At 30.8% G+C, this 72,089-nt stretch overlaps 1 protein-coding gene and 1 long non-coding RNA gene across 2 annotated transcripts; both read right to left on the bottom strand.

Annotated features, from left to right (window-relative positions):
- Window positions 1-38,703: 38,703 nt before the first annotated feature.
- LOC115709038 (uncharacterized) lies at window positions 38,704-57,934 on the bottom strand. Its single transcript, XR_004010151.2, has 2 exons — window positions 57,398-57,934; window positions 38,704-38,948 (listed from the first exon to the last, which is right to left on the bottom strand). It is a non-coding gene; the product is annotated as an uncharacterized LOC115709038 (long non-coding RNA).
- A 10,530-nt stretch (window positions 57,935-68,464) lies between these two features.
- LOC115708765 (heavy metal-associated isoprenylated plant protein 6) lies at window positions 68,465-70,859 on the bottom strand. Its single transcript, XM_030636777.2, has 5 exons — window positions 70,699-70,859; window positions 70,376-70,547; window positions 70,029-70,264; window positions 69,787-69,865; window positions 68,465-69,433 (listed from the first exon to the last, which is right to left on the bottom strand). The coding sequence occupies exons 1-5, from the start codon at window positions 70,705-70,707 to the stop codon at window positions 68,868-68,870; spliced, it is 1,062 nt and encodes a 353-aa protein (XP_030492637.2). The 5' UTR covers window positions 70,708-70,859; the 3' UTR covers window positions 68,465-68,867.
- Between the last annotated feature and the right edge of the window lie 1,230 nt (window positions 70,860-72,089).

The following is a 72,089-nucleotide window of genomic DNA, read 5'->3' as shown; positions in this document are numbered from 1 at the left end:
TTCCTTTCTGTAGCAGAGCATTATCAATATCTAAACCTGGATCTCTTTCTCTGAATCTTTGATGCTGAAACTCCTTCTTGCTGAAAGTCTTTCTTCACGATCTTCCTCACTATGGTTGAGGTATCACTTGCTGTGTGTGGGCACTACTCTTACACTAAAAATTTTGAAATTCAAGAGAGAAGAAAGAGAGAGGGAGTGGTCTGCAAAATAGGGAGAGAGAAGGCTTAGGTTTTTCTGAATCAGAAGTGTAATTTTCCTGAAGCCTTCACTATCTATTTATAGCATTCCACTAGGGTTAGGTTTGAATTATTTGGCATTAAAATAATGAAAATATCAGTTTAAATTGCCTACAAAAGTGGCCGGCCATGCATAGTGGATTTGGGCCTCACTTTTTACAATTTTGCAATTTTATCTTTTCTGCATCTGATTTTCTCAAAAACGCCAATTTTCTAATTCAACCATTTAAATGCCAATTCTAACTATTTAATAACTATAAATAATTATTAAATAATATTTTCATTTATCATATTTATTAATTGAACCATACAAAGTATCATAATTAACAAATATGCCCCTAAAACTCTTTCTTTACAATTTCGCCCTTACTTAGTGAAAATTTCACAAATAGACATAGTCTAATTTGAGAATTATAATTGATTAATCAAAACCAATTACATGAGTCTTACAAGCAATATTATCTAAACTAGTGCGGGGACCATGGGTCTATATAACCGAGCTTCCAATAAGTAGATCAAGAATTTAGCACTAAAATTCACTAACTTATTAATTCTTCGTTGAATCCACGCATAGAACTTAGAATTGCACTCTCGGTATATAGAATGCTCTATATGTTCCACCATATAGACGCATCATTAGTTATCCATTGTTATAATCCTAATGTGATCAATGATCCTCTATATGAATGATCTACACTGTAAAGGGATTAGATTACCGTTACACCCTACAATGTATTTTATCCTTAAAACACTTGACCCCGTATAAATGATATTTCAGCTTATGTGAAATGAGTACTCCACCATTTATGTTCGTTTGGTCAAGCTCGAAGGAGATCATCCTTTGCTTACTATTCGCCAGATAGAAGCTATAGATTCCATGTTCATGCTAGCGCTCCCACTCAATTGCACTACCGTGTTCCCAAAATGTACGTATCACCCTGACCTAAAAGTAGGCTTAACTAACAAATCAAAGAACACGAATAGCCTTTCAAGATTGAGCCTAATCATAATAGGATTAAGAACATTTGATCTAGGATCAACTAGGCGATATTGACTTGAATAGATATTACAGTAAGTTTAATAAATCTAAGTCAAAGTTCAATATCGGTCCCTTCCGATGCATACTCCATGCATCCAACCTGAGCTTTACTTTAACCAATGCTCTGGAAAGAACATAGCATTTCTCCAAATGCAAGTAAACTCTTGTTGTAGATTATCATATCAGTAAAACCCTATGTCTGATAAATGTAGGAAACTTTATTCACATAGTCATGTTTACTTTCCAATGTGTTGACAGCACAATAAACAGGATCAAGTATGTGAAAAGGATTTCAAATGAATTTATACATTATGCACATATAATCATGAAATAAATCATGTGAACCATGCAACATTAAATGTTATTTCTGATCTATATTAATAAGTAAATCTAATTATATTGAAATGAGTTTTATTTAGGGCATAAAACCCAACAAACTCCCACTTGCACTAATATAAAACAAAAAGTGCGTTTCAAATAATCTCAACACCTTGATATACAAATCAAGTGTAGTAGTAGTAAACTCCTCGTAATAGGATCTGAAAAGTTGAATTAAACACAACCTTTTCTCCACCATTACTCTTCCTTAATCACAAAATCATTGATAATGTGAAATTCCTCTCTATATGTCTACTCTTTTTGGGATACTGGATTCTATACCTTTGGCAACTACTTTTGGTTAATCAGGAAATAACACTAGTAGTTAAGGCAATTTGGAATGGTGCCGAAAATGTATTGAACTTTCCTTAGACTGAATAAGTACCTTTCCTGAAACTTTAACATTCAGTCCCTTTCTGGTAGACCTAGAGACTTCAGATAGGTTTTTACGTTTCTCCAAAATCACTATTCCACCCCCAGAGTAATCACCATCTTATCAGAAAGATTTTCTATCACAAAGGAAAATTTCGAAATATGATGTGGTGTAGTCTAAGAGTTTTTAAACACACTCTTATTGACTAACATATAGTTCCTCTTCTTAATCTTAAGATTTACTTGATTGTCTTCCAATGTTCCTCTCCTGGATTAATCTGATACCTACTCATTACTCCCACTCAACAGCAGGTGTCTGGTCTAAGGCATACTAAAGCATATCTGAGACCTCTCACTGTTGATATAAGAAATTCTTTTATGGCTTTATCTTTTCTGGAATAGTTGAGACTTTTCCTTAGATAAATAAAATCTATACCTAGAAGTCGAGAAGCTTCTATCGATTGCCATTAGAAAGAAAATGCTTCAGCATCTTACTAAAGTAAGTTGCTTGCATTAGAGTAAGTAATTACCAGGTATACCACAAGTCATAGATTTAGATAAACTCAAACCTATAATACTAGGAACAGGAAGTGTTGTTAAGTCCATTGAATAGACTTATTAACGAAAATTTCCTTTTATGTCCTTGTAATAGAAAACTTTAGGTTACTCCATGTGAATGGATCAAACTATAGTTCTCTTGGCTTTCTTCTTAGTTTCTTATCTTGACAATCCATTACTTGTTTAAACTCACAATGGATTTTAATCACTAGTGTCTTCCAAGTCATAAGAAGGTGAGTTCCTAGAAACTCTCCCTTTACGACAAGGTACCGTGAATTATGTCTAAGAAATCTAAATGGTATTGATCTCTTCGGTTGTGTCAAGACAACAGAGGCAGTGGGATCATAATATGTCAAATAAGATGATAGAACACTTTTGGAATCAAGAAAAAAAAATATATTCTTTATTTGCTACTTTTTGGACTTAGTCATTTTCTTAGAAAAGTTGTATTTGTTTAAACAAACACTTTCTTATCTATTGACTATGGGATGGTCCACCCCTAATCACTTAGAATAGCTAGCAAACCATGGTTAACAGTTCTAGCTTTTCTTAAGATTTTGATTAGGTCATCCATGAATCTAGTAATGATTTACATTAAGTATACAACCATTACATCATTCTGAAATTGTATTACCATAGAAGGACTTAGACAACGACTAGTAACTAATCATCAATATGCAAATCGAAATTTCTAGGGAGGTAAGTTTGGATATAATTTAAAAATCAAATTAATGATCTTTGAACTGCATATCTACTAACTATTTCTCCACCCCTATCAGTTCGCAAGATCTTTAACCACTTACCTTAATGGTTTTCCTCCATTGCTAGAAATTAATGAAATTTTTCAAACATTTCAAATTTCTTTGCATAAGGTATAATCTAGAGTTATCGTTTTTAAGAATACAACGAAAAAACTCATATCCACCCCTGAATGTACATCCATCTACGAATGAGATGAACAACTTTCAGTGGATATAGGCATATTAACTCTTTGCAGAGATTGATCTTGTCAAAACCACTATGAACAAGATATAAATGCCATAGATTAAAAAAATGTGGTTGTGTCTTTTTGATGACTTAGATTAAGTTACATCAAAGAGTTCTTAGAAAATTGCATGTGGATCCTGGTCACAGAATACTAAACTCATATTCCATACAGTTTGAATCCATTAATAGAAGATGGATATTAAACACTTGTAAAAGTGTAACTGTAATGTATTCTGGAATTAGAAATATAAGAAAATTTCTGTATGGAATCTAAAATTAAAGTCAAGGACTTAAATTTATACCAAATATAATGAGTAATTCTTTCTTGGACCACCACTACTAATATAACTCTAAGTATGATTTGCCCATACAAGTAGGAGATATCTAAGATTGAGGATTTATATCATTGTGGAATAGAATTTCGGGTTATAATCATATGTCATTTAATTTCTTAAGAGAAAATAGATTGACATGAAATGATTTATAGACCATTCATCCAATGATATGTTATTGAGCTAATTCGAAATGAATAAGCTAAGAGGAATTAGGATAATTTTGTTGTTTAAATAAGAATCCAACGATGCTTCGATTAGCGAAAGACAAAGTAATCTTATTTATACAATCTTCTTATTTCATATTGTAAAATTAATAGTCTAAGGTGTCATCAATTGATGTACAGCTAGATGTTGCATATATAATATTTATCTTTCGAGATCTAACACTATTATGTATGTCTAATGGTGAAAATTCATTAGGGATTTATCTCATTAGATAAACAAACCAAGTTAGACCAACAATGAAGATTCGAAATTAAACTACAATTTAATAACAGAAAATAACATGGTTCAATATAAATTCATACACAATTCAGAATGTATTAAACATATAGCAAGTAGGAATGACAAGTGAAAATACTAAAACATACAATCCTAAATAATTTCCAAGGTCTTCAACAAACTGATACAGTGTCCCGGTAGGCGAGAGTCAAAGTATCATTCATTGAATAGAGTTGTCAGCTCATCTAAAATGCAAACCATTCTAGCAACCTTTTATTCGATCAAAATAAGAATCCAACGTTGTCCCGGTAGGCGAGAGTCAAGGTTATTCTCATTTTATGAGCTTCCACCATTGTTTCATGTTTTATAAGTTTATCTCTAAGTAGTCACCGTAGGGGAGAGTCGAATAGAGACGAAAACTTACAAAACACTTATCAGATGAGATCTTACGGTGTTAAATGTGTTCAACGAATAACCATCCATAAGGGGGGCGAAGTCTAGCGTCTCGAGGTTATATTGAAAACATTTAACTATTGTAAGACCAACAATGGAGATCGAATATCCTAATTATAATAAAGCTCATTATTTAAAGAGAGTTGTATTTTCTTTGATACTTATTTTAATCTATTTATTTTAAATATATATTTATTTAATTAAAATTTCCAATTTAGAATGAAAAATTCTAAATATAAATTTTAATTTAATATTTATAAATTTTACTTAGATGGATATGAATTATTTCCATCTTAGTAATAATTTCCAATAAATATTTAGAAAAATATTCAATTTAAGTTGTTACAAAATGAATTTAAATTAATTTACAACTCAAATTTAATTTTCTATAAATATATATTGCATTTCGAAAAACTAAAGTATTTAAGAATACAATTTTCGAAATTGCATGTTAAAATAAAATAAAAAATGAATCTTGGAAAAATTATTCTAATTTAATGTTGGCCCAAAATTAATTAATAAAATTAATTTACAACAAAAAATATAATTTTCCTATTTAATTAAATATATAAGAAAAATTTCAAATATTTAAGTATGATAATGAAAATCAACTTAAATATTAATTTTCTATTTAATTAAATACACTAGAAAAATACTTCAAGTAAAAACAGATAATATCTATCTAGATTTTCATAGACTAATTAATTCAATTTCTAATAATATACTTTAATTCATTTATTTTTAATTAATCAATAAATGAAAAAATCATTGATTTAAGTTGGTCCAAGAATTAATTAAAATAAATAATTAATTTACAACTTAATCTATTTTTCAAGATAAATTCAAAATCATCTTGCATTATGAAATGCAATTTCGAAAATTGATTAATAAATTAAAGAAAAAAATATATTTTGAAAATTATTTAAATTTAGTTGAAAAAATAAATTTCAACTAAAAATAATTTTTTATTTAATTAAGTGTCATGAAAAAGAAATATTTAAGTATCATGGTGAAAATCAACTTAGATATTTAATTTTCAATTTAATTATATGTATTAAATTCAAGAAATAAATAATTAAGTGTAGAGAAAGCTTAATTATTAATCTCTAGTTTAATACTAGGAAAAAATATACTTAAAATAAATTGTACCAAAATTAATTATTTAAATAATTAATTTCACAATGTATAATATTTTCCTATTTAATATTAGAAATAATAAGTAGTCTAGAAATAATTATCTAGAAAATATCTTATTTGACTAAGTATCTTTTCCACAAAATTTGAAAAAATATTTAATTTAAGTTGTATTAGAAAAAATCTAGAACTTAAATATTTTCAAATTTAAATTTAACTAAACATCAAAAATTAAGTTGTAACCACTTAATTTGAAAATATTCTATTTTAAGTTAATATTTGAAAAAATATCAACTTAAAAAATATCTAAAGAATCTTAATAACCAATTCCTAAAATTCCTCAACTTAATTTTAAAATTTTAAATCCAAAAGATATTCAGATTTAAGCTGATTAGTTATAAATAACTAAATATCAACTTAAATAAAAATATTTAATGAAAAATTTAAATTAAGCTTCAGAAAGAATCTAGATGGTTATAATTCTATATTTAATTACAAGAAAATACATATAGTTTAGCTTAGAATAAAAATTCTTTAAACTATGGTTTTCTTAAATTAATTTCAAAATAAATGAAATTAATTATGTTGCTAATCAATTTTATTTGGTTAAACTAATTTAATTAACCTAGTACAGTTATTCAAATTAGGCAAATGGGCCTTCACAATTGGGGTAGTTCATGTGAGGGGGTGCTGGGTTCAGTATGTCGTACCCACTACTATGGCTCTCAACTCTCACACAAGGCCCAAAAGAGAGGAATTTAACCTTAAAATGAACAACTGCTATTAATTGAATAGGCCCAAAAACTAAATGGGCCTAAATAAAATCTATCAAAAACTATGATATTTTATTTAGCAACAACAGCCTATATTCATCTATAACATTAAACATATAGGCTCACACAGACACACAATTTGGATGGATCCTATCATGTTCCTAGGTCATACACAGATGAAAGAAGATTGTAAATTTTACCTGTTACAAATTATTTACTTGACCAAGGGAGCCATGAGTTAAAATCAGATCATTGGATCTGTCAACAAGTTAACCATGGCTATTTGCAATCAAGCAATAATAGGTTTTAAAAACTTACAAACAAGCTAAAAAACATATATTCCTGCAACAAGGTTAGCTAGATAGTTGGATGTAGGATTTATTTAATTTTAAATAAATAATTTCGAAAAAATTAAATAATTAAATAAAAAAAAATTTCGAAAATTTAAAAAATTTCGAAATTTAAAAAAAAAAATAAAATTAAACCTACAATTTTGAAAAATTAGGTTTCAACCAACCTAAATATCATTTCAAAATTTGCTAACTACTTTTAAATATTTAATGTTATTTTATAAATAAAAATTAAATAAAAAATTAAAAAAGATAAATAAATATCTTTTTCAGATTTTAAATGTAATTTAAATAAATAAAATAACAAAATTTAAAAGTTAGCAAAATATCTTACATCTATTTAAAATTACATGATTACAGTTATCTTATTTTAAATTTAAATCAGGTCAAATTATTTAAAAAAAAATTAATTTAAAAATTTAAAATCTGACCTTAAATTTAAAAATAAGATAAGATATAATCAAATTTAAAAATAAGATAGATTATTAAGCAAAAAAGATAGATACTAACTATTTTTAAATTTAAATTACACTAATATCTTGAATTAAATTTAAAAAATATTAAATTAATTCATTATGATAATTAGAATTGAATTAGGAATAGTAATAGTATAAATACAGAACTACACAAAAAATCGGAAGTTAAATCCGTGAAAAAGCATGAAAAAACGAACAAAAAAAAACAAAAAAATTGCAAGCTGTACGGACAATATGATATTGTCCCTGGGCGCGCTGGTGGGTGCTTGGGCGTGCAACCTCGGTGGAATGCAGGATTTGCATGAAATCCGCGCGCGCACGAGGGTGCTGCTCAACCCCGATTTTTTCGAAACTTCAAAAAATCATAACTAATTCAAATTAAATCGAAATTGAGTTCTGTAAAAAAAGTAACTTGCTTAATTTTTTCCATACTATCCAATAAAAATAATTCTAGAAACATATATTCAATTATTTTTCACGAAAATTCACAAACACCAATCAATCATCAAATAACACTCAATACAACATGATACCATCCAAAACATCAAACAATCGTTTTAAAGTCCAAATTTCTTGCAAGCAAATCAATTACCATGGCTCTGAGGCCAATTGTTGGAAATTATTTTACCAGGATCTTAGATCTACTCACAAGGATGTTGATTAACACCCTAAATATGAACTTTCTAAAACGATAAAATAAACACGTATAAAGTTTAGGAAACCTTACATTGGGTGCAGCAGAATAATATGACTCCTTCCGTTCAGATATCAAGCCCTTGATTCCTTTATGTAGAAGAGCATTATCAATATCTGAACCTGGATCTCTTTCTCTGAATCTTTGATGTTGAAACTCCTTCTTGCTGAAAGTCTTTCTTCACGATCTTCCTCACTATGGTTGAGGTATCACTTGCTGTGTGTGGGCACTACTATTACACTAAGAATTTCGAAATTCAAGAGGGAAGAAAGAGAGAGGGAGTGGTCGGCCAGATAGGGAGAGAGAAGGCTCAGGTTTTTCTGAATCAGAAGTGTAATTTTCCTGAAGCCTTCACTATCTATTTATAGCATTCCACTAGGGTTAGGTTTGAATTATTTGGCATTAAAATAATGAAAATATCAGTTTAAATTGCCTACAAAAGTGGTCGGCCATGCATAGTGGATTTGGGCCTCACTTTTTACAATTTTGCAGTTTTATCTTTTCTACATCTGATTTTCTCAAAAACGCCAATTTTCTAATTCAACCATTTAAATGCCAATTCTAACTATTTAATAACTATAAATAATTATTAAATAATATTTTCATTTATCATATTTATTAATTGAACCATACAAAGTATCATAATTAACAAATATGCCCCTAAAACTCTTTCTTTACAATTTCGCCCTTACTTAGTGAAAATTTCACAAATAGACATAGTCTAAATTGAGAATTATAATTGATTAATCAAAACCAATTATATGAGTCTTACAAGAAATATTATCTCAACTAGTGCTGGGACCATGGGTCTATATAACTAAGCTTCCAATAAGTAGATCAAGAATTTAGCACTAAAATTCACTAACTTATTAATTCTTCGTTGAATCCACGCATAGAACTCAGAATTGTACTCTCAGTATATAGAATGTTCTATATGTTCCACCATATCGACGCATCATTAGTTATCCATTGTTATAATCCTAATGTGATCAATGATCCTCTATATGAATGATCTACACTGTAAAGGGATTAGATTACCGTTACACCCTACAATGTATTTTATCCTTAAAACACTTGACCCCGTATAAATGATATTTCAGCTTATGTGAAATGAGTACTCCACCATTTATGTTCGTTTGGTCAAGCTCGAAGGAGATCATCCTTTGCTTACTATTCGCCAGATAGAAGCTATAGATTCCATGTTTATGCTAGCGCTCCCACTCAATTGCACTACCGTGTTCCCAAAATGTACGTATCACCCTGACCTAAAAGTAAGCTTAACTAACAAATCAAAGAACACGAATAGCCTTTCAAGATTGAGCCTAATCATAATAGGATTAAGAACATTTGATCTAGGATCAACTAGGCGATATTGACTTGAATAGATATTACAGTAAGTTTAATAAATCTAAGTCAAAGTTCAATATCGGTCCCTTCCGATGCATACTCCATGCATCCAACCTGAGCTTTACTTTAACCAATGCTCTGGAAAGAACATAGCAAAAAACATACAAAAATACTTATCTTTCGAGATTAAACGGTGCTAACTTGCTAATGAACGTTCCTCTATTAGGGAGGATTACTCACTAAAATAATGGCTATGTAAAACCAACAATGGAGATCGAATGTCCTTATAATAATAAAGCTCATTATTTAAAGAAAGTTGTATTTTCTTCTAATATTTATTTTAATCAATTTACTTTAAATATATATTTATTTAATTAAAATTTCCAATTTAGAATAAAAAATTCTAAATATAAATTTTAATTTAATATTTATAAATTATACTTAGATGCATATGAAAATAACGTGAATTATTTCCATCTTAGTAATAATTTCCAATAAATATTTAAAAAATTATTCAATTTAAGTTGTTTCAAAATTAATTTAAATTAATTTACAACTCAAATTTAATTTTCTATAAATATATATTGCATTTCAAAAAATGAAGTGTATAAGAATACTACTTTCGAAAATGCTTTAAAATAAAATAAAAATAAATCCTGGAAAAATTATCTTAATTTTATGTTGGCCCAAAATTAATTAATAAAATTAATTTACAAAAAAAATATAATTTTCCTATTTAATTAAATATTTAAGAAAAATTTCAAATATTTAAGTGTCATGATTAAGAATCAACTTAAATATTAATTTTTCTATTTAATTAAATACACTAGAAAAATACTTCAAGCAAAACAGATAATAACTATCTAGACTTTCATGGACTAATTAATTCAATTTCTAATTATAATATATTTTAGTTCATTTATTTTAATTAATCATTAAATGAAAAAATCATTGATTTAAGTTGGTCCAAAATAAATAATTTTCAATTTTAATCTATTTTTCAAATAAAATTCGAAATTTTTGCATTAAAGAAATGCAATTTCGAAATTGGGAAAAAGATTAATAAAATAAAATAAAATATATTTTGAAAATTATTCAGATTTAAGTTATTCTGAAATAAGATTCTAAACTTAAGATAATTTTCAACTTTAATTAAATAACATGAAAATAACAATATTTAAGTATCATGATGAAAATCAACTTAGATATTGAAATTTTCAATTTAATTAAATGTATTTAATTCAAGAAATAAATAATTAAGTATAGAGGAAACTTAATTATTTATTCTAGTTTAATACTAGGAAAATATACTAAACTTAGATTGTACCAAAATTAATTATTAAACAATTAATTTCACAATCAATGATATTTTCCTATTTAATATTAGAAATAATAACTAGTATAGAAATAACTATCTAGAATATATATCATTAACTAAGTGTTTTTCTAAAATTAACTTTAAAATATTAAAATGAAAAATAAAGTTCATATATTTTAAAAGTTAATTATGTTGCTAATTCAATTTTAATTAAGTTAGACTAAAATAATTAACCTAATACAATTATTTAAATAAGGCAAATGGGCCTTCACAATTGGGGTAGTTCATGTGAGAGGGAGCTGGGTTCAGTATGTCGTACCCACTTCTATTGGCCCCCAACTCTCACACAAGGCCCAAAAGAGAGGAATTTAACCTTTAAATAAACAATTGTTATTCATTGAGTAAGCCCAAATCTAATTGGGCCTAAATAAAATTACTTATGTCAAATTTTATTTTAGCAACCTAGTCCATTTACTTAGTAAAACTTAAATGAGCTTCCTATATGCATCTAAGCCCAATAGCAAACATATAGGCTCTTACAGGTCAAATGATCTGGATGGGCCCTATCATGTTACTAGGTTTACATAGATGAAAGAAGTACAAAATTTACCTGTTACAAATTATTCATAAGATCTATTGACAATTGGACTATGATTAAAATCAGATCATTGGATATGTCAACAAGTTAATCATAGCAATTTAGATCAAATAAATAATAGGTTTGAAGAAAAAAAATTGAATAAACAAACATTGTCCATGTAACAGATGTGAAATAAGATATTAATATAATTAAATTATTATTCTTAAACTAACCAAATAAATTTTGAAAATTTAGGGTTGTTAAAACAAACTTTAAAATCTCAAAAAAAAGGAAACTAATTTTAAAATATCTAGGTTTACTTGAATCAAATTAAATTAAATATCAAATAAGATCAATGATTTGAAAAAAAAAAAGAATCTTTAATATCACTTTCAAATCTTATAATTTAATAAAATAAACCAATTTTAAAATAGATTTGGTTAGATAATTATTATTTTAGGAATAAAATAAGAAATAAATAATAATTACCATAATTATACGTCAAAATATCTCAAATTGAGCAATATTCAAATTTATACAAAATATCTAAGTTATTTAAATATTCAAGATATGATTTATAAATTTCCAATAAGGAAAAAAAATGATATATATAGAAAAATATCATTTTTAAACTTATAATTTATAAATAATTAACTATTTAAAAAATAACAAATTTTGAATTTGAAAATATTATGGTAAGTGTATCTATAAAAATATCTATGTTAATTTCAAATTTATTAATTATTTAATTTGTCATATAAGATACTTTTAATATAATATTTTAAATAAAAAAATAAAGTTACCTTTTAATTTAAAATATGTTAAATATCAAAATATCTAATCTTATAATTAAATAATATATAAATATTAAAGAAGTTAACAAATTTTTAAATCTTACCATAATTGGAAATATTTAAAATTGAAAATATTTTAAATTGGAAAAATCTAAAATTGGAAAAATTAAATTTTGGGAAAAAAAATCCCATAAAAAATTGGATTTTTGGGGGAAAACCCACAAAAAATCACAATTTGGTGTGGCTGCCCAGGAAGGGCTGCACGTGCAGCCCCAGGAGGCTGCACGCAGCCACAATACGCGCGCGGAAGGGAGGTCAACGGCGAGAAAACTCGACGCCTGCAGCATGCCTGACCGAGTTGCAGGGTGCGTCACGGGCGTGCTGCAGGATTCACGCGCTCGGATGGGGCTTCCATACTGAGTGCCTGGTGCTCACAAGCACCCACTCGACAGCCTTGAATCCCGATTTTCCAAAATTCACAACTTCATCAATTTTTACCGGAATCGAGTTCTGTAAAAAAACAAAATTGCTTAATTTTTCACAAGGAATCCAAATAAAATATTTTAAAAAATAGGAAAATTATTTTTCATGGACAAATTTCGTACAACATATACATTCATCACATAAGCACATAAACCAACATGAAACCATCCAAATCAACACAAAACATATAAAACATAGTTTTAATTCATATTACATGAAAGTAAATCATTACCATGGCTCTGGTGCTAGTTGTTAGAAATATTTTACCAGGATCTAGATTTACTACCAAGTATTTTTCATTAACATCCTAATATGAATTCTAAAACAATGAAATAAACACATAAGAGTTTAAGAAAACCTTACATTGGGTGCAGCGGAATATAATGACTCCATCCATTCAGATCTCTAGCCCTTGATTCCTTTCTGTAGCAGAGCATAATCAAGATCTGAATCTGGATCTCTTTCTCTCCATCTTTGATGCTGATTTTCCACAGTCTTACATACTATGTTTGAGGTACCACTTGATGTGTATGGGCACTACTCTATCACTCAAGGAATTTTCGAAATTTGAAGAGAAGAAAAGAGAGAGAGGGGCGGCTAGGCATTTTCTGAAGGAAACAAATGTGCAAAGTCATGAGTTTTCTGAAGCCAATCTTTCTATTTATAGAATGCCCTTTAGGTTTAGGTTAGAATTGTATGGCATTAAAATAATGAAAAAATAAATGGTAAAAGCCTATTCATAGTGGGCGGTCAGATTAGGAATATGGCCTCACTTTGCAACTTTCCCATTTAGTTATTTTTCATTTCCATTTTCTCAAAAATGCCAATTTTCTAATTTAACCTTTTAAATGCCAATTCTAATTATTTAATAACTTAAAAATAATTATTAAATAATATTACCATTTAATATATTTATTAATTTAGACATATAAAGTATCTTAATTAATAAATAAACCTTGAATCTCTTTTCTTTACAATTTCGCCCTTGCTTAGTGAAAATTCATAAAGTAGACATAGTCTAACTTTAGTTTTATAATTGATTAATTAAAATCAATTAACTGAGTCTTACAGTTAGTATGGTCTCAACTAGTATGGGGACCATGGGTCTATATAACCGAGCTTCCAATAAGTCGAACCGAATTTACCAAGTAAATTCCCTAACTTATTAATTCCTTATTGAATCTCCTCTTAGAACTTGGAATTGCACTCTCAGTCATAAAGAACGCTCTATATGTTCCATGATATAGACACGTCATTAGTTATCCATTGTTATAATCCTAATTTGATCAATGATCCTCTATATAGATGATTTACACTGTAAAGGGATTAAATTACCGTAACACCATACAATGCATTTTATCCTTAAAACACTTAACCCTGTATAAATGATATTTCAGCTAAGTGAAATGAGTACACCACCATTTATTTTTGTTTGGTTAAGCTCAAAGAAAATCATCCTTTACTTTCTATTCGCCAGATAGAAGCTATAGATTCCATATTTATGTTAGCGCTCCCACTCAATTGCACTACCGTGTTCCCAAAATGTACGTATCACCCTGATCCAAAAGTAGGCTTAACTAACAAATCAAAGAACACGAATAGCACTCTTGAGATTGGACCTAATCATATCAGGATTAAGATCATTTGATCTAGGATCAACAGGTGATATTGAATTGAATAGATATTACAGTAAATTTTAATATATCTAATCAAAGTTCAATATCGGTCCCTTCCGATGTATACTCCATACATCCGATACTGGTAAACTTTGCCAATGTCCTGGAAAGGACATAACACTTTTTCAAGGTGTAAGAATACCTATTGTTGATTATACCATGTCAGTCTAAATCTAGTGTTCTGACAAATCAGGGAATAAACTTTCGAACATATAATTAAGATTATATTCCGCTGTGCTGACAACACTATAATCATTAACAAATTCATATGTTCTGGACTTGAATGGAATTCATACATTATATATATATATAATCATGAAATAAATCATGTGAACCATGCAACATAAAATGTTATTTCTGATCTTTATTAATAAGTAAATCTGATTATATTGAAATGGGTTTTATTTAGGGCACAATACCCAACACTGATCTAGGAGTAAACTTAGACCTAGTTGACTTAAGGTTGAGGCATAAGCTAAACAACCAAAGGCCTTTAAATGTTCATATACAGGTGCTTGGAATAGAGAGTATGAAAAGGAGACTTGTTCTTTAGATTGGGTGTTGGTGTCCTATTAATAAGATAGACTGGAGTTGACACACACTCTCCTCAATAAACTAAAGGAACATAGGATTGAAAAAGAAGTGTTCTAGCCACATTGAGTAAATGCTGGTGTTTTCTTTGAACAACAGAATTTTGTTGAGGTCTTTGAACATAAGAATGACAATGCCTAATCCCAAGCTCACCAAACAAGGTTTTGAATTGTAGCTCTTTTGCATTATCAGATCTTACCCCCTTAACAGTTTTGTTAAATTTATTTTGACCCAGCCTAATGAATTGAGGAATGACAATTTGGGCTTCGAATTTCTATCTAATGAGATGTATCCAAGTGTATCTTGAACAATCATCTACAATAGTAATATAATACTTGAAAGTAGTCATAGTATTAAAAGGCCCCCATATGTCAATATTGATAAGTTCAAAGCAATTCTCAGCAATATTATGATTAGATGCAAAAGGCAACTTCTTTTGTTTAGCATAGTGACAGATAGAGCAATGAAAGAGAGAATTAGAATGAGAATGAAAATTCAAGACTTTATTCAACGGATGGATTTTTACACATGATGGATGGCCTAACCTGTAGTGCCATACAGTTTCATTGGAAATGGTAGAATCATAAATAGAAACTAGATTGCTCATTATTTGACAAATTACAATTAAGAAAATAAAGGTCACCACACTTTTTGCCCATCCCAATCACCTTGCTCTTCATAGTGTCCTGAATTACACATTTTCATGAGAAAAAGAGAATGTGCACGTAGTAGTGGCTGTTAATGAGTTAACAGATAATAGATTGCATCTGAAAGTAGGAACATAAAGCACATTTTTAAGGACCAAATCAGGTCCCAACATAATTGTTCTTATGCAATCTACTTTGGCATGCATACCAGTAGGTAAAAGGACAGATTTAAGATTGGGATTAGTATGAATATTCTAAAATAAAGAAAGATTAAAACATACATGATGCGTAGCTCCAGTATATATAATCCAATTGGAATTAGGGATTACAGATTCCATGCCAAAAAAATGTGATACGACAGGCTGATCTTGTGAAGTTTCTGGTGCAGCAGCATTGTTAGCAACCTTTTGAGCAAGTATGGCCATTAGTTTTTGACACTGTGAACTTGACAATCCTGCCACCAAGTCTTTTTCACCATTCGTATTCTCAGATCTCTATTCCTCCCCCCTATGATATTAGTAGATGCAGACTTCATTGGAGGTCCTTTGGCATTTCTATTTGGAAATTTTCCGTGTAATTTGTGACCGGGTAGGTATTCAATGATTCGAAAGCATCTGTCTATAGTATGACCAGACATTCCACAGTTAGTGCAGGAATACTTAGGTCAAAATGGTTGGACATTTCCAGCAAACTGACCCTCACTGTTCCAAATACTCTTTTCTGGTTCAGCACTGGAACTACTACCATTAGTTAAGCCTCTTTTTCTTTCTTCTTGAACAACTGTAGCATAGGCTTTATTAACACTAGGCAAAGGATCACGCATAAAGATCTGTGATCTAACCATGTTGTAAGATTCATTCAGACCAACAAGAAACTCTAACAATCGGTCGTCATCTTGATACTCTTGGATAAGCTTCATAGCACCACAACTACAAACAGGTTGTGGTCTATATTCCCTGATTTGATCCCACAGTGATTTGAGTCGAGTAAAATAGGTTGTCAGAGTGTTCGATCCTTGATTAAGACTCTGCATCGTCTTCTTTGCTTTGAAGATCCTTGGAGCATTTTTCTCATGAAATCTTGCATGCAATTCCTCCCAAATCTCAGCAACATTATCATGATACATTATGCCATCAACAATCTCTCCTGAAATTGCATGAAGTATCTATGAAATAACTGTGTTGTTGCATATGCACTAGCTATCATAATCCTCATGATCCTCATCTAGTTGTGGAAGCTTTCCATTAACAAACTTCACCTTGGGTAATATCCCGATAAGCCTAATGGTAAATAAATAGGGTTTATAATTATATAATGGGTTAATGAGATAATAAGTGGGATTATGATCCTACTAATCTAGTTCAACATAAAAATCCAATTTGCTAAAGTGGATAAATAAGCATAATTTAAAAATTACGGATATTTATAAGGTATATGTGAATGTAATATGAGTTATCACTGTAATAAAAATATTTTCTGGTTTGGTGACCTTGGAGACTCGATCGGGATGATAAGTTGATAGTATATGTATTGAGATAATTAAGAGTATGTGGAATTTGACTTAACGCCGTAAAAATATAGATTTTTTAGTGGCTAAGAAATGATAAGATAATTATAAATAATAAAGTTTTCATTAATATTATTATATTATTATTAATATAATATTATTATATTATTATTATTATTAATATTATTATTATAAAAACGTTTAAGTATATATATTATATACGCTTATATCAGTAAAAAAAAAGAAACAATACGAACTCTCTTCTCCCTTCGACGAAACTCTCTCCCTCCTATATTCATTTTCTTCAATTTTTAATCTAAAACTTAGCGATCTAAGCTCCGGTAATAGCGGGATAGTAAATTCTCAGAGCAGGAAAGCTTAAGGTGAGGTTTCATTCTGTTTTAAGTTTAAAACAATTGGTTTTGTATAGGGATTTTACGAATTAGAATAGTTATGAAGGTTCTGACCTTATAAGATTGTTCTCAAGTACTCATGGGACTAGTTCCGATGTTTTCTTGCTAAAATTTAGGTGATTTTGGGTTATAAATTGAGTTTAGAACTTTTTATAACTTAAGTCCGAACACTAGTGGCGTTTGCCAATTATGGGCTCGATTTTAGATTCTATTACGTAAGTATGGTAGTATATATGGTATATATGTGCCCTATGAAATTTAGGGTGGTTTGGACAGGTACCGATAGCGTTTCGGTGAGTGCATAAATTTGAAAAATCATATTTTTGCCCCTAATAAACCAGTCAACCGGTTTGTAAACCGGTCAACCGATTCTGGCCAACCAGTTTACCATTTCGGGCAATCTCGGAAACTTGAGAATCGTATTTTTTCCATCACTTTTTACTCGTTTGTCTGTTTTGGACGTTCTATATACCGTTTCGAAGTTTTTGATGAGCTATACCATATGGTGTATGTTTTAGAGCCAAAATATAAGTTTTGGTTTAGTGTTTTTGACCTACAAGTTGTGGTAGGAAACTCTAGGTTGTCCTTTGCAACTGTTAAGCAGTGTTTTAGGATAAACACTTATTAGTCTATTATTGTTATGACTTAGGGCCCGAGATCATCGTTTGTACTCCAAGTACGTCGGCCAACATACCTGAACCGAAACTTGAGTTAAGAAAAGTATATTATACTGCATAGTGCGTTGTATGTAATACAATTAGTATTGCAATGAGTTGATTAATATTGAGATATAATTAATATTGTTATATAATGAAAAGAATGATTGGTTGAGTATCGATAATGTAATGATATTATGCATGTGATATATTCACTCACCTGATTAGGTGATGTAATTTTCCTAGCGACGTAATGGGCGTAAGTACGGGCATCAGTTTTATATGATGAGTACCGAGCATAGGCACGAGCTCACCTAGTTAGGTGATGCAATTTTCCTAGCGACGTACTGGGCGTAAGTACGGGCATCACTGATATATAATGAGTACCGTGCGTAGGTACAAACTCACCTGGTTAGGTGATGAATTTTCCTAGCAATGTACTAGGCGTAAGTACATGTGTCAATGATTTATGATGAGTACCGAGCATAGGTACGAGCAAACCTGATTAGGTGATGCAATTTTCCTGGCGACGTATCAGGTGTAGGTACGGGCGTCAGTAACATATAATATGTACTGGGCGTAGGTACGGACCCGTCTGATTAGACGATGAGATATATTGGTGCTAGATTGTGGCATAGGCTCACCTGATTAGGTGATGCAATTATATGATATATGGGTGCAGGTTTTTGGCACAGGCTCACCTGATTAGGTGGTGCATTTATGAGATATATGAGTGCCAGGCTATGGATATATGAGTGCCAGGAAATTTCATCATCTTTACAATGATATAAAAATCATTAAAAATGGATTAAAACTGAGGAATTTATGATTTCCCGAGACGTCACACTAGCTAGTCCGTTTAAAACCATTTAAGATAAAGACAATAAAAGACTTCTTTAATGAAAAATAACTAAGCATGAGAACTCATTATTTTTAAAACAAAACACTTATTTATTCATAACCTTAAAATATAAAGCTTTACAAAAACTATTTGAATCATAATCTTTAATGAAATATTTTTAAACTAAAACATCGTGACAATCCCCTAACATGTAATCCACGCCTCGAGCTCGCCATCCTCACTGTTTAGTTTGTCTTTACCTGCACACAGAGTACCCGTGAGCTAACGCCCAGTAAGAAGAGCTATGTAGGACATAACCCCCCCCCCCCCCCAACTAGATAACATAGTCTTAAGTATAACAATATCACAACATCAAATCAATTCATACCATACTTGCATACATATAACAACATGTCATATCACATATTATTCTCACATATAATACAACATCATATCACAGTGTAATCTTAATGCATGCTATACTCACACACATAACAAATAGTATCTTATCGCACATTATCCTCTCATACGGTAATCTACTCCCACTCATGTTGATCAGACATGAAGTGTAACTTGCCCTGCCTTGTGCTGTTCTCACACTCGACATCCAATAGGGCAATCCCTTATCACAAGTTGTACTCACCCATGATAGGATAACTTGCAAGTAAACCCATACAAGCAGCCAAAAATATATCCTGCAGTGCTATGCTCACACCAGCAGCAGAAAACCTATCCTATAAGTGCTATTCTCACACAAACAGTCAAAAGCCTTTTCACTATCACACACTAATAACATTAGCATAAAACAACAATCTACCATAGAATAAAACATGTAAATACAAACCCATAATACAATTGTATGTTTCAACATACACCCTGTGCACAGATGTCCACTCTTCTTACCTCAGTTGTTAAGAACACCTTCTTGCTACTCCAAGCACCTCAATGAATTTTCTTGTTGAGGACAAGATCCTCAAATCCCGCTGCTTAAGACTTGTTATCTCGTCACTACTTGTTGGAATTTATTTTACCAGGATCTTAGATCTACTCACAAGTATGTTTATTAACATCCTAAATAAGAACTTTCTAAAACGATGAAATTAAACACATATAAAGTTAAAGAAACCTTACATTGGGTGCAGCGGAATATAATGACTCCTTCCGTTCAGATATCTAGCCCTTGATTCCTTTCTGTAGCAGAGCATTATCAATATCTGAACCTGGATCTCTTTCTCTGAATCTTTGATGCTGAAACCTCCTTCTTGCTGAAAGTCTTTCTTCACGATCTTCCTCACTATGATTGAGGTATCACTTGCTGTGTGTGGGCACTACTCATACACTAAGAATTTCAAAATCTCAATGAGGAAGAGAGAGAGAGTGGGTTTGGCCAAAGATAGGGAGAGAGAAGGCTCAGTTTTTTCTGAATGAAAAAGTAGAAAATTTAAGTGTAATTTTCCTGAAGCCTTCACTATCTATTTATAGCATTCCACTAGGGTTAGGTTTGAATTATTTGGCATTAAAATAATGAAAATATCAGTTTAAATTTCCTACAAAAGTGGCAGGCCCTATGCTAGTGGATTTGGGCCTCACTTTTTGCAATTTTGCAGTTTTACCTTTTCTGCATCTGATTTTCTCAAAAACGCCAATTTTTTAATTCAACCATTTAAATGCCAATTCTAACTATTTAATAACTATAAATAATTGTTAAATAATATTGTCATTTATCATATTTATTAATTGAACCATACAAAGTATCATAATTAACAAATATGCCCCTAAAACTCTTTCTTTACAATTTCGCCCTTACTTAGTGAAAAAATTCACAAATAGACATAGTCTAATTTGAGAATTATAATTGATTAATCAAAACCAATTACATGAGTCTTACAAGAAATATTATCTCAACTAGTGGGGGGACCATGGGTCTATATAACCGAGCTTCCAATAAGTAGATCAAGAATTTAGTGCCAAAATTCACTAACTTGTTAATTATTCGTTGAATCCACGCATAGAACTTAGAATTGCACTCTCAGTATATAGAATGCTCTATATGTTCCACCATATAGACACATCATTAGTTATCCATTGTTATAATCCTAATTTGATCAATGATCCTCTATATGAATGATCTACACTGTAAAAGGGATTAAATTACCGTTACACCTTACAATGTATTTATTCCTTAAAACACTTGACCCCGTATAAATGATATTTTAGCTTATGTGAAATGAGTACTCCACCATTTATGTTCGTTTGGTCAAGCTCGAAGGAGATCATCCTTTGCTTACTATTCGCCAGATAGAAGCTATAGATTCCATGTTTATGATAGCGCTCCCACTCAATTGCACTACCGTGTTCCCAAAATGTACGTATCACCCTGACCTAAAAGTAGGCTTAACTAACAAATCAAAGAACACAAATAGCCTCTCGAGATTGAGCCTAATCATATCAGGATTAAGATCGTTTGATCTAGGATCAACTAGGCGATATTGACTTGAATAGATATTACGGTAAATTTAATAAATCTAAGTCAAAGTTCAATATCGGTCCCTTCCGATGCATACTCCATGCATCCAACCTGAGCTTTACTTTAACCAATGCTCTGGAAAGAACATAGCACTTCTCCAAATGCAAGTAAACTCTGTTGTAGATTATCATATCAGTAAAACCCTGTGTCTGATAAATCTAGGAAACTTTATTCACATAGTCATGTTTACTTTCCATTGTGTTGACGGCACAATAAACAGGATCAAGTATGTGAAAAGGGTTTCAGATGAATTCATACATTATGTACATATAATCATGAAATAAATCATGTGAACCATGCAACATTAAATGTTATTTCTGATCTATATTAATAAGTAAATCTGATTATATTGAAATGAGTTTTATTTAGGGCATAAGACCCAACAAACTCCCACTTGCACTAATATAAAACAAAAAGTGTGTTTCAAATAATCTCAACACCTCGATATACAAATCAAGTGTAGTAGTAGTAAACTCCTTGTAATAGGATCTGAAAGGTTGAATTAACCACAACCTTTTCTCCACCATTACTCTTCCTTAATCACAAAATCATTGATAATGTGAAATTCCTCTCTATATGTCTATTCTCTTGGGATACTGGATTCTATATCTTTGGCAACTACTTTTGGTTAATCAGGAAATTAACACTAGTAGTTTAAGGCAATTTGGAATGATGCCAAAAATGTATAGAACTTTCCTTAGACTGAATAAGTACCTTTCCTGCAATCTTAACTCATATTCCATACAGTTTGAATCCATTAATAAAAGATGGATATTAAACACTTGAGAAAGTGTAACTGTATTGTATTCTGGAATTAGAAATATAAGAAAATTTCTATTTAGAATCTAAAATTAAAGTCAAAGACTTAAATTTATACCAAATATAATGAGTAATTCTATCTTGGACCATCACTATTAATTTAAACTCTAAGTCAGATTTTCCCATACAAGTAGGAGATTTCTAAGATTGAGGATTTATGTCAATTGGGAATAGAATTTCGGGATTATAATCATATGCGTCATTTAATTTCTTAAGAGAAAATATAGAATGACATGAAATGATTTATAGACCATTCATCCAATGATATGTTATTGAGCTTTTCGAAATGAATAAGCTATAAGAGGAATTAGGATAATTTCGTTTATAAATAAGAATCCAACGATGCTTCGATTAGCAAAAGACAAAGTAATCTTATTTATGTAATCTTCTTGTTTCATATTGTAAAAATACTAGTCTAAGGTGTCATCAATTGATGAACAGCTAGATGTCGCATATACAATATTTATCTTTCGAGATCTAACACTATTATGTATGTCTAATGGTGAAAATCCACTAGGGATTTATCTCATTAGATAAACAAACATATTGGACCAACAATGAAGATTCGAAATTAAACTACAACTTAATAACAGAAAATAACATGGTTCAATATAAATTCATACACAATTCAGAAATTATAAGCATATAGCAAGTAGGAATGACAAGTGAAAATACTAAAACTTACAATCCTAAATAATTTCCAAGGTTTTTCAACAACCGATACATTAAGGTCCCGTTTAGGCGAGAGTCAAAGCATCATCCATTAAATAGAGTTGTCAGCTCATCTAAAATGATAACCATTCTAGCAACCTTTTATTCGATCAAGATTAGAATTCAGCGTTGTCCCGTTTAGGCGAGAGTCAAGGCAATTCTATCTTATGAGCTTCTACCATTGTTTCATAATTTGCAAGTCAAGTATGGTCGCCACCATTAGGGTGATCCATACCATACAAAACACTTACAAACTACTTATCATGCGAGGTTAAACGGTGCAAAATTGCTAATGAACATTCCTCCATTAGGGAGGATTACTCACTAAAACAAACGCGCTGTAAAACCCACAATGGAGATCGAATATCTTAATAATAAAGCTCATTATTTAAAGAGAGTTGTATTTTCTTTGATTCTCTTTATTTAATCTATTTATTTTAAATATATATTTATTTAATTAAAATTTCCAATTTAGAAGGAAAAATTCTAAATATAAATTTTAATTTAATATTTATAAGTTTTACTTAGATGGATATGAAAATAATATGAATTATTTCCATCTTAGTAATAATTTCCAATAAATATTTAGAAAAATATTCAATTTAAGCTGTTACAAAATTAATTTAAATTAATTCACAACTCAAATTTAATTTTCTATAAATATATATTGCATTTCGAAAAATTAAAGTATTTAAGATTACAATTTTTGAAAAATGCATATTAAAATAAAAATAAATCCTGGAAAAATTATTCTAATTTAATGTTGGCCCAAAATTAATTAATAAAATTAATTTACAACAAAAAATATAATTTTCCTATTTAATTAAATATATAAGAAAAATTTCAAATATTTAAGTATGATGATGAAAATCAACTTAAATATTAATTTTCTATTTAATTAAATACACTAGAAAAATACTTCAAGCAAAAATATCATCTATCTAGATTTTCCTTTGACTAATTAATTCAATTTCTAATAATATACTTTAATTCAATTTATTTTAAATTAATCAATAAATGAAAAAGTCATTGATTTAAGTTGATCCAAGAATTAATTAAAATAAATAATTAATTTACAACTTAATCTATTTTTCAAATAAAATTTGAAATTCCAGTATTTAAGAAATGCAATTTCGTAATTTGATTAATAAAATAAAGAAAAAATTTATTTTGAAAATTATTTAAATTTAGTTGAAAAATAAATTTGAACTAAAAATAATTTTCTATTTAATTAAATGTCATGGAAAAGAAATATTTAAGTATGATGATAAAAATCAACTTAGATATTTAATTTTCAAATTAATTAAATGTATTAAATTCAAGAAATAAATAATTAAGTGTAGAGAAGGCTTAATTATTAATTTCTAGTTTAATACTAGGAAAAATATACTTAAAATAAATTGTACCAAAATTAATTAATAAATAATTAATTTCACAATGTATAATATTTCCTATTTAATATTAGAAATAATAAGTAGTCTAGAAATAATTATCTAGAAAATATCTTATTTGACTAAGTATCTTTTCCACAAAATTTGAAAAAATATCTAATTTAAGTTGTATTAGAAAAAATCTAGAACTTAAATATTTCCAAATTTAAATTTAATTAAATATCAAAAATTAAGTTGTAACCACTTAATTCAAAAAATATTCCATTTTAAGTTAATATTCGAAAAGATATTAACTTAAAAAATATCTAAAGAATCTTAATAACCAATACCTAAAATTCCTCAACTTAATTTTGAAATTTTAAATCCAAAAGATATTCAGATTTAAGCTGATTAGTTAGAGATAACTAAATATCAACTTAAATAAGAATATTTAATGAAAAATTTAAATTAAGCTCTAGAAAGAATCTAGATGGTTATAATTCTATATTTAATTAAATACAAGAAAATACATATAGTTTAGCTTAGAATAAAAAATTCTTTAAACTATAATTTTCTTAAATTAATTTCAAAATAAATGAAATTAATTATGTTGCTAATCAATTTTATTAGGTTAAACTAGTTTAATTAACCTAGTACAGTTATTCAAATCAGGCAAATGGGCCTTCACAATTGGGGTGGTTCATGTGAGGGGGTGCTGGGTTCAGTATGTCGTACCCACTTCTATGGCTCCCAACTCTCACACAAGGCCCAAAAGAGAGGAATTTAACCTTAATAAGAACAACTGTTATTAATTGAACAAGCCCAAAAACTAAATGGGCCTAAATAAATTCTATCAAGAACTATGATAATTTATTTTAGCAACAGCAACCTATATGCATCCATAATAAAATTAAACACATAGGCTCACACAGGCACACTTTGGATGGGTCCTATCATGTTGCTAGGTCATACACAGATGAAAGAAGATTGTAAATATACCTGTTACAAATTATTAACTTGACCAAGGGAGCCATCAGATCATTAGATCTGGCAAAAAGTAACCATGGCTATTTGCAATCAAGTAATATTAGGTTTTGAAAACTTACAAACAAGCTAAAACACATACTCCTGCAACAAGGTTACCTGGATAGTTGGATGTAGGATTTATTTAATTTTAAATTAAATAATTAATTTCGAAATAATTAATTAATTAAAAAATAATTTTTCGAAAATTTTAAAAAAAAATTTAAATTTAAAATTAAACCTACAATGTTGAAAAATTAGGTTTCAACCAACCTAAATATCATTTCGAAATTTGCTAACTACTTTTAAAATTTAAATGTTATTTTATAAATAAAAATTAGAAAAGATAAGTTAAATATCTTTTTCAGATTTTAAATTTAATTTAAATAAATAAAATAAAAAAATTTAAAAGTTAGCAAAATATATTACATCTATTTAAAATTACATGATTATAATTATCTTATTTTAAATTTAAATAAGGTCAAAATATCTAAAAAAGATTTAATTTAAAAATATATATAAAATCTGACCTTAAATTTAAAAATAAGATAAGATATAATCAAATTTAAAAATAAGATAGATTTTTAAGCAAGAAGATAGATACTAATTCTATTCAAATTCAAGTTACACTAATATCTTGAATTAAATTTAAAAAATATTAAATTAATTCAAAATGATAATTAGAATTGAATTAGGACTAGTAATAGTATATATACAAAACTATACAAAAAATCGGAAGTTAATTCCATGAAAAAGCATGAAAAATCGAAGAAAAACGAAAAAATTGTGAGCTGTACGGACAGTTTTCGCGATTGCAGGAAAATTTCAGCACAGCTCCGATTTTTTTCGAATCTTCAAAAAATCATAACTAATTCAAATAAAATCGAAATTGAGTTCTGTAAAAGGCTAACTTGCTTAATTTTTTCCATACTATCCAATAAAAATAATTTCAGAAACAGAATCGCAATTATTTTTCACGAAAATTTACAAACATCAATCAATCATCAAATAACACTCAATACAACATGATACCATCCAAAAACAAACAAACAATCGTTTTAAAGTCCAAATTTCTTGCAAGTAAATCAATTACCATGGCTCTGAGGCCAGTTGTTGGAATTTATTTTACCAGGATCTTAGATCTACTCACAAGTATGTTTATTAACATCCTAAATAAGAACTTTCTAAAACGATGAAATTAAACACATATAAAGTTAAAGAAACCTTACATTGGGTGCAGCGGAATATAATGACTCCTTCCGTTCAGATATCTAGCCCTTGATTCCTTTCTGTAGCAGAGCATTATCAATATCTGAACCTGGATCTCTTTCTCTGAATCTTTGATGCTGAAACCTCCTTCTTGCTGAAAGTCTTTCTTCACGATCTTCCTCACTATGATTGAGGTATCACTTGCTGTGTGTGGGCACTACTCATACACTAAGAATTTCAAAATCTCAATGAGGAAGAGAGAGAGAGTGGGTTTGGCCAAAGATAGGGAGAGAGAAGGCTCAGTTTTTTCTGAATGAAAAAGTAGAAAATTTAAGTGTAATTTTCCTGAAGCCTTCACTATCTATTTATAGAATTCCACTAGGGTTAGGTTTGAATTATTTGGCATTAAAATAATGAAAATATCAGTTTAAATTTCCTACAAAAGTGGCAGGCCCTATGCTAGTGGATTTGGGCCTCACTTTTTGCAATTTTGCAGTTTTACCTTTACTGCATCTGATTTTCTCAAAAACGCCAATTTTCTAATTCAACCATTTAAATGCCAATTCTAACTATTTAATAACTATAAATAATTATTAAATAATATTGTCATTTATCATATTTATTAATTGAACCATACAAAGTATCATAATTAACAAATATGCCCCTAAAACTCTTTCTTTACAATTTCGCCCTTACTTAGTGAAAAAATTCACAAATAGACATAGTCTAATTTGAGAATTATAATTGATTAATCAAAACCAATTACATGAGTCTTACAATCAATATTATCTCAACTAGTGGGGGGACCATGGGTCTATATAACCGAGCTTCCAATAAGTAGATCAAGAATTTAGTGCCAAAATTCACTAACTTGTTAATTATTCGTTGAATCCACGCATAGAACTTAGAATTGCACTCTCAGTATATAGAATGCTCTATATGTTCCACCATATAGACACATCATTAGTTATCCATTGTTATAATCCTAATTTGATCAATGATCCTCTATATGAATGATCTACACTGTAAAAGGGATTAAATTACCGTTACACCCTACAATGTATTTATTCCTTAAAACACTTGACCCCGTATAAATGATATTTCAGCTTATGTGAAATGAGTACTCCACCATTTATGTTCGTTTGGTCAAGCTCGAAGGAGATCATCCTTTGCTTACTATTCGCCAGATAGAAGCTATAGATTCTATGTTTATGATAGCGCTCTCACTCAATTGCACTACCGTGTTCCCAAAATGTACGTATCACCCTGACCTAAAAGTAGGCTTAACTAACAAATCAAAGAACACGAATAGCCTCTCGAGATTGAGCCTAATCATATCAGGATTAAGATCATTTGATCTAGGATCAACTAGGCGATATTGACTTGAATAGATATTACGGTAAATTTAATAAATCTAAGTCAAAGTTCAATATCGGTCCCTTCCGATGCATACTCCATGCATCCAACCTGAGCTTTACTTTAACCAATGCTCTGGAAAGAACATAGCACTTCTCCAAATGCAAGTAAACTCTGTTGTAGATTATCATATCAGTAAAACCCTGTGTCTGATAAATCTAGGAAACTTTATTCACATAGTCATGTTTACTTTCCAATGTGTTGACGACACAATAAACATGATCAAGTATTTGAAAAGGGTTTCAGATGAATTCATACATTATGTACATATAATCATGAAATAAATCATGTGAACCATGCAACATTAAATGTTATTTCTGATCTATATTAATAAGTAAATCTGATTATATTGAAATGAGTTTTATTTAGGGCATAAAACCCAACACTACTACCTATAACAACACATGGTTCAAGGCCCTGACATTAAAATTCGTACTCTTACAGTACAGCAGAAAGATCACTATTTTTGACTAACAACTATACTAATTCAGTGAAAGTTGTCTTCATAAAAATTCTAAGAAATTTCATTATCTTTGCAATGATATAAAGATCATTAAAAATGGATTAAAACTGAGGGAGTTATGATTGTTTTACTGAAACTATTTCTGAGAAGGAATATGGAGTAACGAATTACACGACTTAGAAAAAATACAAACTTTTGACATTGAATGGTTCAGAACTAGAAAATAACATCTTCATCAAAGTTTTAGGAAATTAAATTCCTTTTCTAATGATTAGGCAACGTGATGTAAATGAAGATGGTTACTTTATGAGGTAACATATATATATATTTTATTATCTTTACAATGATATAAATATCATTAAAAATGGATTAAAACTGAGGGAGTTATGATTGTTTTACTGAAACTATTTCTGAGAAGGAATATGGAGTAACGAATTACACGACTTAGCAAAAATACAAACTTTTGACATTGAATGGTTCAGAACTAGAAGATAACATCTTCATCAAAGTTTTAGGAAATTAAATTCCTTTTCTAATGATTAGGCAATGTGATGTAAATGAAGATGGTTACTTTCTAAGGCATTGACTTGCCTGATTAGGCAATGTGATGTAATGAAGATGGTTACTTTATGAGGTAACATATATATATAAATTATATTTTTAAATGAATATGATTCTGATTATTACTATAATAGTTTTGTATAACTAGATATCTGTTTATATATGCTTATTCATGGCAAATGCCAGTAGTGATTCAGATTTCATCTTATGAACAATGCCTAATGGTTTGATTCTGATTGTGTATAAATGATAATATTCAAATAATATACTATATGATCATTATTATTGCTTTTCTTGCTGAGTTCTTGTGACTCATGCGTGTTATGTGGTGCAGGTAAGGACAACGAAAAATTAGAGTTGCCATGAGGTGACTGCCTTCTCCAACAATATACATATTGACCCCACTGGCCTGCGTACTGAGTTTACAGGAGTTATTTTGGACTGGTTGTATCTGTTGTATTTTGAATTGCTTTTGTCTATAGTCTTTTGGGTAAAACATTTTATAACAGGGATTCCTAGAACACGCTTTTTATGCCGTTATAATGCCTGTTTTTAGTCTTTTATTTTAGTCAAGTTTTTAATATCATAACATTTTTTAATAACTAATTAATCTATAACTATTAAATTAGTTTATAAAATCACATACGTGGTGTCCCTATGGAATAGGACGTTACAACTTGATATCAGAACAGCCATGGTTTTAAGGGTCCTGAAGACTGGTCGAATATGTACATTTGCTGCGAAGAGAGGTCGACTCATGGTATAGTAAGTGTTTATATTATTTGTTATTGTCTTACTTGCTTAGATAAATATAGTGTATGATGGAAAGAAGTAGCCTACTGACTATCTATACTAAGAATATGTGTATGGTATACACATCTTTATATTGATATCTGTTTGAGTTTTAAGTGTTTGAAAGATGTGGATTAAATATGTGACAAGTTATACATTAAGGGCAATTGAATTTCCTGATTAGCGAGCTGTCTGGGCTCGGAGCAAACGGTAAAGAGAAGAATCCTTTATTGTCGTAATACTGGAAACATGTAAATTCTACTATGCATGATCTGATTAGACAACAAGGGGAAGCAAATTTGAGAATTGAGAAAACGATAGGCTTCTCTTGTGTCTATTCTTGTACTGCCGACACTTCATGTTGTTCCATTGGATGTGGTGAAATATATGAACTCAACTTATGAGCAGATCAATACATGGAAACTAAATGAACCACCAATTATGGGATAGAACAAAAGGTTCTAGGATGACCAGGATAGCAATCAAAGTGAGTATGAGAAATGGCAACCTTATCTTGAGTGTTCAAGATGTAAAAAGGCACCATTTGGGCTAATGTAGAGCTAAATCTTGTTATTGTGGGATAGCGGTTAATCTGAAAAGAACTTGCCCACAGTTAAGAAAGACTGATGTTAAAGAAGAAAAGTGTACGAGTCCTGCCCAAGTGCTAATTATGATTCAAAGGGACCTGGGTATCAGTCCTTTGACTGACTCAAGTTAGAATTTTATGGGTAAGATTATAGTTGTTGTTTCAATTGATATCGATATCAAACAGTTTACACTCAATGAGGGGATATCAAAATATCTGCATGGGCAGTGCGTGTATGTTATTTAGTGATAATTCATCTAATAAGGTAGACAGATTAGAAATTAAATTTGTTAATATTCCCAAGTGGAACATAGGATCTGAGTAGTTAATGGAAATATCCATCGTATTTATTTAGAGAACGGAGTCTTTTGATATAAAGTGATCTAGTGTTAGTATAAGTGGAACAAATTATGAGTATTGTTAAAAACCCTAGGTGAATTAAAGGCAACGATTATGTGGGTGGATCTATTCACTACCAGAGGGCATGAGTCAAGCTGTGACAATTAGAGTCCCGTGATCCGCGAAGGAAAGACCAAGAGCTGTATAATCCACATTGCCCGGGAAAAGGTTGTATGTAGTGATTTTAGGATTATATATGCATGGGACTACATGGTGTTGAGGACTTGAATGAATTGATTGGGACTACCTATATTAGGAAAAAGTATCCTGTTTCAGTAGCCCATCATGAAAGAACTCCACAGTTAAGTGTCCTTGACTTGGGGTGATTATATTTAGGAAGTTTTTCCATGTAGCGTGTGAGTAAGAATAAAGCACATTGGAAACACTTGGATCGGTCTGTAGGGCCAGTTATCAGTCTAGGAAGTAGCTAAAATGATGCACTTGTATAAGAGCCATTATTTCGTGGGTGTAAGGGGCCCAATGTAGGCTTTAAGCGGGGACATTACTAGGGTAACGTATAAAAGAACACCAGGGAGAGTAGTGACATCACTAAGGTAAGGAAGATTACTTGGATTACATATGGTGATACGATAATGATAGAAAATGCTTTTATATTTGATCGAATGGTCAATCTGGTATATAAGGAGACTATTGAAATTTTGGAAATGGATTACCTTATTAAGCAATGATGGAAAGGCATACTCACCTAGATTGGGGGAAACACTTATAAATTGAGTTGCAATTTAATGGACATGTATTTGAGTGATTGGTGAATGTTGAATCACAAAGTAGGTTGTTTATTAAACAATGGACTACATAACTGAGGGTAAAATGAGTTTTAGAGTGATTAACCAAGTATGAAGATATTGATGATTGCAACGAAGCAATAGTAGCGTACAAATCATGGAGTAAAACCTTAGTGGTAATAACAGGAAAAGAATATAAGAGTCTTAGATGTTGATGAATCAACACCATCAACGAGAGACTCACTACAAGTTGGAGTGGTAGTTCATACCAAGGGATTGTCAATAAAACAAAGAATATACTTGAGGTATTTGTAGGTGTGTTAAAAAGAGAATTTCAGGATTTCTACCTAACACAGATACTTTGAGATCAAGGGATGATCTTTAATTAATTATTATTAGCTAAGAATTTAGAAAATTGGATTTAAATATCGAAAGAATGAAAACAAGAAATACAAGTAGGAATGACAAAGAAGCATCTACTTTGTGATAACCATCCATGAGCTTACCTTAGAGTTAAGAATACTTAACTTAGGGTAATCTCAAGGTGGGAATCTTCTGTGGAGTCATCTCGAAAATCGTACAAGTGAGGACAAAGTACGCTAGATATATTCATATTAGGATGCAGAATCAGTAGTCGTTCCAAAGATTACCAAGAGAAAAGGATGTGTTAATAAGTAAAGATCTACAAATATCGAAATAAGTATATGTTAATAAGTAGAAATAAAAAGTGCTTTAATTGAATATCTATCATAAACGAATACTTATCTTGTTAATAAGTTAGTCACTAGACCAGTTTAGAAGGTCACATAGGAGGAACAGAAAGACACAATTATGAACTATGTATTATGGGATCTTATAATTTCGACCGAGTAGTAATGGTTAGACATACTGAGTTAACATGCTATCTATCAGTGCAGACAATATATACGATAAATGATGGAATTCATACGAAGGAATAGTCTAATCTTGCGAAATCTCAAAATTAATATCCTTGGCTATGATGTTAAGAGTTAATGAAGGTTATTGAAAACTATGGGAATTAAAGTGAAAATAGTATAATATTTTATTCTTGAAAGATAGGTAATCTAAGAAGATTAATGGAATATTAGAAATCTGCTATGAGCATATTTGATAAAGGTTAGATTATCTTAGAATAATTTTTCTCTGACAAAGTGTTTGTCTAAAAGTGATGATTATATGTACCATTTGTTAGGTACTTTAATAAGTGTGGTATGAAAAAGATGTTGGGCACCTGTTCACTAGAGTAACACAAGTGATAAAATAACACGATGGACCTAAAAAGTTCCAAGAAACTTATAAAACCATAGAGTGAGTTCAATATATATACTCGCTTTATTGAGTATACAGAAAAGCTACGCTGATTTAAAGAATATGGATATTAAATTTCAAATGAGAGACTTAGCATTTCTTTGAGTAGCACCTATGAAAACGGTGCGTAGATTTGGAAAGAATAGAAGATTAAGCCTTAGATAAATCGATCATTTTTAGATAATTGAGCGGATAGGCCAGGTGGCCTATCGATTAGTTTTACCACCCGCATTGTACGAGGTGCATAATATCTTTCACATTTCTATATTGAGAAAGTATGAGTCTATTCTGACACGTATTTTGAGTTATGATGATGTTGAACTGTAAAAAATTTTATTTTATGAGGAAGCGACTTGGGAATTAGAGTTGTAGATGCAAGAGTTGTATTCGAAAATTATTCAGGTAAATTTTGAGGACGAAATTCTAATAAGGAGGGGATGGTTGTAATATCTCGATAAGCCTAATAGTAAATAAATAAGGTTTGTAATTATATTATGGGTTAATTAGATAATATGTGGGATTATGATCCTACTAATCTATTTCAACATAAATTTTAAATTTGCTATAAGTGGATAAATAAGCATAATTTATAAATTATGGAGATTTATATGGTATATGTAAATTTTATATGAGTTACCGGTGTAATAAAAATATTTTCTAGTTTGGCGACCTTGGAGACTCGATCGGGATGATAAGTTGATAGTATAGGTATTGAGATAATTAGGAGTATGTGGAATTTGACTAAGCGCCCTAAAAATATAGATTTTTTAATGGCTAAGAAATGATAAGATAATTATAAATAATAAAGTTTTTTATTAATATTATTATATTATTATTAATATTATATTATTATTATTATAAAAACGTTTAAGTATATATATATTATATACATTTATATCAGTAAAGAAAAATAAACGATATGAACATTCTTCTCCCTTCGATGAAACCCTCTCTCTCCTATATTCATTTTCTTCGATTTTTAATTCAAAACTTAGCGATCTAAGCTCTGATAGTAGCGGGATAGTGAATTCTCAGAGCGGAAAAGCTTAAGGTAAGGTTTAATTCCGTTTTAAGTTTAAAACAATTGGTTTCGTATAGAGGTTTTGCGAATTAGAATAGTTATGAAGGTTCTGACCTTATAAGATTGTTCTCGAGTACTCATGGGACTAAATCTGATGTTTTCTTGCTAAAATTAAGGTGATTTTGGGTTAGAAATTGAGTTTAGAACTTTTTATAACTTAAGTCTGAACACTAGTGGCATTTGCAAATTACGGGCTCGATTTTAAATTCTATTACGTAAGTACGGTAGTATATATGGTATATATGTGCCCTGTGAAATTTGGGGTGGTTTGGACAGGTTCCGGTAGCATTTCAGTGACTGCGTAAACTTGAAAATCATAATTTTGCCGTTGATAAACTGGTAAATCGGTCAACCGATTTACCATTTTAGGCAGCCTCCGGAACTCGAGAATCGTATTTTTGCCATAACTTTATACTTGGGTGTCCGTTTTGGACGTTGTATATACTGTTTTGAAGCTTGCGACGAGCTCTACCATATGGTGTATGTTTTACAGCAAAAATATAAGCTTTATTTTAGTGTATTTGAACTACGAGTTTCGGTAAGAAACCCTAGGTTGTCCTTTGCAACTATTAAGCAGTATTTTGTAATAAACACTTATTAGTCTATTATTGTTATGACTTAGGGCCCGAGATCATCGATCGTTCTTCAAGTAGGTCGGTCAACATACCTGAACCAAAACTTGAGGTAAGAAAAGTATATTATACTGCATAGTGCGTTGTATGTAATATAATTAGTATTGCAATGAATTAATTAATATTGAGATATAGTTAATATTATTATATAATGAAAAGATTGATTGGTTGAGTATCGATAATGTAATGACATTATGCATATGATATATTGGCTCACCTGATTAGGTGATGCAATTTTCCTAGCGACGTACTGGGCGTAAGTACGGGCATTAGTGATATATGATGAGTACCGAGCATATGTACGAGCTCACCTAGTTAGGTGATACAATTTTCTTGATGACGTACTAGGCGTACATACGGGCGGCAGTGATATATGATGAGTATTGAGCGTAGGTATGAGATCACCTAATTAGGTGATGCAATTTTCCTAGCGACGTACTGGGCGTATGTATGGGCGTCAGTGATATATGATGAGTACCGAGCATAGGTACGAGATCACCTAATTAGGTGATGCAATTTTCCTTGCTACGTGTCGGGTGTAGGTACGGGCGTCAATCACATATGATATGTATCAGGCGTAGGTACGAACTCATCTGATTAGACAATGCGATAAAGTGGTGTCCGATTGTGGCACGGGCTCACCTTATTAAGTGATGCAATTATATGATATATGGGTGCAAGTTTTTGGCACAGGCTCACCTGATAAGGTGGTGCAGTTATGCGATATATGGGTGCCAGGCTATGGCACGGGCTTGCCTGATTAGGCAATGCAATACAGGATTTTCAGACTAAGGCATCGACTTGCCTGATTAGGTAATGTGATGTAATGAAGATGGTTACTTTATGAGGTAACATGTATACATAAATTATATTTTTAAATGAATATGATTCCTATTATTATAATAGTTTTGTATTACCAGATATCTGTATAATGATGCTTATTCATAGCAGATACCAATAGTGATTCGAATTTAATCTTATGAACAATGCTTAATAGTTTGATTCTGATTGTGTATAAATGATAATATTCAAATAATAAACTATATGATCATTATTATTGCTTTTCTTGCTAAGTCCTTGTGACTCATGGGTGCTATGTGGTGCAGGTAAGGGCAAGGAAAAGTTAGAGCTATCATCAGGTACAATGTACATATTGACCCCACTGGCCTACGTGCTGAGTTGCCAGGAGTTGTTTTGGACTGGTTGTATCTGTTGTATTTTGAATTGTGTTTTGAATTGCTTTTGTCTATAGTCTTTTGGGTAAATGATTTTATAACAGGGATTCCCGGAACACGCTTTTTATGCCGTTATAATGCCCATTTTCAATGTTTTATTTTAGTCAAAGTTTTTAATAACTAATTAATCTATTAGTATTAAATTAGTTTATAAATCCATATACATAGCGTCCCTATGAAATAGGGCGTTACACCTTATTTCGAGCAACAAGGGCTATCAACCAGAACAACACCTAAATTATCACCATTTGAAAGAAAATACGAATTAGACAAATCGTTAAAACTTGTCGATTTCAAATTCTCACCAAGAATAGAGAATCGATTCGAATCGTTTGAGTTATCCTCAAGATCACGATTACTTCGAATTCGCTCTCCTTCTTCCCTAGCCATGGACACAAAACAGAAGCGGAAGCAAGAAGAAGAGAAAGCAACGAAGAAGAGAGCTTACTCGAAGTCAAGCTCTGATACCATATTAGCTGGTATAAACTAGAAACCAGAAAAAATAGAGAGAAGAAGAAGGAAACAATAAAACTTTATTACTGAGATTGAAATGAATCCATTAGTTACAAATACAAGTGAGGCAAGGTTTATATAGCTGCAAAACAGAAATGGTTATAATCATTATAAATAATAATGATGTAATTGCATTGTGCATGCCTGATCAATAATATATAAGGCATTTAATTCCCTTTAAATACTATAGCATTCGGTTTTGGATTTAGTTTAGAATATTATTATTATAATTAAAAAACTGAAAGGATATAATTTGCTACATAAACTTTTAAAAAAAAATAGTTTTTTTTTAAGGAAAGGTTAGGCCTGCATTCGATTGTGTGAGATTATTATATATATTGATGGATCTTTAAATAATGACTTGGGGCCTAGGGTGATGATCCTGACCAAGTGTTTTTTCTTTCTAAATTTATATACTATTATAGTGTATATTAATATTAATAAGTGAACATTAGTTTTTAATGACCGATGATAATCATATTCATTTGTCACTAGCCAGAATGCAAACTATAACATCACTTTCAATGGTTTTGGATTTTATGCAATTTTCAATGTATTTCAAGACAGATTAGAAATTCCATTTATCAAAACAAAAATATGGTAATAAATGTTTAGGCACTTGCACATTCAATTTTCATCTTAATATATAGCATGTTTTGTTACCTCAATAAAAAATTTCTAAGCTTTTTTAGTAAGTCTTTTATAGTTTGGACTACCAAATCAGTATTTTTTTTTATTTTTTAAAAAACTATTATGTTTTTCGTCGACTTATGCCCATCACATACTATCTATTTATAATAATCACTTAAAGTTATTTTTCTATTAGTTATAAATCGTCGCTAAAGGACTCAATTTTGATAGGTCACATAGCCAACGATTTTATAAACTGACGAAAATAATTTTTAAGCCAGTCTTAAACCAACGAAAAAGATCAATTTTAAAGTAGTGAGCTAATTTTTGGAGTGCTAAATAAATTATAGTAAGGAAGAAAACAAAATTTTGTGTTACATCACTCAAGCTTCTTCAAAGGCTAGAACTTTAATTCATTGGATAAATAAATGGTGAGAAATTAAACAATGTGTGTGGTATCTTAAATCAGCCTAATAAAATTATATTAAATTAAATGATTTTAATTCTTTTAATTTCTCACGTCTACAAAAAAATCTACTTTAGTGATTATTTTTTTTGACTAAATATCACTTTTAGTCACAACAAAACTAATACAAAAATTACTTCTCACTAAAAATTAGTATATTTAGATACAAATTATTAATAATTTAATTTTATTCACAACAAGTGTTGTGGCTAAAAATACATTTAATAACAATAAATTATGATTTTTGGACTAATATACTTTTAGTCAGTGACTTTAGTGATAGCATGAAATAGTGCTTTATGTTTCATCACAATTTTTTTACTTTTAAACATAAATTTTGTTGTAACTAAAAATAAAAAATTTTATCGTATCTTATGATCGATGGTGTATTTGAGATTTTATAATATAAATCTTTTATTTCGATAGATACATATAATTAGGAGGTTAAAATTTTATTTTATTCCCTCATTTTTTTATTATTTTTTCTTTTAAATAAAAAAATAAATCTCTCAATTATTTTTGACTCTTAATTATTAGACCTCTCCTCGTGCATAGTTTAAGCTAAATTTAGCTAAAAAAATTAGCCTAAATTTTACAATAGTACTCATGTATACTTGTTTAGGCAAGTAAATGTACTTTTTAAATTATTGTACTAACATTTGCTAATTAAGGGATTTAATATAAAATCATGTTTATTTAAAACTTTAATAAATAAATATTTTCATAAATAAACATCATAAATGTAAACTGTTTACAAAACTCGGGATCTCACAATCTATTTTTTAAAAGTAAACATAGCAAAAGTATCGTCCAGGGACTAATAAATACAAGCCCATATTGTCCTGAAGATCCGAGCACTCTAGGTCTAATAACATGCTTCTTGCCAGGCTTTTCTCATAACATACTAATAAAACAAACTACTAAAGCAATAAATGCTTACTAAATTGTGAGTCAATTTTATCTCATGATGATTGTACATATTGTGACGATCTTTGAAAGACAATCTTGCGGCTCTGTTACTAAATTGTAATACCCCTACTATTTTATGCATGTTACTTTGAGTTTATATTAATTGTGCAACCCGTTGCTAATTAGCGAGTTAGTTGAAAATCAGGATTAATTAAAACATTATTTATTTACCCTTAAATTAAAAGTAAATGACTTCTATTTAAACCGGGATCCCGTATTTAAAAATTTTACAACTGTAATACAAAATTTTTGATATAAAAGTTGTCTCCTAGAGACTACTCAAAACGCAGCCTATTATCCCAAAGATCGTACGCTCCAGGTCTAACCACCCCAACATGTATAATCTTCATATGCTCGCACTCACTGCTGTTCAACTTTAGCTTTGCTCTTACCTACACATGGAAACAGTAACTGTGAGTCGACAGACTCAGTAAGAAAAGCATAGGCATATCATAAACATAAACTGGATTATAATTATGCACCCATACACCTAATCGTAACCCTATCCCGCGTCTCACGCATACTGAGTCTAGAACGTTCGTACGATAGTACTATTGACCATAATATCAGCCTATACTCAGTACTCTAGTCGTACCGATGTGATAGCATCAATCAGTACTTATGCCAATCATACATTCATTGGTATCCAATATAACTCTATGTATACTGATACCACTATTTCAATGTAATCTAACATGCAATCGTAAACATGCATACTAAACATGTAATCACAATTGCATATAATTGTACTAATCTTATCTCATTTCCTGTATAAAGTGTATTGGTCAACTTGAATGAAAATTCACGTGCTAAACGGAGGCCTTATCTCACAATGTAAAACGGATAAATATATACTCTAGAACACTTCTCTAATGCCCAAATAGAACCTATGGCTTTTGTACCGAACTATAAAGTGAAAACACCTTTATAAAAAAAAAAATACATAGTTTAGCTCTAACTCATATGGTAGAGCTTATCACAAGCTTTAAAACGATATATAGAACGTCCAAAACAAACATCCGAGAGTAAAGTTATAGCCAAAATACAAAAACTGATTCCTTGGTAAAGTCCCATTCTGGAAACTCCTTCGATCATGGAAGCTTCTTCGATCATGGAAGCTCTCCGCTCATGGAGAAGCTCCTCCGATCATGGAAGCTCCTCCGATCATGGAAGCTCCTCCAATCATGGAAGCTCTCTGATCGTGGAAGCTTTCCAATCGTGGAAGCACTTTCTTGGGCAGCAAGGGTTCGAAAATTCCCAACTTTTAAGCCCCCAAAACTATCTCCCAACCTAACCAAAAGCTACCAAACTTTCCAGAATAGCAATTTGGGGTAATCTAAACTTAACCCACAACTCAAAAGCATCTAAAATAACATACAATGAAATTCACCATGGTTGAGCAAAGATTGAGTTCTCAAAACCTAAACTTCCTCAAATTTGCTACAGCTGCTACTACTTCTAAACACAAGGTATGAAAAACTAAAATCAAGCTTTAAAATAGTCTCTAACACAATACAATCTCAAATAAAATAAGCCCCTAAATTCTCAAAATCACAAAAAAGAACCAAGCTTAAAACTTTAAAGACAACAAGGAATAAAGTATCTAGGGCTTACCTGTTGGGTTTTATGCCCTAAATAAAACTCATTTCAATATAATCAGATTTACTTATTAATATAGATCAGAAATAACATTTAATGTTGCATGGTTCACATGATTTATTTCATGATTATATGTACATAATGTATAGATTCATTTGAAACCCTTTTCACATACTTGATCCTGTTTATTGTGCCGTCAACACATTGGAAAGTAAACATGACTATGTGAATAAAGTTTCCTAGATTTATCAGACACAGGGTTTTACTGATATGATAATCTACAACAAGAGTTTACTTGTATTTGGAGAAATACTATGTTCTTTCCAGAACATTGGTTAAAGTAAAGCTCAGGTTGGATGCATGGAGTATGCATCGGAAGGGACCGATATTGAACTTTGACTTAGATTTATTAAACTTACCGTAAAATCTATTCAAGTCAATATCGCCTAGTTGATCCTAGATCAAATGTTCTTAATCCTGTTGTGATTAGGCTCAATCTTGAAAGGCTATTCGTGTTCCTTGAATTGTTAGTTAAGCCTACTCTTAGGTCAGGGTGATACGTACTTTTTGGAAACACGGTAGTGCAATTGAGTGGGAGCGCTAGCATAAACATGGAATCTATAGCTTCTATCTGGCGAATAGTAAGCAAAGGATGATCACCTTCGAGCTTGACCAAACGAAAATAAATGGTGGAGATCTCATTTCACATAAGCTGAAATATCATTATACGGGGTCAAGTGTTTTAAGGATAAAATACATAATAGGGTGTTACGGTAATTTAATCCCTTTACTGTGTAGATCATTCATATAGAGGATCATTGATCAAATTAGGATTATAACAATGGATAACTAATGATGTATCTATATGGTGGAACATATAGAGCATTCTATATACTGAGAGTGCAATTCTAAGTTCTATGCGTGGATTCAACGAAGAATTAATAAGTTAGTGAATTTTAGTACTAAATTCTTGATCTACTTATTGGAAGCTCGGTTATATAGACCCATGGTCCCCCCACTAGTTGAGATAATATTGCTTGTAAGACTCATGTAATTGGTTTTGATTAATCAATTATAATTCTCAAACTAGACTATGTCTGTTTGTGAAATTTTCACTAAGTAAGGGCGAAATTGTAAAGAAAGAGTTTATAGGGGCATATTTGTTAATTATGATACTTTGTATGGTTCAATTAATGAATATGATAAATGACAATATTATTTAATAATTATTTATAGTTATTAAATAGTTAGAATTGACATTTAAATGGTTGAATTAGAAAATTGGCGTTTTTGAGAAAATCAGGTGCAGAAAAGGTAAAACTGCAAAATTGCAAAAAGTGAGGCCCAAATCCACTAGTATAGGGCCTGCCACTTTTGTAGGAAATTTAATGTAACGCCCTAATCTATAGGAGCGCCACGTGTGTGATTTTATAAAACTAATTTAACACTAATATATTAATTAATTATTAAAAACTGTGAGGATAATAAAAACTTGACTATACGAAAAACGGACATTATAACGGCAGTAAAAAGGAGTTCCGGGAATCCCTGTTATAAAAGATTTATCCAAAAGACGATATACAATAACAATTCAAAACACAATTTAAAATACGACGGACACGACGGCCTAAAACAACTCAACACGCAGTGGTGGGGTCAATATGTACGATCTTTGGAGAAGACCGCCATCTCATGGTTGTTCTAATTTTGCCTTGCCCTTACCTGCACCACAAAGCACCCGTGAGTCACACAGACTCAGCAAGAAAAGTATTAAAGAAGGATACATTAAATAGCTAATTATACATTTCATTATCACAAAATGGTTAAACTATAACATTTAATATTAGGTAATATAATCAGTCATATGCATAGAAACATATATGCTCATATATTTGCATTGCCTAATCAGGCAAGCCCGTGTCATAATGCAATATCATATATAATATCATTGCGACACCTAATCAGGTGAGCCCGTGCCACAACTTGACATTAATATATCGCATCGTCTAATCAGACGATCTCGTACCTACGCTCGGTACTCATCATATGCCACTAACGCCCGTACCTTTTCCTGGTACGTCCCCAGATATATTGCATCACCTAATCAGGTGAGACCATATATTGTATCCATAGTATCATTACATTATCATTGCCTAATCAGATAATCAATAATTTCAGAACCTGTCATGCCATGTGGTACATTATACTTTTCTTACCTTGAGTTCCGAATCAGGTATGTTGGCTGACCTGCTTGGAGAACGATCGATAATCTCAGGCCCTATGTCATAACAACGATAAACCAATAAATGTTTATCCCAAAACACTACTTAACACTCATGTAAGATAATCTAAGATTTTCTACCAAATCCCGCAGTATAAATACACTAAAATAAAATTTATATTTTAGCTCTAAGACATACACCATACTTTTGAGCTCATCACAAGCTTCGAAACGGTATATAGAACGTCCAAAACTGACACCCAAGTGAAAAGTTATGGCAAAAATACAAAAATTACTTTTCTAAAAATAAATAAATAAATAAATAATGGTTTTAAAAACTAGATATGATAACATTTCATATCTCTTATATCAATCTATTCTCTCTACACACACAACACACATATAAGAATACATGAATAATTAATAGATTTCAGAATATTGCACCAATTATATATTTTTTACATTCACAATCACAAAAGACATGATATCTAACTATATATACATATATATAAATATTCAGATCACTTCCATTGATGTCTTTGATTTCAATGATTAAACTATCCTTTAATTTATTCACACCACACCCAAAATCTAATCCAACATCAAAAATTATAAACTTCAACTACATATACAATTCCAATAGCAAAATAAAAGAAGACTTACCCAAATATTCTATGCTAGCTCTAAATTCTCAATTTCCAAACATAAATTAATGGTAAAATTTTTAGAAAATAGTAAGAATGAATGATGATGATGATGATGAGACTTACAGTGGGTTTGGCTATGTACGAGAGAGAGAAAGAAATGTTTAGGTTTTGTTATCCTTTTATGTTTATCATATATATATATATAATCAGATTATTATTATTATAATAATAATAATAATAATAATAATAATAATAATAATATTCTTCATGTAGCAAAAGAATTGTGGGTGGGTGGGTGATACATAGGCGTGCGTGCTTGCCCTGTTTTCTCCCATGGTGAAGAAGAAATGGGTTGGCCGAAAGCCAGCCATCTCAGCTACAGAGGTGAAAATCATAGGCGAGGATCTCCCTTTAAGCCAAATAGAGGGAGTCGAGCCGGAGATAAGTGAGGAATTTCATGATTCAATCGAAGAACTGGCTCCCGAGAATGGAATGGAGAGAGGCGATTTGGAGCAGATGGCACGAGAAATGCAGCAGACTGCTCGAGAGGATTCGAGACCAGCTTCATGGGCTGATGAAATGGAACATACTGACTTCCAATCTGATGCGAGAGACTTGTGGAGCAGATTTAAATCAAATCAGGTACCAACTCCTTCTTCTAAACTATCGTATACTGAACCTATGAGAGTGGGTGACCAATTTGTAGCTAAGCTTGACCTAGAGGAGATTGAAGTTGAGGCATCATTTTGGAAGAATGCTATTGTTTGCTTTGTCTTAGGGGCTAATCCTCCGTTTAGAGTGTTTGAAGGATTTGTTAAGAGGATTTGGGGTAACCTAGGGATTGATAAGGTGGTTCGGATGCACTCTGGATGCACTTTAGTCAATTTTTGAGATGAAGCAACTCGTGACCTCATTTTAGAAGCTGGGGTTATTCACTTTGATAGAAAACCGGTGGTGCTTAGGCCTTGGTCTACTGAAATTGATTCAATGAAAATGGTGAATTCGGTTCCAGTGTGGATAAGATTGAATGGATTGGGGCTGCAGTATTGGGGTAAGAAGAATCTAAGTGCTTTAGTTAGCACAATAGGCAAGCCAATCATGATAGACAAAGTGACTCAAGAAAGGTCTATGGTGAAATTTGCTCGTGTTCTTGTGGATATTGAGATATCGGATGAACCTCCGAAATCTATTTCTTTTATCAATGAGAAAAAGCAACTAGTGGAACAAACAATAGAGTATGAATGGCTTCCAACCACTTGTGCAGCTTGTGCTGGTTTGGGGCATACGGTTGCCCATTGTAACAAGGAAAAGAAGGTTGTGTGGAAGAAGAAATCAGTGGCTGAGACAAATGGTTCTAAAGAGCAAGGAAATGTTCAAAGGGACACAGGGAATACTATGGGAAAACACTTAGAAACTGCCCAGTTGGAAAAAGAAGATCAAAAGGGGAACAAGGAGGGGAAAAAGGATAATGTTGAAGAAAGCAATAAATGGTTAACTCCTAAGAAAAAATCTATGAGGAATGTTGAGGTAGGAAAGTCAAAAGAGGGTCCAAAAGAGGTCAGTTCAAGCAATGGTTATGCTGTTTTACTAGAAAAGGAAAGTGATGAGATTATGGTTCCCACTTCTAAGACAACTCCTGATGGATGCAAATAATATTTTAGGGTGGAATGTGAGGGGCATGAATAAAAAAGATAAGCAAAATGCTATTCTTGATGTTTGTAGGTTGAATAAAATCTGTCTTGGAGCGCTCTTCGAAACTAAAGTGAAACATGATAAAGTTCAAGAGATGATGTCGAATAATTTTCCGAATTGGAATGCTTACTCTAGTAATGTGATTTCTGGAAGGATTTTATTAGTTTGGCAGGATAAGTTTGTGAATGTGGAAATTCTCTATGAATCTTCTCAATTGGTTCATTGTAAAGTTAAGGTGTGTGGGCAAAAGAAGGGTTTTCTTGTCACGGCAGTGTATGGCTATAATAAGATCGAGGATCGCAAGAACCTTTGGGATTCTCTTGCGAGTCTTGGTAGTCCTAATGAGCCTTGGATGATTGTTGGGGATTTCAATGCTATGTTTGGCTATCAAGATAGATGGGGAGGTAGGCCCATTCAAAGTAGAGACATTGCGGATGCTCAATATTGGCTTGCTTTGGGCCAAGTTGAGGAGTTTAAATGTTCTGGTTCCTTTTATACTTGGACGAACAAGCATGAAATTGGGGATACTATTTTTTCAAAGCTTGATAGAGTTTTTGTGAATAATATCTGGCTGAATGACTTTCCGAACTCTGAAGCTTGCTTTAAATGGGAAGTTACTTCTGATCACTGCTACTGCTTAATCAGGTGTCAGGTGTGCAACAATGTAGGGATAAAACCCTTCAGATTTGGCAATCATTGGCCTACCTACAATGGTTTTGAACAGAGAGTGATGGAAAGTTGGCATAAAAAAGTTTCTGGGAAGGGGCTTGATAGTTTAATGCAGAAGTTGCATCGAGTCAAACATGTCTTGAAGGTGTTTAGTAGGCATGAAGTGGGGGATGTAGCTCTTGATTACAAGTTGGCCAAAGAGATGTATTGCAATGCTCAGGAATCAGCAGCCTCGAATCCTTTTAATTCTATGTTACAGCTCTCGGTCAAAGAGAAACATCAAGTGTACATGACAGCCAAGGAGAGATTAGCTCAAGTTCGATGTCAGCAAAGCAAGATCAACTGGATCAAGTTTAATGAAGAGAACTCGAGCTACTTCCATGCAGTTATGAGGAAAAGAAGACTGGAGAACAGAATTACTACTTTCACTAAAGGGAACATGGTTGTGGATGACTTTGATGAGGTGGTTTCTCACTTTGTCAAACATTTTGAAACTTTTATGGGAAGCAAGAGCTCGGCCAGCATTATGTTAGATGAGAGTTGTATAAAACATGGGAACTGTCTGAACGTGGAACAACAAGTTAAGTTGATAAGGCCCTTCACTAAGGATGATGTAAAAAAGGCTCTCTTCAGCATTCACACAACTAAAAGTCCTGGTCTTGATGGCTTCGGTTCGGGTTTTTACAAGAGTCTCTGGAGTAATATTGGTGACGATGTTTCAGTGGCGATTCTGGATTTCTTTGCTAGTGATAGGCTCCCAAAGGATCTGAATGAGACTGTAATCTCCCTAATCCCTAAGGTAATCAATCCTTCCTCTGCTAAGGATTACAGGCCTATAGCTTGTTGTAATACGGTGTATAAATGCATCTCGAAGATGATTTTTTCCAGATTGTCAGAAGTGCTCCCTAAGTTAGTGGACAGTAATCAAGGAGCTTTTATTAAAGATAGATCGTTGGCTCAGAACATCATGATCTTTCAAGATTTGTTGAAAGGGTACTCAAGGAAAAATGTCTCTGCTAGGTGCATCATGAAAGTAGATCTTAGCAAGGCCTATGATACGGTTGATTGGAATTTTGTGAATGATTTGCTCAGAATGCTCTGCTTCCCTTCTCGTTTCATCAGTTGGATCATGACTTGTCTGAAGGGCACCAACTACCATATCCTGTTAAACGGCAGAATCCAGGGCAGCTTCAAAGGGAAGAAAGGGCTTCGCCAAGGAGATCCGATGTCCCCATTATTATTTGTAATGATCATGGACTATCTCACAAGGCTGCTTCGACAATACTCGAATGAAAAAGGTTTTGGCTTTCACCCTATGTGTAAGACTCTTCGCTTGATTAATCTGTGCTTTGCAGATGATCTGGTTATCTTTTGCAAGGGTAATCTTAATTCGATAAGGCTCACTTATGAAGCTTTTGAGAAGTTTTGCAGCGCTACGGGTTTGTCGGCCAACACTTCAAAATCTCACATTTACTTTGGAGGTGTTAAAGCTGAGACAAAATCCAAGATTTTGGAGTGTGTGAAGATAGAAGAAGGGGGATTTCCCCTCAAGTACCTTGGGGTCAACCTCAGGCCTACTAAATGGAAGGCTGAAGACTGTGGTGTTATCTTAGATAAACTTAACAAGAACCTCAATTGTTGGGCAAGTAGAAATCTCTCCTTTGCGGGTCGAGCTCAATTAATCCACTCGGTTTTGCTTGGGATAAGAAACTACTGGATGGGAATTTTTATCATTCCCTCTAAGATAACAGCAGCTATTGACAAGAGTTGTCGAGACTTTTTGTGGGGTTCTTCGGGAAATAGAAGTAAATTCCATCGAGCTTCTTGGGAGAAGGTGTGTCTTCCCAAAAACCTTGGTGGAATTGGTTTTCGAGAGGGGAAGAAATGGAATAAAGCCTTGTTGGCTAAAAATTTGTGGGCTCTCGCTAGTAAACAAGATTGTCTTTGGGTCAAATGGATTAATTCGATTTATCTGAGGAATCAAGACATATGGAGCTACACAATGAAGTATGATGATTGTTGGTACTTCAAGAAGATTTTGAACTTAAGAGACAACTTGGATGAAGCAAGACTTTGTCAAGCTGTTAAAGGTGGTAAGTTCAGCGCCAAAAGGTACTATAACTTGTCTATTGAAGTGGCTAAGGCTGACTATGCTAAAGCTAGCTGGGATAAACTCATAGTGCCGAAACATAGATTTATTTTTTGGCAAATATTGAACTCCCAATTGCTGACCCGAGATTACCTTGGCCGAATTCTCTCTATTCAAAATGTTCATTGTCCTGTTTGTGAAGCTGAAGTTGAGACGCATGAACACCTTTTTTTCAATTGTATTTTTACCAAACAGGTCATAGTTGCTGTCATGGAGTGGTTGGGCTGCTTCTCTTGGCCAAGAACTCACGTGGAGCTGCTGAACTGGTGCAAAAATCTGAACCAGCAGCCTCAAATGAGGGTGCTGAATACAGTCATTGCAGCGACTTTGTACTCAGTTTGGAAGAATAGAAATTGCTGTGTCTTTGATCTTTGTTGTGCCGCTCCTAGAAGAGTTAGTTTGGATGTGCGTAAAATTGTTCAGCTGAGGTTACTGGGTAAGGGTCCGTTTGAGGATTGCAGGAAGAATATGTATTTCTTAAATGTAATTAACAGTTGGTAATTGGGTGGCTGCTGCCTCCTTCTGGTTTCGGCAGCAGCTGGTTTTGTTTTGTTGGCTTTTTGCCTTTGTGTGTATTGTTTGTCTTTTTGAATAAAGTTTCCCCTTTTTCAAAAAAAAATAATAATAATAATAATAATAATAAAACTTTATTATTAATAATTATTATTTCTTAGCTACTAAGAAACTTCTACTTCTAGGACATTACATTAAATCTCACATACTCCTAATTACCCCTAATACTTAAATTATCAACTTATCACAATATTCCCATTAATTTTATCAATTAAGCCTGTTATGACATTTCTGGCCCCCGATCGAGTCTCCAAGATCGCCAAACCTGAAAATATTTTTATTTCACATATAATTCATATTACATTCACATGTGCTATATAAATCTCCGTAATTTAAAAATTACGCTTATTTATCCATGTATAGCAAATTTAAAATTTTATGTTGAACTAGATTAGTAGGATCATAATCCCACTCATTACCTGTTAACTCATAATATAAATATAAACCCTAATTATTAATTATTAAGCTTATTGGGATATTACATTTAAACTGATATTTTCATTATTTTAATGCCAAATAATTCAAACCTAACCCTAGTGGAATGCTATAAATAGATAGTGAAAGCTTCAGGAAAATTACACTTAAATTTTCTATTTTTCCTTCAGAGAAAAACCTGAGCTTTCTCTCTCCCTATCTTTAGCTGCCACTTCTTCTTTCTCTTCCCTCTTGAAATTTCGAAATTTCTTAGTGTATGAGTAGTGCCCACACACAGCAAGTGATACCTCAATCATAGTGAGGAAGATCGTGAAGAAAGATCATCAGCAAAGGAGTTTCAGCATCAAAGATTCAGAGAAAGAGATCCAGGTTCAGATATTGATAATGCTCTGCTACAGAAAGGAATCAAGGGCTAGATATCTGAACGGAAGGAGTCATTATGTTCCGCTGCACCCAATGTAAGGTTTCTTAAACTTTATATGTGTTTAATTTATCGTTTTAGAAAGTTCTTATTTAGGATGTTAATAAACATACTTGTGAGTAGATCTAAGATCCTGGTAAAATAATTTCCAACAACTGGCCTCAGAGCCATGGTAATTGATTTACTTGCAAGAAATTTGGACTTTAAAACGATAGTTTGTATGTTCTTTGGATGGTATCATGTTGTATTGAGTGTTATTTGATGATTGATTGATGTTTGTGAAATTTTCGTGAAAAATAATTGCGATTTTATCTCTGGAATTATTTTTATTGGATAGTATGGAAAAAATTAAGCAAGTTAGCCTTTTACAGAACTTAATTTGGATTTTATTTGAATTAGTTATGATTTTTTGAAGATTTGAAAAAATCGGGAAATTTGTCTTTGATATTTTCCTGCGATCGCAAATCTGTCCGTACAGTTTCGAATTTTTTTGTTCTTCTTCGATTTTTCATGCTTTTTCATGGAATTAACTTCCAATTTTTTGTATAGTTTTGTATTTATACTATTACTATTCCTAATTCAATTCTAATTATCATTTTGAATTAATTTAATATTTTTTAAATTTAATTCAAGATATTAGTGTAATTTGAATTTGAATAGAATTAGTATCTATCTTCTTGCTTAAAAATCTATCTTATTTTTAAATTTGATTATATCTTATTTTTTTTAAATTTAAGGTCAGATTTTATAAAATATTTATAAAATCTTTTAAGATATCTTATCTTTTAAGATATTTTTAATTATATCTTATCTTTTTAGATATTTTGACCTTATTTAAATTTAAAATAAGATATTTATAATTTAAATAGATGTAAGATATTTTGCTAATTTTTAAATTTTGTTATTTTATTTATTTAAATTAAATTTAAAGTCTGAAAAGATATTTCATTTATCTTTTCTAATTTTTATTTTTAAAATAACATTTAATTTTTAAAAGTAGTTAGCAAATTTTTGAAATGATATTTAGGTTGGTTGAAACCTAATTTTTCAAAATTGTAGGTTTAATTTTAAATTTAATTTTTTTTTAATTTTCGAATTTTTTTTCAAATTCTTTTAAAATTTTCGAAATTTTTTTATTATTTAATTAATTATTTTCGAAATTAAATATTTAATTTAAAATTAAATAAATCCTACATCCAACTATCCAGCTAACCTTGTTGCAGGAGTATGTGTTTTAGCTTATGTGTAAGTTTTCAAAACCTATTATTACTTGATTGCAAATAGCCATGGTTACTTTTTGCCAGATCTAATGATCTGATGGCTCCCTTGGTCAAGATAATAATTTGTAACAGGTATATTTACAATCTTCTTTCATCTGTGTATGACCTAGCAACATGATAGGACCCATCCAAAGTGTGCTTGTGTGAGCCTATATGTTTAATTTTATTATAGATGCATATAGGTTGTTGTTGCTAAAATAAATTATCATAGTTCTTGATAGAATTTATTTAGGCCCATTTAGTTTTTGGGCCTATTCAATTAATAACAGGTGTTCTTATTAAGGTTAAATTCCTCTCTTTTGGGCCTTGTGTGAGAGTTGGGAGCCATAGAAGTGGGTACGACATACTGAACCCAGCACCCCCTCACACAAACCACCCCAATTGTGAAGGCCCATTTGCCTGATTTGAATGACTGTACTAGGTTAATTACACTAGTTTAACCTAATTAAAATTGATTATCAACATAATTAATTTCATTTATTTTGAGATTAATTTAGAAAATCATAGTTTAAAGAATTTTATATTCTAAGCTAAACTATATGTATTTTCTTGTATTTAATTAAATATAAAATTATAACCATCTAGATTCTTTCTGGAACTTAATTTAAATTTTTCATTAAATATTCCTATTTAAGTTGATATTTAGTTATCTTCAACTAACCAACTTAAATCTGAATATCTTTTGAATTCAAAATTTCAAAATTAAGTTGAGGAATTTTAGGCATTGGTTATTAAGATTCTTTAGATATTTTTAAGTTAATATCTTTTCAAATATTAACTTAAAATGGAATATTTTTAAATTAAGTGGTTACAACTTAATTTATGATATTTAATTAAATTTAAATTTGAAAAATATTTAAGTTCTAGATTTTTTCTAATGCAACTTAAATTAGATATTTTTTTTCAAATTTTGTGGAAAAGATACTTAGTCAAATAAGATATTTTCTAAATAGTTATTTCTAGACTACTTATTATTTCTAATATTAAATAGGAAAATATTATACATTGTGAAATTAATTATTTATATAATTAGTTTTGGTACAATTTATTTTAAGTATATTTTTCCTAGTATTAAACTAGAAATTAATAATTAAGCCTTCTCTACACTTAATTATTTATTTCTTGAATTTAATACATTTAATTAATTTGAAAATTAAATATCTAAGTTGATTTTTATCATCATACTTAAATATTTCTTTTTCATGACATTTAATTAAATAGAAAATTATTTTTAGTTGAAATTTATTTTTCAACTAAATTTAAATAATTTTCAAAATATATTTTTTCTTTATTTTATTAATCAATTTTCGAAATTGCATTTCTTAAATTGCTGGAATTTCGAATTTTATCTTGAAAAATAGATTAAGTTGTAAATTAATTATTTATTTTAATTAATTCTTGGATCAACTTAAATCAATGATTTTTTCATTTATTGATTAATTTAAAATAAATTAAATTAAAGTATATTATTAGAAATTGAATTAATTAGTCAAAGGAAGATCTAGATAGATGATATTTTTGCTTGAAGTATTTTTCTAGTGTATTTAATTAAATAGAAAATTAATATTTAAGTTGATTTTCATTATCATACTTAAATATTTGAAATTTTTCTTATATATTTAATTAAATAGGAAAATTATATTTTTTGTTGTAAATTAATTTTATTAATTAATTTTGGGCCAACGTTAAATTAGAATAATTTTTCCAGGATTTATTTTTTATTTTAATATGCATTTTTCGAAAATTGTATTCTTATATACTTTAATTTTTCGAAATGCAATATATATTTATAGAAAATTAAATTTGAGTTGTAAATTAATTTAAATTAATTTTGTAACAACTTAAATTGAATATTTTTCTAAATATTTATTGGAAATTATTACTAAGATGGAAGAAATTCATGTTATTTTCATATCCATCTAAGTAAAATTTATAAATATTAAATTAAAATTTATATTTAAGATTTTTCATTCTAAATTGGAAATTTTAATTAATAAATATATATATATATATTTAAAATAAATAGATTAAAAGAGAATCAAAGAAAATCAAAGAAAATACAACTCACTTTAAATAATGAGCTTGATTATTATTAAGATATTCGATCTCCATTGTTGGTCTTACAAAAGTTAAATGTTTTCAATATAACCTCGAGACGCTAGACTTCATCCCCCTATGGTGACTACTTAGAGATAAACTCATAAACTCATAAACTCTCCCCTACGGTGACTACTTAGAGATAAACTCATAAAACATGAAACAATGGTGGAAGCTCATTAAATAAGAATAACCTTGACTCTCGCCTACCGGGACAACGTTGGATTCTTATTTTGATCGAATAAAAGGTTGCTAGAATGGTTTCTATTTTAGATGAGCTGACAACTCTATTCAATAAATGATACTTTGACTGTCGCCTTAGGGACAACTTTGTATCAGTTTGTTGAAAACCTTGGAAATTATTTAGGATTGTATGTTTTAATATTTTCACTAGTCATTCCTACTTGCTATATGTTTATAATTTCTGAATTGTGTATGAATTTATATTGAACCATGTTATTTTCTGTTATTAAGTTGTAGTTTAATTTCGAATCTTCATTGTTGGTCTAACATGTTTGTTTTTCTAATGAGATAAATCCCTAATGGATTTTCACCATTAGACATACATAATAGTGTAAGATCTCGAAAGATAAATATTGTATATGCAACATCTAGCTGTTCATCAATTGATGATACCTTAGACTAGTATTTTTACAATATGAAACAAGAAGATTACATAAATAAGATTACTTTGTCTTTCGCTAATAGAAGCATCGTTGGATTCTTATTTATAAACGAAATTATCCTAATTTCTCTTAGCTTATTCATTTCGAATTAGCTTTAAAAACATATCATTGGATGAATGGTCTATAAATCATTTCATGTCATTATATTTTCTCTTAAGAAATTAAATGACGCATATGATTATAATCCCGAAATTCTATTCCCAATTGATATAAATCCTCAATCTTAGAAATCTCCTACTTGTATGGGCAAATCTGACTTAGAGTTTGTATTAGTAGTGGTGGTCCAAGAAAGAATTACTCATTATATTTGGTATAAATTTAAGTCTTTGACTTTAATTTTAGATTCCAAATAGAAATTTTCTTATATTTCTAATTCCAGAATACAATACAGTTACACTTTCTCAAGTGTTTAATATCCATCTTCTATTAATGGATTCAAACTGTATGTAATATGAGTTAGGTATTCTGTGACCATGATCCACTTGGAGTATTCTAAGAACTCTTTGATGTAACTAAACCTATGTCATCAATAGACACTACCATTTTTTTTAATCTATGGCATTTGTATCTTGTTCATAGTGGATTTGACAAGATCAATCTCTGCAAAGAGTTAATATGCCTATATCCACTGAAAGTAGTTCATCTCATTCGCAGATGGATGTACATTCAGGGGTGGATATGAGTTTTTCGTTGTATTCTTAAAATGATAACTCTAGATTATACCTTATGCAAAGAAATTTGAAATGTTTGAAAAATTTCATTAATTTCTAGCAATGGTTAAAACCATTAAGGTAAGTGGTTAAAGATCTTGCGAACTGATAGGGGTGGAGAAATAGTTAGTAGATATGCAGTTCAAAGATCATTAAATTGATTTTTGAATTATATCTAAACTTACCTCCCCAGAAATTTCGAGTTGCATGTTAATGATTAGTTACTAGTCGTTGCCTAAATCCTTCTATGGTAATACAATTTCAGAATAATGTAATGGTTGGGTACTTAATGTAAATCATTACTAGATTCATGGATGACCTAATCAAAAATCTTAAGAAAAGCTAGAACTGTTAACCATGGTTTGTTAGCTATTCTAAGTGATTAGGGGTGGACCATCCCATTGTCAATAGATAAGAAAGTGTTTGTTCAAACAAATACTACTTTTCTAAGAAAATGACTAAGTCTGAAAAACAAGTAGCAAATAAAGGAGATATTTAATTCTTGATTCCAAAAGTGTTCTATCATCTTATTTGATATATGATGATCCCACTGCCTCTGTTGTCTTGTCACAACCGAAGAGATCAATACCATTTAGTTTTCTTAGACATAATTCACGGTGCCTTGTCGTAGTGGGAGAGTTTCTAGGAACTCACCTTCTTATGACTTGGGAGACACTAGTGATTAAAATCCATTGTGAGTTTAAACAAGTAATGGATTGTCAAGATAAGAAACTAAGAAAAAAGCCAATAGAACCATGGTTTAATCCATTCACATGGAGTAACCTAAAGTTTTCTATTACAAGGACATAAAAGGAAATTTTTGTTTATAAGTCTATTCAATGGACTTAACAAACTTCCTGTTCCTAGTATTATAGGTTTGAGTTTATCTAAACCTATGGCTTGTGGTATACCTGGTAATTACTTACTCTAATGCAAGCAAATTACTTTAGTAAGATGCTGAAGCATTTTCTTTCTAATGGCAATCTATAGAAGCTTCACAACTTCTTAGGTATAGATTTTATTTATCTAAGGAAAAGTTTTAACTATTCCAGAAAAGATAAAGCCATGAAAGAATTTCTTATATCAACAGTGAGAGGTCTTAGATATGCTTTTGTATGCCTTAGACCAGACACCTGCTGTTGAGTGGGAGTAATGAGTAGGTATCAGATTAATCCAGGAGAAGAACATTGGAAGACAATCAAGTAAATCTTAAGATTAAGAAGAGGAACTATATGTTAGTCTATAAGGGTATGTTTTAAAACTCTTAGACTACACCATATCAGATTTCAAAATTTGCCTTTGTGCTAGTAAATCTTTCTGATAAGATGGTGGTTACTCTGGGGGTGGAATAGTGATTTTGGAGAAGTGTAAAAACCTATCTGAAGTCTCTAGGTCTACCAGAGAGGGACTGAATGTTAAGGTTGCAGGAAAGGTACTTATTCAGTCTAACGAAAGTTCTATACATCTTTGGCACCATTCCAAATTGCCTTAAAATACTAATGTTAATTTCCTGATTAACCAAAAGTAGTTGCCAAAGGTATAGAATCCAGTATCCCAAGAGAGTAGACATATAGAGAGGAATTTCACATTATCAATGATTTTGTGATTAAGGAAGAGTAATAGTGGAGAAAAGGTTGTGGTTAATTCAACCTTTCAGATCCTATTACGAGGAGTTTACTACTGCTACACTTGATTTGTATATCAAGGTGTTGAGATTATTTGAAACGCACTTTTTTGTTTTATATTAGTGCAAGTGGGAGTTTGTTGGGTTTTATGCCCTAAATAAAACTCATTTCAATATAATCAGATTTACTTATTAATATAGATCAGAAATAACATTTAATGTTGCATGGTTCACATGATTTATTTCATGATTATATGTACATAATGTATAGATTCATTTGAAACCCTTTTCACATACTTGATCCTGTTTATTGTGCCGTCAACACATTGGAAAGTAAACATGACTATGTGAATAAAGTTTCCTAGATTTATCAGACACAGGGTTTTACTGATATGATAATCTACAACAAGAGTTTACTTGTATTTGGAGAAATACTATGTTCTTTCCAGAACATTGGTTAAAGTAAAGCTCAGGTTGGATGCATGGAGTATGCATCGGAAGGGACCGATATTGAACTTTGACTTAGATTTATTAAACTTACCGTAAAATCTATTCAAGTCAATATCGCCTAGTTGATCCTAGATCAAATGTTCTTAATCCTGTTATGATTAGGCTCAATCTTGAAAGGCTATTCGTGTTCCTTGAATTGTTCGTTAAGCCTACTTTTAGGTCAGGGTGATACGTACTTTTTGGAAACACGGTAGTGCAATTGAGTGGGAGCGCTAGCATAAACATGGAATCTATAGCTTCTATCTGGCGAATAGTAAGCAAAGGATGATCACCTTCGAGCTTGACCAAACGAAAATAAATGGTGGAGATCTCATTTCACATAAGCTGAAATATCATTTATACGGGGTCAAGTGTTTTAAGGATAAAATACATAGTAGGGTGTTACAGTAATTTAATCCCTTTACTGTGTAGATCATTCATATAGAGGATCATTGATCAAATTAGGATTATAACAATGGATAACTAATGATGTGTCTATATGGTGGAACATATAGAGCATTCTATATACTGAGAGTGCAATTCTAAGTTCTATGCGTGGATTCAACGAAGAATTAATAAGTTAGTGAATTTTAGTACTAAATTCTTGATCTACTTATTGGAAGCTCGGTTATATAGACCCATGGTCCCCCCACTAGTTGAGATAATATTGCTTGTAAGACTCATGTAATTGGTTTTGATTAATCAATTATAATTCTCAAACTAGACTATGTCTATTTGTGAAATTTTCACTAAGTAAGGGCGAAATTGTAAAGAAAGAGTTTATAGGGGCATATTTGTTAATTATGATACTTTGTATGGTTCAATTAATAAATATGATAAATGACAATATTATTTAATAATTATTTATAGTTATTAAATAGTTAGAATTGACATTTAAATGGTTGAATTAGAAAATTGGCGTTTTTGAGAAAATCAGGTGCAGAAAAGGTAAAACTGCAAAATTGCAAAAAGTGAGGCCCAAATCCACTAGTATAGGGCCTGCCACTTTTGTAGGAAATTTAAACTGATATTTTCATTATTTTAATGCCAAATAATTCAAACCTAACCCTAGTGGAATGCTATAAATAGATAGTGAAGGCTTCAGGAAAATTACACTTAAATTTTCTATTTTTCCTTCAGAGAAAAACCTGAGCTTTCTCTCTCCCTATCTTTAGCTGCCACTTCTTCTTTCTCTTCCCTCTTGAAATTTCGAAATTTCTTAGTGTATGAGTAGTGCCCACACACAGCAAGTGATACCTCAATCATAGTGAGGAAGATCGTGAAGAAAGATCATCAGCAAAGGAGTTTCAGCATCAAAGATTCAGAGAAAGAGATCCAGGTTCAGATATTGATAATGCTCTGCTACAGAAAGGAATCAAGGGCTAGATATCTGAACGGAAGGAGTCATTATGTTCCGCTGCACCCAATGTAAGGTTTCTTAAACTTTATATGTGTTTAATTTATCGTTTTAGAAAGTTCTTATTTAGGATGTTAATAAACATACTTGTGAGTAGATCTAAGATCCTGGTAAAATAATTTCCAACATTACCTTTGGTCTTAACTTAAGGTTTCTCCTCAAATCCTTGCTGAAAATGACTTCAATATGAAAGCCTAATCTTGGTTCTTCTAGGGACAAAGGTGAAGGAGAGAGAGAGAGAGAGAGAGAGAGAGAGAGAGAGAGAGAGAGAGAGAGAGAGAGAGAGAGAGAGAGAGAGAGAGAGAGAGAGAGAGAGAGAGAGAGAGAGAGAGAGAGAGAGAGAGAGAGAGAGAGAGGGAGAATAAGATAACTTTTGGTTTTTCTCCTACTTTCTCTTTTTCTATTTCCTTAATAAACTAGATCATACCACTAGCATAAAATAAAACTTGGGAGTTTCCACTAACTTCACTACAAGACAAAATCTCAATAAAAGGACAAATTTCAATTTTGCCCCTTGCGTTAAACTTAAGCAACTTATAGGTCTAGGGGTAAAGTGGTCCAAAACTATAACCCCGCCTAACCCTGATACTCCAAATATCAACATATGAATGTCCTGCTAAATAAAAGGTTCTAAACTCACCCATGTGACTCTACTGGCCATCCGTCGCATTTTCTACCGTTACCGAGAGCAAAAATCATAAAAATTGTAAATTTTGTATATAACATAAATAATACTTTTAGAGTTTAATAAAATCTATAGAATTGAGTAATGATAACTCTAATGCATATTTTCTAAAAATTGATCCCACAATCATGCATAATCATAAAATATCAATAATTAATGTTAATCGCTTTTACTAATCCAAATTATAATCTTGCGGTCATTAAAGTAAAAATTTATTAATTACATTAATAAGTAAAAATAAGTAAATAAAAATAAAGTGATTTTGTAACGCCCTAATGCTAAGGCACGCTACAGTGCTTTTTCAATTACTGTGCAATCTTTGCTAATCAAAAAAATTTCTCGAAAAACGTGTCAGATTAAAACTTTTTGCTTTAAACATTAAACTTGTAATATAATATAATATTTACAAATTACGGGATCCCGTTTTTAAACTTTGTAAAATTTACTTTTCAAACTATACATTCAAAATACACAAGTTCTAGGTCGCACAACGACTTTCAAAATACATCTCCCAGATGTCCCGAGACCGAACACTCCAGGTCGCGCCGCTTGACATGTACAATCTCACCCGAGCTCAGGTTCACTCCTGTTCAGCCTTCGCCTTTCCTTTACCTACACATAGAAGCAGAAACTGTGAGTCAACAGACTCAGTAAGAAATGCATATAACATACCATATAATTTCCGACCTGTAAATAGGCGCTCATACACCTATCCACAGAGCTTAACAGATGAGTATGAACGTTCAACACCAGGGTACAACCACTATACCACATACACATCGTACCTCACTGTACGAGTGGTGGTAGGGTTTATCCCGATTACTGAGTAACACTGAGTGATGTACCACACACCTTAGCATTTTTTCCATGCTTGTATTGGTATCATTGTGTCGTACTCACAATCATAATAATCACTATACCAATGCACTCTATAACTTATTCATACAAGTGTTGGTAGTGCTTAACATAATTCAAGCATGCATATATAAACACATATACACACATTCAGATAATCACATCATACATTATACACAGTTCTTACCTGTTTTCCGAATTCAAGTGTGCTGGCCGACCTGAACGGAATTCACGTGCTAGATGGATGCCCTAATCACAATAATAGTAATACAGATGAGTGACTCGCTAAATCACTTTCCGGGACTTAAACTGTTGGGTTTTATGCCCTAAATAAAACTCATTTCAATATAATCAGATTTGCTTATTAATATAGATCAGAAATAACATTTAATGTTGCATGGTTCACATGATTTATTTCATGATTATATGTACATAATGTATAAATTCATCTGAAACCCTTTTCACATACTTGATCCTGTTTATTGTGCCGTCAACACATTGGAAAGTAAACATGACTATGTGAATAAAGTTTCCTAGATTTATCAGACATAGGGTTTTACTGATATGATAATCTACAACAGAGTTTACTTGCATTTGGAGAAGTGCTATGTTCTTTCCAGAGCATTGGTTAAAGTAAAGCTCAGGTTGGATGCATGGAGTATGCATCGGAAGGGACCGATATTGAACTTTGACTTAGATTTATTAAACTTACCGTAATATCTATTCAAGTCAATATCGCCTAGTTGATCCTGGATCAAATGATCTTAATCCTGATATGATTAGGCTCAATCTTGAAAGGCTATTCGTGTTCTTTGATTTGTTAGTTAAGCCTACTTTTAGGTCAGGGTGATACGTACATTTTGGGAACACGGTAGTGCAATTGAGTGGGAGCGCTAGCATAAACATGGAATCTATAGCTTCTATCTGGCGAATAGTAAGCAAAGGATGATCTCCTTCGAGCTTGACCAAACGAACATAAATGGTGGAGTACTCATTTCACATAAGCTGAAATATCATTTATACGGGGTCAAGTGTTTTAAGGAATAAATACATTGTAGGGTGTAACGGTAATCTAATCCCTTTACAGTGTAGATCATTCATATAGAGGATCATTGATCAAATTAGGATTATAACAATGGATAACTAATGATGTGTCTATATGGTGGAACATATAGAGCATTCTATATACTGAGAGTGCAATTCTAAGTTCTATGCGTGGATTCAACGAAGAATTAATAAGTTAGTGAATTTTAGTGCTAAATTCTTGATCTACTTATTGGAAGCTCGGTTATATAGACCCATGGTCCCCCCACTAGTTGAGATAATATTGCTTGTAAGACTCATGTAATTGGTTTTGATTAATCAATTATAATTCTCAAATTAGACTATGTCTATTTGTGAATTTTTCACTAAGTAAGGGTGAAATTGTAAAGAAAGAGTTTATAGGGGCATATTTGTTAATTATGATACTTTGTATGGTTCAATTAATAAATATGATAAATGACAATATTATTTAATAATTATTTATAGTTATTAAATAGTTAGAATTGGCATTTAAATGGTTGAATTAGGAAATTGGTATTTTTGAGAAAATCAGATACAAAAGGTGTTAAAATTGCAAAATTGCAAAAAGCAAGGCCCAATCCACTAAGTGTAGGGCCAGCCACTTTTGTAGGAAATTTAAACTGATTTTTTCATTATTTTAATATCAAATAATTCAAACCTAACCCTAGTGGAATGCTATAAATAGATAGTGAAGGCTTCAGGAAATTTACACTAAAATTTCTACACTTCTTCTGATTCAGAAAAACTGAGCCTTCTCTCTCCCTATCTTTAGCTGACCACTCTCTCTCTTCTTCCTTGATAATTTCGAAATCCTTAGTGTATGAGTAGTGCCCACACACATCAAGTGATACCTCAATCATAGTGAGGAAGATCGTGAAGAAAGATCATCAGCAAAGGAGTTTCAGCATCAAAGATTCAGAGAAAGAGATCCAGGTTCAGATATTGATAATGCTCTGCTACAGAAAGGAATCAAGGGCTAGATATCTGAAAGGAAGGAGTCATATTATTCCGCTGCACCCAATGTAAGGTTTCTTTAACTTTTATATGTGTTTATTTCATCGTTTTAGAAAGTTCATATTTAGGATGTTAATAAACATACTTGTGAGTAGATCTAAGATCCTGGTAAAATAAATTTCTAACATAAACTTGAAACTAAAAGTTTCCCTATCGATAAACCTCATGGCAATACCCTAAATATCTCAAAATTGGCCAAAACTAGGGTTCTGGAAATTCCCCAAACAGGCAGACCGGTTCCCAACCGGCAATCCGGTTCTGGGTCACCAACCGGTCGACCGGTTGGTACTGGTCTCCCAGAACCGAATTCCGCTTCGCCGGGAACCAAAAATCATTCCCCTTAACTCAAATCAAGCCCAAACCTTACCAAACTCTCCAGTATACCTATACAATGCATACACAATAGAATCCAAGCAGTATTTCACAGAACAAACCAATAAATCCAATTATGCCATTAAAGCTCAAAGCTTGAGTTTCAAAACTCAAGCTTGCTTAGAACCAATCTCAAGCATCAAAACCACTTGCTAGGGACTTAGATTAACCCAAACTAATCCCAGAAATTGAACCCCAAACATTTCAAAACCCAACAGCCACTAAACCTAGAAATTTCATAATAAAACTAAACTACAACTTCAAAAACTTAAGGGGAAAAGAACTAGGGTTACCTTGATTTGATTCCTCTTGAATCCTTTGCTGAAAACACAGAATTCAGCTCCCAAAATCCCTTGCCTCAGCTGGTTTCGAAGAGAGAGAGAGAAAAGGAGAAAGAGTTCTTCAATATTTTTGGTTTTTCTTTCTTTTTTTACAAAAAAAGAGATAATTCCAAATTGGGAAAACTAATTGTCCTTTGGCTGAAATAAAGGCCACTTGTCACCTCCCTAGGCAGCCACTACACCATTCTTTAAAAAAAGACTTAAATGCCCTTAAGGTTAAACTTAGGTATTTTCCAATATAGGGGTAAAATGGTCAATTCCATAACCCCGCTCAATCCCGATAACTTATTTTCTCTAGAATATTTCCCACTATGAAATAGGATTCTAAACTTACCCATGTGATCAATCTAGCCATCCATCGCATTTTCCGTTGTCGCCGAGCAAAAATTACAAAAATAACATATTTCACATATAGGCTAAATAATACCCCTAGAGTTTAATAAAATCTCCGGAATTGAGAAATTATAACTCTAATATTTATTTCTAAATATTGGGGTCCACATTTAAAATTAATTCACAAATAATAATAAAATAATAAAAATTAGTGCTAATTGCCTTTACTAATCCACATTACTAGAGCGGTCATTACAGATTTTTATTGTGGTGTAAAATTTAGCTCATATCTTTTGTGCCAAATTTGATATTACCTTTAGGATTTGCTAAATTTAGACTACTTTATATATCACTATTGGAGTTCGTTTGGTATACGTTGAATTACACCGTAAAATGTATTGTATAGTATTAAATTATTTTGTATTATGCAATATTTTGATGTAAAATTATATGTTGTATTAACTTTTATGAGTACCTAAACATATAATATTTTAGTATAAATTAAAATTTAAAATAGCATTATATGAAATATAATATATATTATTAAATTTAATATAATACAATATAATATAATATCAATACGACATACCAAACAACCTTTTGGAGTTTATTTTTTATGAAGAAATGCTAAAATAGACATATATGCACCATACTTTCAATTAGCACTCTCTTAAAATGCTCTTATATATGTACGCTCATGTTATATTGTTTTATTGGTATAAACATTGAAATTTTGTATTGAATTACTTATGATATAAACTCATAGTTGTCTCATAGTGTTGTACGGTGATAATTACTAGAACAAATGTCAACTATTTTTAATGATAATTTTTAGTCATAATATAAACTTTTTGTAACTAAACGTGATATTAGTCACGAAAAAAATTATTTGTGACAAAAATATAACATTTAGATATAATTATCACTAGTTTAGTTTTAGTCACAACTAAAAACATACTTATTCACAATAAATTGTGATTTTTGTGATTAATAGTTTTAGTCACAAATTTTTTAGTTACAACATGCATAAAAATAATAATTTATAAGTAGTTTTAATTTTTTTATTTTTTAGTCACAAATTTTTTTGCGATTACAAGTAAAAAAAAAATTATTTAGGGAATCTAATATTAAAAATAATTTATTTATTTATATTAATTATATATCTAATGACTTTTGTTTAATTAGGTCGGCTTTCAATACTCTATCTATTTTGTTGGTATATACGAAGTATTATTCTAAAATCGAACTTTATTAATTATATTTTTCTCTGAATCTTTTATCATGATTCATAGAGTGAGTGAGGTTAGCTAGGAATTTCAATACATGAAACAAACAAATTTTTTATATATTATATAATGCTTAGGACCTATACTATATACAATCAACAAAACGCCAAGCAAATATATTGATTAATTATTAACAAATTAAATTATTATTTGGCCTTACTTCACAACCCCACGCCTGAGTTTAGTGGAGGAGAAACACCCAATAGCTAATACATACTACTAATAATAATTAAATAATATTAATAATAAGTGTTTATTTGGAGATAAAAGTAAACAATATTCAACCAATTAAACAAATTAATGTCTTGGATTAAATTCATATAGATATAATATGATATATTAATATAGAACTTAGTTGTCAGAGACTTAATTAATAATATATATACATATTTGTACATACTAATTCCTAGGGCCAAAGTTAACGTGTTATCACGCCACCCAAATGCCTAATTAATGAATCGATTACTCAGTCTATATATATTAACCCCAATTTTTACTTTCAAACTTTGAAAACTCCACCTAAATTTTGACGAGAGACCAAGTTGACAAGTTGTAGCAGCCAAAGCCACCATAAAATTTTCTCAAGGGGTTCAATCTCTTCAAAGGGTCGCACGTAGTCCTTTGATGGTGATTTTTATAAATATATATATAAATACATATTTGCAGGCCCTTAAAAGTTAAAATATATAATAATTTGAACTCATGACCTTGATAATATGGCATTCACTTCGAGTAATTAAACTATAAATATTTATTATTTTAATACACTTAAAGTTTAGTTAAATAAATTAATAAAAGTTTAATAAAAATTTTTATTTTTTATTTTGGGCCCTCAAAAAGTGTAGGCTCTAAGCATAAGCCTAACCCGCCTATACCTAAGACTGATTGCATATTTGTTACTTATTGTTTTCATTTGAGTGATTTCCCTTTCATGTGTTATCTTTATACTAAGATAATGTGTGTACGATCAATTTTATATGGATAGTATTCAACTACCAAAATGTGTAAAATGAAAAATAAAAATTAAATAAGCATATATATATGTTATATAAAAATATATAATATTGTGTCTAATAATGGCTGATCCATGGTATGCTATATATAATGGAATAAGGTTATGAATTAACTAGCCTTTCTTTGCTATGAAAAGGCATGCCTAATGCAGCCTTTTGACTTTGGATTATGGCTTTAAGAGGAATGAAAAAGTAAGGTTATAAATTGCTAATTTTGCATATATATACAATATGCGTATAGATAGATATATTTTTGTACATATTTACGTAACTTGACTACTTGAGCATGCACGAACACAGTAATGCGATTACTTTATTTACTTTGAAATAGAAGTAGCAACTACTAACAATTAACCCATAAGCAATGGCCCTCCTACTAGTACTATATGTATAAACATGAGCTAAACATTTACATTGATGGTGTCTAGTGCTATTGTCCTACTTTTAAATTCTGATTTTATTGGTTTTCATTAGTGCACTTTGATACTTTTTAGACGTATTTAGCTAATCATATTATTAAAAAATTATTACATTAAATTATGTAGAATCTAATAATTATTACACCAATAATGATATTAATTAGCATTTCTTTAATTATTATTTACTACTTTGATCATCATTAATACTAGGTCCCACTAATTATCTAGCTAGGGACCCCTCCCAAGCCCCTCTTCCTTTCCTACTATTGAATTCTAAAACCAAAGGACCATTCATGCATGATCATATATCACATTCTATATAATCTATTATATTACAGACGTATATATTTAATACGATCACACACACATGACACATGTATCTACAACTACAATGTAATATAAAAATATTGTTTGATCGACTCCACTCTCTATTGTGGTCGTGCAAAATTTGACATTACTAAATAAGAGTCTAGAATATGCTAGTAAATTCTAAAAGCTTTGGGCTCCCCAAATCGAAAAGAAAAAGGATGAATCACCTAACCATCTTTTCTTTTTTGTTTGCTTGTTTTTCTAGCTACTTTTCTCTTTTACCGAAGTACCAACCTTCTCCATTATTTTCATCCATGCCAATTAGTCATAAATTTTGTACCAAGAGAGGTTTATTACTTTTTTTTTTTTAATTTTTTTGTCTTGACTAATATGTACTACACAAACTCATCATGTGCCAACAATAACAAAGCTCAATCTATTATTACTTTGCGAAAAATGTCTCAAGATATATGAGAAATAAAGATATGTATCGAACTTTTTGTCAAAGAACAAGGCATTTGATCCAATCCCATGTATAGGAGCACCACAATCGAAAGACAAATCTTACCTAATAAATATAATGTGTGGGGGCTTAAATAAGACAAAGTCTACCAAATTATAATTTGAGCTTAAGAAAAATATCACCCAGAAAAGAAAGTAAACAGCCTAGCTAGCTAGTGGGCCACTTTCCAAATCATCATTGCATCACATGTCTTCATCTAAGCCACTTAATGATATTATAAATAGCCAACAATAATTAATATATTATCAATAATTAATTTATAATTATTTTTATATAAGAAAAATGTTAGAAGAATTATATTCTTTGTTGTCATATTGTTGTTATTGGTGTGTAATTAAGTATTAAGTTAAATATTGTTCAAAAAAAAATATTAAGTTAAATATAATTTAATATAATAATTTTTAAAAAATATTGATAACCAATCATAAACATCATCTTTAGAATGTACTATAAACACTACAGGTGCCTAACTGCTCAATAACACTCTTTTAAAATAAATTGAAAAAAATAAAATTAAAAGAAAAGTGCTAAATTAGTGTAAATTTAAAATTCAACGTATAATTGAAATTTAATGCATACAAATATAATACATAATTGGCTTTCTTAAATCAAATTTGAGTGAAAACTCCACAATAAAATAAAATGGTGTGAAAATCTCAATATAGGGCTCTTACAATATCATAAACAAGTCATAAGTCCATCCATTGTTTTTGTTTAATTTAGTAATTAACGATATTATTTATATTAGTAGAAAAATTACATCAAAATTTTTTAAAGAACAAAAGTAACAAACAACCACCACCATACCAACCAAACCACTAACTGAAACCAGCTTTCACCACGAGCCGGCTTATTAGTTTTACCATACCCCTCATCAAAAAAGAAAAAACGACAAAATAAAGAAAATTCTCCCTCAGCAATTTCGCCTATGTCCTTTTGTTCATTATTTCCCTGTCGTTTCTCTACTACATATATATTTACTCTTTTTTTATATGTTTATTATTATTATTATTATTATTTACAGTTTAAATTTTAGTACCCTATGAATAACTCAGTCTCCATTAGTAGCCATAGGATCCAAATGAACGGCCATCGATCACATTACGGAACATGCATTAGGATTTTCGTAACTGAACATTTGAGGCACGTGGTAAGGGTCCATAGGAACTCCGTAGCCATTGTTCATCGGAAAACCATGGTTCCTTGCGTACTATTTTGGAGTTGTAAATTACAATTGGTGAAAATTTTTAAGTTTTTTATATTGAACACGTTTCGTTGATGATTGAAAATAATGTTTGCAGCTTCAAGTCAATTTTTGACTATGATCCATTCACTTTTAGAGAAAATTCCTGAATGAAAGTTATAGATCTTTCTTTCTACTTTCCAAAATATTTTAAATTGTCCAATTCTGAATTATACCAAGAGAGTTGTGACCAATACTATTGGTCGTCGCTGGAAGAAACTGAAAAATGGGAAACTTCAAAAAACAGCAAAGAAAAGAAGAAATCGATTGTAAGACGGCAACCTTAGTATTTTTTTGGGAAACTCAAATTTTCACTATAAAGAGAGGGCTGAAGGCAAAGCTTTGTACACTATTCGAACTTGGAGGCCAATTTGGAGCATAGGTTGAAGGCTAGGAGTAGAAGACACCATTGAAGAACTCAAAACAATGTTCTTTCTCATCTATCTTTATTTTTAATATTTTTCATTAATGACTCTTTATTGTGTTGGACTATTATGAACTAATTTTCTTTCAAAGATTATTATGTGAACCACTTGAATTTATTTTATGGATTAATATAGCTATTCAATTTCATCTTCTTCTCTTAATTCAATTAAAATCTGTTTTAATTCTATAATTATTTACTCGCCATCTATATTATCTATGAATTCAAATTAAAATTCTAGAAGATAAGATTTGAATATGCTCTAATTATTAGGGATGCAAATTGATTGAGGACGAAAATATTTAAGTTGTTTGTATGATTCTATTAGTTGTTATGCTTAATGTTATCTTTGTGATTAAACTTACTATAAAAATATAGGAAGTAAAATAAAAATAGTTCGGGATCATAATAATCCATATATTTATTATTTATATTTCTTTGAATTTTAATCATTTTCTTATTTTATTTATTACTTTTTCTCCAACAATTTTTATTAATCAAATAGAACTAAAGGATATGTCGAAAAAAAAAAATTAGAACCAAATGAATTAATTAATTGGTAATTGATTTGTCGGAATAATATTCTATTTATCATTATATTATTTCGGGAAATTCTATAATGCACCCCTTAAAAGGGATACACTGATACATTTCTGTCTGTTTCAGTATCCGAAATAATTTTTTAGTCAAATTTTTTCTCATGGTCATGTAAATTATAGTTATTTAAGACATTACAAAATTTTAAGAAATTTAAAAAAATTTAACATGCCGAAAATTACATTCTAATAGTGTGTTACACGCGTGACTATTTTATTTTATACGCGTGTAAAATAGACTATTTGAACATTGTTTTCTATATTGTAAATTATTCTGAATCTCTCAAAATTTTGTAAGATATCTTAAATAGCTATAATGTATATGAATATGAAAAAAAAAAATTAGACTAAATGTTTTTTCTGAATGTCGAAATAAGTAGAAGGTGCATCAGTACATCCCTTTTAAAGAGATACATTGTAGAATCACCCTATTATTTATTTCAATTGTATATACTTGTTTATTAAATTTTAGCTAATACAAACATTACCACCTTTAGAATGTGCCAAGCACTACAAATGTCTAACTACTCAATAGGGCTCTTTTTAAAATAAATTGAAAAAAAAAAAGTATAAAAGAAAAAAAATTGTAATAAATTAACATAAATTTAATAGTGTGAAATTTAATACACACGAGTATAATACATAATTTGATCTTAAAAATTAAAATGGTATGAAAATTCTAGAAGTGTGCTCTTACAAGATCATAATAAACAATCCATTGTTTTTGTTTAATTTTGTAATTAACGATATTATTTATATTAGTTAAAAAATTACATCAAAATTTTTTAAACAAAAAACAAAAGTAACAAACAACCACCACCATACCAACCAAACCACCAACTGAAACCAGCTTTCACCACCACGAGCCGGCTTAGTTTAACCAAACCCCTATCTAATAAGAAAAAACGACAAAATAAAGAAAATTCTTGTATTTTGTCTCTCCCTCAGTAATTTCGCCTATGTCCTTTTGTTCATCATTTCCCTGTCGTTTCTCTATTACATATAATATTTACTCCTTTTTTATATGTTTATTAGTACTATTATTATTTACAGCTTGAATTTTAGTACCCTATGAATAACCCAATCTCCAATTTTAGCCGTAGGATCCATCGAACGGTCATCGATCACATTACGGAACATGCATTAGGATTTTCGTCACTGAACATTTGAGGCGCGTGGTAAGGGTCCATAGGAACGCCGTAGCCATTGTTCATCGGATAACCGTGGTTCGCTGCGTAGTTGTCATTCACGAACGCCTGGTGCGCGTGGGCCTCCATAACGTAACGGTTGTGAGCCGAAACAGGATCCTCATAATACATCGCCGATGGCTGACCGTACCCAAAATACTCCATCTTGTTCACAATCGTAGCCGGAGCCTCGGCGACCGGGGCGGCGGCTGGGGCTTTTCCATCGGCTTTCTTTTCCCCACCTCCTTCTTTCTTCTCTTCCTTCTTCTTTTCTTCACCGGCAGGTGCAGGTGCGGCATCTTTGCCCTTCTTATCACCGGCACCGGCGTCTTTCTTATCACCGGCGGGAGCCTTAGCACCGTCGTCTTTCTTAGCCGGCGGAGGAACCACGTCTACGCTTCTCTTGAGCTTAGTTTGGAGATAAGGAGAAAGCTCTTTCACGTCCATCGTGCCCTTCACGGTAACCAAATCTTTGCCACCATCAATCTCTACTGATTCAACTCCTGCATTCATAAAGTTTTACATCGTTAACACACAAAATTACTAAACTACCCCTCACTTTATTTCATTCAACTCTTTGCCGAAGGGTTATCTCTGAATTTTATTTTAACGTTACCACAAAATGTTAAAGGGTACATTTAACCTACTTATGAGAAATTGAACCACCGCCTAACTCACTTGGCTTCTAAAAGGGTAATTCTACTTATATATTATTAATTTAATATATAAGGCGGTTCAGTATATCACCATCTAATCATCTTCATCGTTTTCCATACTTTATTATATTATTGTTTGATATTTTATTAATATTAAGAAAAAAATAATAATAAATTAAATGAAAGGTAACATATCATACCTTTGATTTTGGAGATAATTTTCTTTATTTTATGTATGCAACCCTCGCAATGCAACCTGATCTTCAAAACCACCGTACTCTGTTCACAAATAAAAAATAAATAAAATTAATTTCGATTTTTTTAAATGTGAGTAAAAAGTCATGGAAACTCAGTGAAAGGAATATAAGAGTTCCAAACCAAATACACAGGAAATTTCATCATTGACTCTAATAATGGTGTGGCTCGTGTGATGTTTTATTACCTGTTTTGGCTTTTGAACTTCGGCAGGCTTCTTCTCCTCGGCGGGTTTCTTTTCCGCCGCCGGTTTAGCTTCTTCCGGTTTCTTATCACCTCCGGCATCTTTCTTCGGCAAAGGAGAGACAAGCTCAACTTTCTTGTTGATTTTTTGCTCCACCTTCTCTTTAACGGCTACCGGATCCACTTTCCCGATTACGGTCAGTTTATTAGCACCGATGTCACCAGTCACCTTATCAATACCTATAACCAAAAATTGTACACAATTAATAAAAACCTAATTTTTCAATCATATATTTTAACAATTGCAATTTCAATTTCCCTTCGTCTAAAACAAAAAATTTGAATAATTACCCTGGAAACTCTTAGTGATTGCTCGTTTAATTTTCTTAACGCAACCCTCGCAATGTAGATCAAGCTTCAGAACGATGGGGACTGGTCCGTCGTCCTTCTTGGCGCCGGCATCAGGAGCAACGGCGGCGGCGGCAGGTTTTTTATCTCCGTCATTCTTTGCGGCTTCCTTTTGCTGCCATTGTTAATTAAGCAAAACAAATTAATATAGCAAAAAAAACAAAAGAAAAACACATCTCTGACATATATATCAGTTCTAATTAAAACTAGGGATTGAAGATTATAGAATTGAAAGGAGTAAATGGAGTTCAGTGAGGTGTACTAACCTCGCCCATGAGTGTAGAGAAAGGAGTATTAGATTTGATACTTGATAAGAATAGGAATATGAATATGGAAGATTGTAAAAGGAAAGACTTGTTCAAAATTGAAGAGTTGTATTGGAGAGAGGAAAAAGAGGTTGCGGTTGTCTTATATAGGCCCAAGGACCGAGTTGGGTTTGTTGGGATGAGGGATTTGATGTATGTATGTATGTATGTCATATCATCTTTAACGGCATCATGGACATAATAACTTATTAGGGTTATTTTCGGTATTTACTTTTATTCAATAGGTCATAATTAGGCTGCTTCTGTTCACCAATTTTCTTTTTTGTTTCCCAAAATTATTTACTTGTGAATTAAGAAGAATCATTATACAATTGTAATTACAACTTCGTTCCTCTTCAGAAAAATAGTAACTAGCGTTTATTAAAATAAGAAAATTGTGGAGCTTCATTCACTAATTAATAAACAGCTGTTTGATTTTATTTTATTTAAAAAAAAAAACAAATATTGAACAGCTGTTTGATAATGGCCATTCTTTTTATTTCTTAACATTTATAAATTATTGACATAATGCTTATATATACATTTAGAAATAGTGATTTAAAATCATAGAAAGATTTAGGACAATCTTCCACGAGTGTAGTATCGGTGCTATTATTTTTTATTATAAAAAAAAATCTATAATATATATAATGGGATTATGTATAGATGTAATCATACACATGCTAATTTAAATAAACACCAAATTAACATTGTCATCTAAATTTCTCAACTACAACTATTATATTTATCAAAAATAATAGTAGAAAAAACTACTAATATAAAAAAAAAAAAAAATTACTATATTTATCACGATTTATACCAAACAGCTAAACAATAACATATCATAATAAAAAACGGTGAAATAACGATTTTTTTTAAATAAATAAAGGTGTGAAAAACAATAAAACGATGCAAAATTTTAATACTTAATTATTTCCAAAAATAAAACAGCAAGCATATAAAGCTTAAGAAACATTAAAGTAAACCAGCAATAAAAAAAATGACACAATTTTATTAAAGGATGTTTTTAAAAGTAACTATGTAATTATTAGTAATTATTATACTATATTTTAAAATATAATGTGTATTTAAATATGAGGTAGTAATTAATTAAATATGAATTTCCAAATATATTATTTTACTAAATAGTTAGTAATTATATGAGAAGATAATATATTTTTAGTAATTGATGTTTAAAATAGAAAATTTTAAGTAATTATATACTGTAATTACACTTTTTTATTGGTTCATAAGAATTTAAAAGTATAATTCAAACTCTTTAATTACTTCTAATTATATATATATATTTTTTTTTTGAAAATACTTCTACATATATAATTATAGTGTAATTA

The sequence above is a fragment of the Cannabis sativa genome, chromosome 3, assembly GCF_029168945.1.
Source record: "Cannabis sativa cultivar Pink pepper isolate KNU-18-1 chromosome 3, ASM2916894v1, whole genome shotgun sequence".
Taxonomy (NCBI): Eukaryota; Viridiplantae; Streptophyta; class Magnoliopsida; order Rosales; family Cannabaceae; genus Cannabis; species Cannabis sativa.
Note: the sequence above shows the minus strand (reverse complement) of the source record. Positions and strands in the feature narration are given on the sequence as shown.

What these genes read in the sequence shown, in the direction of transcription:
- LOC115708765 (XM_030636777.2), bottom strand. An exon ending in AAGTTCAAAAGCCAAAACAG is followed by an intron (nt 69,866 to 70,028) that starts GTAATAAAACAT and finishes ATTTGTGAACAG; the next exon opens with AGTACGGTGGTTTTGAAGAT. An exon ending in AATTATCTCCAAAATCAAAG is followed by an intron (nt 69,434 to 69,786) that starts GTATGATATGTT and finishes TTATGAATGCAG; the next exon opens with GAGTTGAATCAGTAGAGATT.